General features: G+C 41.6%; 1 protein-coding gene across 1 annotated transcript; it reads left to right on the plus strand.

Annotated features, from left to right (window-relative positions):
• The first annotated feature begins 12,054 nt into the window (after positions 1–12,054).
• LOC110508578 (protein Wnt-3a) lies at positions 12,055–40,627 on the plus strand. The gene is made up of 4 exons (XM_021589179.2): positions 12,055–12,513; positions 26,505–26,743; positions 35,707–35,972; positions 36,124–40,627. Exons 1-4 carry the CDS (start codon positions 12,419–12,421, stop codon positions 36,601–36,603), a joined length of 1,080 nt encoding a protein of 359 aa, XP_021444854.1. The 5' UTR covers positions 12,055–12,418; the 3' UTR covers positions 36,604–40,627.
• Positions 40,628–72,089: the final 31,462 nt, after the last annotated feature.

Below are 72,089 nucleotides of genomic sequence, written 5' to 3' on the forward strand. Positions count from 1 at the left end.
GCTTCAAACATAAAGATATAAAACTGTATTTTTGTTTGTGAAGAATCAACAACAAGTGGGACACAATCATGAAGTGGAACGACATTTATTGGATAATTCAAACTTTTTTAACAAATCAAAAACTGAAATATTGGGCGTGCAAAATTATTCAGCCCCCTTAAGTTAATACTTTGTAGCGCCACCTTTTGCTGCGATTACAGCTGTAAGTCGCTTGGGGTATGTCTCTATCAGTTTTGCACATCGAGAGACTGACATTTTTTCCCATTCCTCCTTGCAAAACAGCTGGAGCTCAGTGAGGTTGGATGGAGAGCATTTGTGAACAGCAGTTTTCAGTTCTTTCCACAGATTCTCGATTGGATTCAGGTCTGGACTTTGACTTGGCCATTCTAACACCTGGATATGTTTATTTTTGAACCATTCCATTGTAGATTTTGCTTTATGTTTTGGATCATTGTCTTGTTGGAAGACAAATCTCCGTCCCAGTCTCAGGTCTTTTGCAGACTCCATCAGGTTTTCTTCCAGAATGTTCCGGTATTTGGCTCCATCCATCTTCCCATCAATTTTAACCATCTTCCCTGTCCCTGCTGAAGAAAAGCAAGCCCAAACCATGATGCTGCCACCACCATGTTTGACAGTGGGGATGGTGTGTTCAGCTGTGTTGCTTTTACGCCAAACATAACGTTTTGCATTGTTGCCAAAAAGTTCAATTTTGGTTTCATCTGACCAGAGCACCTTCTTCCACATGTTTGGTGTGTCTCCAAGGTGGCTTGTGGCAAACTTTAAACGACACTTTTTATCGATATCTTTAAGAAATGGCTTTCTTCTTGCCACTCTTCCATAAAGGCCAGATTTGTGCAATATACGACTGATTGTTGTCCTATGGACAGAGTCTCCCACCTCAGCTGTAGATCTCTGCAGTTCATCCAGAGTGATCATGGGCCTCTTGGCTGCATCTCTGATCAGTCTTCTCCTTGTATGAGCTGAAAGTTTAGAGGGACGGCCAGGTCTTGGTAGATTTGCAGTGGTCTGATACTCCTTCCATTTCAATATTATCGCTTGCACAGTGCTCCTTGGGATGTTTAAAGCTTGGGAAATCTTTTTGTATCCAAATCCGGCTTTAAACTTCTTCACAACAGTATCTCGGACCTGCCTGGTGTGTTCCTTGTTCTTCATGATGCTCTCTGCACTTTTAACGGACCTCTGAGACTATCACAGTGCAGGTGCATTTATACGGAGACTTGATTACACACAGGTGGATTGTATTTATCATCATTAGTCATTTAGGTCAACATTGGATCATTCAGAGATCCTCACTGAACTTCTGGAGAGAGTTTGTTGCACTGAAAGTAAAGGGGCTGAATAATTTTGCACGCCCAATTTTTCAGTTTTTGATTTGTTAAAAAAGTTTGAAATATCCAATAAATGTCGTTCCACTTCATGATTGTGTCCCACTTGTTGTTGATTCTTCACAAAAAAATACAGTTTTATATCTTTATGTTTGAAGCCTGAAATGTGGCAAAAGGTCGCAAAGTTCAAGGGGGCCGAATACTTTCGCAAGGCACTGTAAGTACGGTTCATTTGTAGTTCGCAAACTGCATGTGCAAAGCATATTTCTTTAGGCTAATATTTCGCAAGAGCAGAAGATGGAACCTTTTATTAGTAAGCACAAATTCATACTCAAAGCCATAAATCAATAGGATTTTGGCAAGCATGCTTAGGAAAAGATTGTCTATGCTCGTTCTGGTGTTCTATTCCGATCTATAGTGTTCGGTTGCATAATAGAAACTTTCATGGTCATAATTTTACACACATAATCAATACATTGCATGATTTTCAGACACATTAAGATTGTCGTTTTGTTTTTTAACAGTAGCCTGCTGCCTGACATATTGTGCGCGCGCACCTTAATCTATGAAGCAAGGAGTAAAAGTTAGATATGGATCTGGACTTGGGAAGGATCCAGCTTTCTTCTCCTAGCCTGCACTTGGGGAAAACTCATGCCAGAACCAGGGATGAAGTCTATTCATCCCCCAGAATTAAACAACACATCCCCATTCATCACAAAGATCACAGTAACGTTCACACCTGTACCAGGAACAGCCAAGCTTCTGCCAAGTTTCTGTTTACCGATTGGCCAGTTCTGCTAGATAGACAGCATCACAAATAGGGGATACGAGTGAATGAGAAATGAGTCCAAGGAAGTGTTGTGCTTGGTATGACTACATACAGGTGTCCACTTGCATCCCACTTTTTTCAGTCAGTTTTGTTCTGAATCTGCGCCCCAGTAAGAGAGAGGTCCCTGGTCTGCTTCTTATTAGCACCTGGTTTAAAGGAGATCAGCTGGAGGTTTTGTCGGTTACAGTACATGACAAGAATGAACAGTAATCCTGGCAGGCATTACCCACTGGTCCTGCATGTCTGGTGAGTGGGGTAATTGATTCCCACACCCTGCTTAAGTTAAATGCTCGCCCTTCTCATTACACCAGGCTGAGAAACCAGGAAAACAGTCCTTTGGTGTGTGTTTGTGTGTGTCAGTACTTTTCCCTTCAACTTGTTGCAATTACTCTACCCTACTCCTCTGTTCTTTACGCCTCTTGACTTTAATCTCTCACACCTCTGATATGGCGGATATGATGCCTGACTGAATTTTTTCATCAATTTGTTATGCATTTTGCATTGAGGAACGTGAATAATATAAATGATTTTGTATGTCGGAATATCAAATATCACGTGAAAGGTATCCGTAACTAAATGCGGGTGTAGCTTTTGTCTTTCCTTGTGAAAAAGCCAACCTGGTCTCAACTCGTAGTGTGACTACAATGCTCAGACAGGATTAGGAGTTAGCCTGCGGTGTTGCATTTCTTTGCAATTACAACGAGTTTCCTCTGGGCATTGAGGTTAGGAGCACTTCTGAGCACAAACCATTCAAATGAGCTGGAATGTGCTGTAGGATGTTGATGAAGTTTGAGGTATTTCGTTCAGCACAGGCTAAACCTAAACCTGATGGCTGATGTTTGCATGGCCCCAGATATCTTAACACGTGTAGACTATCTGCACCTTTTTCCAGACACAATTGATGCCCACAGTAGATGCCCTCAACAGTTTGTCCTTTGTCAGTCCTGTGACTGAAACAGTGAGCTCAGGACACGCCAGAGAAGTTCTAACGTGGGGTTTCTGGTACTGCTACAGTACTTCCAGTCTATTGCGTATTAGCCTTGCTCTGACCTTGTCTTGATACCGTACCCATCCAATCCGGCTCTGCTACCACCACCACCACCACCAACCTCCTCTCTTGCTCTCACCACCCCTACTCTGCCCGGCCAGCCCACAAGATCTTTTCCATGCCCCAGACTTCATTTGTGGCTTGGGATGTAGGCTGAAGGTGCGTCTGCGCTCACTGCTGTTTCAGGCGCCCGGTCGTTCATGTCGCACCATGTGCACTGTGCAGTTCTCAGGACCAGCCAGCCAGTCCACTCTTCCTTCGGAACCGGATAAGTAACTGTTGTTTTTGAAACGGCAGTACATGCACTGTCAATCCCTGGATTGTTTTGATTGTGTCCCTGGGTACACTCTAAATGACATAACTCATCCACTTACCCAACACTGCTAACTGGGGAGGAGTGAGGTAACTATGTGGGGGGAGGGGAGATACCCTCATCAACTCTGTTGGTTACACATTATTTAACCACAGACCTGCAGACTTGATTGAATATCATAACAAATACTGTAATCAATCTAGGGGGCCTGGATTTGGAGTAGTGTAACCAGGCAACAGGTATTTAGTCCTGTTGTAAAAATTTGTGACATCACCAGGATCTCCCACATGCAACTTCACCTCATCATCTGAACTCCCCAAGGATGTACTTATGCACAGTACAGGTTTCTGGCATGTATGACATAATGAAATAAAGGTCAAAAGGAAATCTTACAATAACAAATACTGGAATTAACGTCAGAGCTGTAGCTCACTACACATGTAGTATACAGATTATGCTGAGGTCTTTGTTGATAATTTTCACAATGGGACAATGGGACCCTCATTCAAGGGTTTTTCTACATTGTAGAATAATAGTGAAGACATCAAGACTATGAAATAACACATATGGAATCACGTAGTGACCAAAAAAGTCTTCAACAAATCAAAATATATTTTATATTTGAGATTCTTCACAGTAGCCACCCTTTGCCTTGATAACAGCTTTGCACACTCTTGGCATTCTTTCAGCCGGCGTCACCTGGAATTTTTTTCCAACAGTCTTGAAGGAGTTCCCACATATGCTGAGCACTTGTTGACTGCTTTTCCTTCACTCTGCGGTCCAACTCATCCCAAACCATCTCAATTGGGTTGAGGTTGGGTGATTGTGGAGGCCAGGTCATCTGATGCAGCACTCCATCACTCTCCTTCTTGGTCAAATAGCCCTTACACAGCCTGGAGGTGTATTGGGTCATTGTCCTGTTGAAAAACAAATGATAGTCCCACTAAGTGGGATGGTGTATCACTGCAGAACGCTGTGGGAGCCATGCTAGTTAAGTGTACCTTGAATTCTAAATAAATAACCAACAGTGTCACCAGCAAATCAGCCCCACACCATCACCCCTCCTCCTCCATGCTTCACGGTGGGAACCACACATGTGGAGATTATCCATTCACCTGCTCTGCGTCTCACAAAGACACAGTGGTTGTAACCAAAAATCTCCAGTTTGGACTCATCAGATCAAAGGACAGATTTCCACCGGTCTAATGTCCATTCCTCGTGTTTCTTGGCCCAAGCAAGTCTCTTCTTCTTATTGGTGTCCTTTAGTAGTGTTTGTTTTTTTTGCAGCAATTTGACCATGAAGGCCTGATTCACTCAGTTTCCTCTGAACAGTTGATGTTGAGGTGTGTCTGTTACTTGAACTCTGTGAAGCATTTATTTGGGCATCAATTTCTGAGGCTGGTAACTCTAATGAACTTATCCTCTGCAACAGAGGTAACTCTGGGTCTTCCATTCCTTTGGCGGTCCTCATGAGAACCAGTTTCATCATAGCGCTTGATGGTTTTTGCGACTGCACTTGAAGAAACTTTCAAAGTTCTTGACATTTTCCAGATTGATTGGACCCACCTACAGTACTCATTCCAGGGTTTGAAAGTTTCTTCAAGTGCAGTCGCAAAAACCATCAAGCGCTATGATGAAACTGGCTCTCATAATGACCGCCACAAGAAATGAAGACCCAGAGTTACCTCTGCTGATGGTTTTTGCAACTGTACTTGAAGAAACTTTCAAACTTCTTGAAATTTATCAGATTGACTGACCTTCATGTCTTGAAGTGATGATGGACTGTCATTTCTCTTTGCTTATTTGAGCTGTTCTTGCCATAATATGGACTTGGTATTTTACCAAATAGCGCTATCTTTTGTATACAAACACAATTGATTGGCTCAAACGCATTACGAAGGAAAGAAATTTAACACGGCACACCTGTTAATTGAAATTGCATTCCAGGTGACTACCTCATTAAGCTGGTTTAGAGAATGCCAAGAGTGGGCAAAGCTGTCATCAAGGCAAAGCGTGGCTACTTTGAAGAATCTGAAATGTAAGATATTTTGATTTGTTTAACACTTTTTTGTTACTACATGATTCCATATGTGTTATTTCACAGTTTTGATGTCTTCACTATTATTCTACAATTTAGAACCCTTGAATGAGTAATTGTTTCCAAACTTTTAACTGGTGCTGTGTATATATATATATATATATATAGTCAAAAGTTTGGACACAACTACTCATTCAAGGGCTCTAAATTGTTGAATATATATAAACTGTAAATAAACTGTATATAAACTATATATATAAAAATGGTTGTATATATATATATATATAAACTAGGTTATATGGCAGCATAAAGTGGGAGCTCTCCAGTCCCAATGAATACTTTAATGGAACTTAATCCCAAGACTTCATTTGTGACATGTAACTTATGGTCCCTGCACATTTTCTAGTGAAATGTTATGACATAATTGAGCCAAATTGTATGTGCATGTAGTGGCATGTCCATTCTCGAAAATCCCTGTTTAAATGACACCTTGCTATGGAGACTTCGCTAATGGAGGACTCCAATGTTTTTGAGTGAGGGTTGAGTTCTTTCTTTGCCTTGTTATTCTTCCAACGCAAAGAATAACAACATCAACATTGCGAGATTAAACATTTCCTTGTGATAGTCAAGTTTGATCTTAGTTCAACAAAGTCCAATATTGCAGCACGTTATCGTAGACAGTAGAGAATTACACTGTATGCGGGTTAGCCTAGGAAGCACAACAACAAAGTATATTTGACAAGTTGATGTCGCATTTCAAAGGTCTATTTATTAACGAAACACTATATCTTAATGTGTGGTCTGTTTAAATGGACAATTCACTCAATTGACTACATTCCGTTTCAAGCAAGTGTTACTCGTTGTGCATTATAAAACCAGAACGAACATATAGTCTGTAATTTGCATTGACCCACATCGGACATAGATATTATTCAGTTATGCACCAAAACCACAAGGTATGATCAGTCCAGTGGTTGCCAAGCAAACAGTGAACACTCAGGGTAAACCATGTATACAGAGTGACAAATCTCCAGGATCTGCTATTTGCCTTTACTCTCTTGAGCACCCAAGTACATTTTTTTAAACAGGAAAAAGCATTGAACATTGCTGGATGTTAAACAGTAAGTCATTTTATTTTATATAGTTAATGTGTATCCATTGGAATGTGTTATGGTGTTGACAAGATTCGGTTTTATTTTTCCTTTTTGAATAACTAAAGGAACAGCTGTGGTCATTGGTGTCTCTCTTAGTCAGCAATGATGACCTGGGATGACCCGGAGATAGTGTCATTGTCTGTAGGGAGGGAGGGAGAGAGGGAGGGAAAGAGCGAGAGGGAGGTAGAATACGTGGAGGAGAGATGCCTGTGTCCCTGCTCCCTGTGTCCGTCCTGACAAGCTGCAGTTGATGAAAGACATTCTGTCCTGAGTTGACAGGGAGGGTGTTCCTGTGACGTCAAAACGTCCACTGACTGACTCTCCTGTTCAGACACTCCACTGCTTTATCTGTGACCTCAGCTCTGACACAACTGTCCAAGTGCCTTAGAGGAAGAGCCCAGTGATCAAAGGCCAGGGCTGAGGCGACACATGCAGATAAAGGGCATAGCAATGGGTTAAGGCCAGTTGCAGATGAAGGGAACAGCAATGGGCGGAGTGAGGCTGTACAGGCTACCTACAGCTTTCCTCCCTTCCCACCCATCCGGATCATAGCTCATCCTGACACATACACAGATCCGTGCGCACACACACACACACACACACACACACACACACACACACACGTCTGCCTGTCAATATGTGTCCTTAGTCCTCAGAAACTGGAAGTACAACGGCCACGACCTTGTCCATCCGTCCTGACATAGTATGATGTCATACACATCCAGTCCACAGATGTTGGTGACTCTACTGTCCTAGAGACTGCCCAGAGAGGATGTGTCCAGAGTGGAGGTCACCTTCAATGATGTCTTATTCATATTATGTCTGACAGTCACTCAATTAGCCCTTTGAAATGAAAACGTTCCTCTCCTCCATTAAAGAGGGTAGCCACTAAAATGTTTTGCCCACAAGGCAGAGGGGGCCACTGACCAAATCTCGCCTAGGACCCTCAAAAGGCTAGGGCCGGACCTCAGAGGGAGACATAGTGGTATCAACACCAAATGGCAGCGCCTATCCTGCCAAGAATAGCAGCGTTTAGCATGTCTTTAAGTGAAGGGGAAATTGATGGGTAGTTTCCAGGTGTGAGCTGAGCTTCTCCTGGGGTGTGTCCTGACGTAGACTGACACTTATCAAGGCACAGCTAACTCCCTTCTCTCGTTTCCTTGGGAACTTTGTAATGTAAACAGAGCAGCAGCACTGGAGGAATGGCTGGCTGTATTTAATCAATAGGTTGTGTCTCCCTGGCCTGGCCCGCTGCTATGTGTTCCTGTTGACTGCATTTGAACTCACTCACAGTGAGACATAGTGTAATTGTGTTCCAGACAAGAAACATTTGACCGTGCCGTTACAGCTCAGATGGGACACTGTACACATCTCAATTGCCGTTGTAGTTGTCAATGTTTGTTTGAATGCTGATTTTGCATAAGTATGGTTTTGTAACTGAACCTGAAACCAATTTTTGGGAGTTGGTGATTGACATGCAGTTTGGCTAGACTTGTAGCTTGACCTTTTGTTTTGTTATCTTGTCTGTAAAAAAAAAAAAAATCATACTTTAATATCTCTTTGTTAGAGAACACATTCTATTGCAGGAAATTAGCAAATATTTAATTATCCACTATTGATTGTCAGATCTGTTTGTTTTATGTCTGATAATTGTTGCCAGTAATCTAAATATAGTCTATATGACAAGAGGAGCCAAGGAAACACAACAGAACAATTCTCAATGAGAGGTGAAACTATCATTTCGTTACGCAATGCTGACATCTAGTGGTTGACATGCTTGCACAATTAATCTTATTCAAGTGCGCTACAAAAATACTCAGATCGCCCACCCAGCTATTGGGTTATTTTCCCTGGATAGCAAATAAAGCAGATATTCCAGTCTATGAGTCAATGTAGACTGAAACATGAACATTAATAGACCGTCAAACTGCAGAGAGAAATGAAAACCGGGAAAAGAAGGAGAAAAATGTCCTCACTGCAATAATTTTGACTCTGTACACTTTTGAGTTATAGTTAAATAACAGTGGCATGTCACTGTTCTGTAAATGCACAACGGATTGACTGTAGGCGCTCTGAATGAATGCAGAGAATCATGTTGTTAGAATAAATGAATGCTGTGTATGAACATGTGTACAGTGTGTCTATGGAATCAACTAACGCGCGTCTCAATCCCCGTGTCTGAATGACACAGTGTAATAGTTTATTTTCACGCCTCAGCTAAAGAATCACATTAGTAATGAAAATAAAAAAAAGTATGATTGATTCGATGTTTTCTAAAGTCATGTCATTATAGTGTGCTCTGCTGTCTTTTGTCAACGAGAGGCTGAATGAGCCATGTGCAACCGGAGACACATACAGGGCTGGCTGGCCAGGGTCACTGCTATGGACATGGCTTGGCCTTGACATCATGCTGGATGACATCATCATGGCAGTGAGGTCACCCTGGCCACATAGAGGTGCCATAGTGGCCAACTGACACAATGTCGCTCTGTTCCCCTCTGAGGAAAAAACTGAATGGGCTAGCACTGCTGCTGCCGGAAAAGTAGCAACAACGACGGATGTATAACACCCACAGAAGAGAGGACAGGGTCACACTTTAAATCAACTCGCACGGATACTGTTTACGTATATTTGTATGTTTTGGTGTGATTAAAAAAGTAACTACATAGTAGCTAACTATACTAAGAGCCACTGGTAATCTGAAACATGATTTGATCTGTTATTTCAACTCAGTAAACAGTCATCATTCTCTAGTAAACCTGAGAGGCAGCTAGGACTTGGAGGGCTCCAACACTTCAACCACGACGTCAATCTGACATTCAGCTGTGCTTGTATAGGCAAGCTGATTCATAAAGACTAATAATGGCAAAATCATATCACACAGACTTCATGCAATATAAATGGTGTGATCGTCACCTCCAGGCTGGGCAGTTACACTGCACAGACATTCACATGACATGCCATGCTATTACTGTAAACTGAGAAGACATGTGTTTTCCTCACCACCCCTGACTTAGACCGCATGCCAATGCTGACAGCAGTTGGAAAAAAGGCACCGTTCACACTTCCTCCCTGCCAGTACCCATTGACATATGGTCAGTACCCCCTTCCTTCTGCCTGCTTCCAGATTTTCCCTTCTATCCGAGGCAGGTTTGGCACCTGGTTCTCTCTGCACCTGTAGCCCTCTCTAGCTGCAGCCGCTGAACACCTTGGCTTCAAACGAGGTTTCAAGAGAGACTATTTATAGATGTATTTCAAAGTGTCTGAAATCTGGTGTTTAATCGCGTGTTCATGGTTAAATATGACTCACCAAGAACAAGAACGACAATTTTCAACACAACTCATTTTGTCTTGACACATAGTGGTAAAGGAAGGAATCACTTTCCTGTGGAGAAATTGTGACCTATTGTCTTGTCTATCAACAAGACCCCCTTGGCTCATCAGAACTGAACCGCAAAGCATTCTATGTCAATCAAGTGGTCAACTGTAGTGTACCGGATACAGACAGTTTAGGATGGTACAAGAGCAATCATTGAGAAGACGAACGTTTCTGCAGCCCGTTCTAAACATATCTCGAGGTCCTACTACAGTGACGTTATCTTCCTGATAACAGCTGTTGATCCGTTTGGTCCCCTGGTCTTGTCGGCTGAGTGGTTGTGCCACTCCTGCTCCTTATAAAAATGCACTGAGTTCATAGCACGCTCAATGTCCACAAGATGGCGCTAGAACCAAATGTTTCATGCTGAGAATGTAACGTAGCTAGGGGTAGTGCCTCTTCAGACGGCTCTCATCCTACTTCTGATGGCTCGCGGTTTGGAGGCTTTTGAAATGAGAATGAAATACATTTATGAGTGAGTGAGGGGTGGAGTTAATAAATTCGTGAATCGACTGATTGATGAATGTGATTGTGTATCACATTATATTAACCAACATAAATGTTTTTAAGGCAACACATCCATAAAAAAACCTATTGATGAACAAGAATGAAGTCCGTCATTTAATTCATTAATGTTGGATTCACAAAAAAATGTGTATCTTATTAGGGTTTTAAAAATGTCCGTTTGTTTATTGGGTATAGAAAATGTGTATAACGGGATAAAACTGCTGCAGGAAATATATCATTTAAATGGGTGACTGGATTTGAGTATAATCCATTTGCTTGGCATTTTAGTAGTTGTTGCCTACTACAACTTGGTTCCCCTTTCTCGTCAATTCAAAGCTTATTTCAGTGTGAGTTTACTTTAACATGACAGTCCGTGCAACTATAGGTCTATGGTAAGCTATTAATTTAAACAATCACCGCAAGAATATAGTTAGAACGAAGATATGCATCAGTGAGTGCATATCAATGGGGAATGAGGACTAGTCCACTTCCTATTAGATCACATATCAACAGCCACTTGACATTGAGAGAGAGGAAGTACAACACCATGTCATTTAAACTCAGCACAGCTAGGGACAGGCAACCATATGTACTTCATGCTGCAAAGACATGAAGTACATAGATAGCCCGACATATGTGTATGGACAATTCATTTTTTTTAAATTATGGTTTATCTCGCCAATAGTACAAATTATATTATATTCTGTAAAGTGAACAATATTCGATTCCAGATTAGGTGGTTCCTTATTTGTAGATATTTGATGATACTATTTGTACAACCGACATGCATTTCTTTCTTATAGGCCAAAACTTTTGTCATGATAAATTAGATAAACGGCATTAATTATGTGAGAGTGAATCGATAAGAACCAAAAGCTTTCAAGCAACCCTAACATCGCAATTTCAACGGATATCACAATGTGTAAAAAGTAAGTTATGCTGTCAAATGCTGCAGAAAATGACAAAATATAGTCACATAAAATGGATAATTGACGGATATAATTACATGTTCCATCTTTCAAAAATAACCCAAATTCGTTACATCTTTTTTTCTATATATATCTGAATGGGTATAATAGTATAAGGAACATTCTAAGGATCATGCAAATATGGTTTGAGGTACTAATTTGGGAGTAATGATATAACCACATCTGCAAGTTAAAATCCACGTTTTTAGTACTCAGCTCATCACTTACAAAACAACTTCTCAGGTGTATGTAGATGCATCCATAATGACATACAGGGGACAAATGAAGGATTAGAAAACTGAATAGCGGGGCTCAAGCAATTCACACATATTTATTTCTGCATTTTAGCAGCTTCAAACCAGGGAGTGAAATCCGGACAGGTTGTTATAGCTACCCAATCCACGGGGGTTCCATGTCTATTTAAAAGACCTCGGACCCTCCCTCTTCTCCTTTAAACAACATTATATATCACACACAGCATGCCAATGCGACCACGTCTTAATGAGCACTAAAACATTATCTTCTTAAAATGGGCTCATTCTTGTGTTTGCGTTCAGCCTAACTGACTCAGGCAAAGAGCGCACGCAAGGGAACGAACAGCGCTCACCAGAATTTCCCCTTTGGCAGTACCTGCTGATTGGGTCCTAAAAGCAAGCTGGTTTTAACTTTTAATATTTGGCTCCTGTGTTCTGCCATGACTAGTCGCAAAATACTGTTTCTCTAACCTAGCACTAGTTTTAGGACAAGGTGAGACATTTTGGTAAGCACCGCAGATTGTTCGTTTTTTCTCTCATTGAAAAACGAGTGTGCGCGTATGTGCGCGCGTGTATCTGGTGAAGATGTTTAGCGAAACTTTTTTAAGGATGATATACCTTGGATGTTTCCTGTTTCTTTGTGGGCTTACGCATGCCATACCAAGTTACCCTATCTGGTGGTAAGTTTACATTTCACTCTACTTTTAACTTAAATTCTGCAATATCATATGATTGTTATGCCTACCTGTTATTTCAACAATATACAGTACTTTATGTTAATTCATTGTTGCTTTCAGTTCGTTTCTTTGAAAGGATAGGCTAATATCAGCATGTGGTTTCCAACACTGGGCACCCTGGCAATTAAGTTGTAGCCCATCATACCGGTCTAATTGACCCTGTCAACGGACAGTTGGTATCGACGTTAACAAGCTGAGACGGAATCGTGAAGATGGGTTACAATGCTAGTCAAGTGAAATTGTATGAAGGAAAAAAAATGCACTTGAGTCAATGACACTATTGATTTCAAAGTGCACACTGCGGAAACATAGGGTATAATACCGACGCAGACTGGTTATGCAGAGTGAAACATTTTTTTTTGTGCAAACTAGTTTCAGCATGATTTGATTAACTTAAAAAGGGGTCATGCTCCGTTCTGCTTGATTCAATATTCGATGACAGACATTGGCCTAATGGCAGGTGCAGAACACATTCGTTTATGAGAGAGGCAGTGGGAAAAGGGAAAGGTACATTTTTTTGGGGGAACCAAAATGAATGATGTTATTATTTTAATGAGACTAATATCTAAAAAAAAAAAAAGAAGAAGAATAATGTGGAATCATAATTCAACAAAATACGTGCAGTTTACTTTCCTTCCCATTATTACTTTAATTAGAAAATGTATTCGCAAAATGTACATTTCCTAGTAATCTCAATGATTTTTTTCGATATCATGTAATGAATCCTTTATACACAAATTTAATAAACAGATTCCACTATTAAGAATATTGATTATTTCCCAAGTATTCAATTGAAATTGGCCTATCAGTTATGTTATCCAATGCAGTTGTGTAAACCCATGAGATAGAGGCTATACTACAATCATTTGGAAATAGCCTCAGCCACTGATTCACTACAGTTTTATTTGGTCTCCATAGCCAAATAATCAAATACCATTTATTGGTCTTCTTATGGCACTGATGTTGATCATTTCCCAAACAGTCAAATTCCCTTTGACGTCTTATTGTGTTAAGCAGTAGGCCTTAGGAGAATGAGGGATGCCTTCAAGCCTTGAGTTGGGGGCCAGTTGAAAAATGAATGAAACCCAATTGCCCATTCCCAGATTGTGGTAATTAGGGTGGGAGATTTTCAACTGCAATTTTCTTTTGATTCTAAGTAATCCATCGTTGACCTAATGTTTTATTTGAAAGGTAAGAGCTGTCCGTTGTCATCTCTTGACAAAATATGAACTGTTTTCTAAGTTATTGACTATCGAGTAGGCCTATTGCATGTTATAATATTATCACGATTGAAGTCACATTTGGAATTGACGTAGATTGGCTGACAGGCCATTAGAGGAGCTTTAATTGATAAATGATTGATTTCTGTTGAGAGAAAAAAATTGATGAAAGAAAAGAGTGGGATTTGACCCAACTGGGCATTAGGTGGACTGTTAGAGTCAGCTGATCAAACTGAGAAAGAACAAATAATGGAAAGGTGCAGTTGGAGGATAGGAAATTGGATGCATGTGAATTCCATTCACTCATCTTGAGGATGGATTTCATAGAAAGGCTTGTGGAACCCTCTTGTTGAACAACTCATCTTCCCTTGAGAGGGCAGACATTTGTCGGATTCTGCAGCTCAGAGGCATTAGAGCCAGAGGATAGGGAATGCTACAGAATAGACACAGTCCTAGATCAGAGATCCTCAGTCCCAAGAAATTCTCTACAGGTTTGCATTTCACCAATCACACACCGCATCCTTCAACAAATCAATATTTTATAATGAAATATTAAAGATGCTGTGTCCTGCACTTATTTCAGCTAATAGGTCTCCTGGTGGTAATACTGATGAGAATCTAATTACATGCTCAGCTGGACAGAAATCCATCATAAACAGTGGTGGGCTCTCTAGTCCTAGATCAGCACTCCTACTCTTAGACCCAGGGCTGGGAAAGACTGGCCAAAATCAGGATGGGTTCATTCTGTGGGGAGAAATCTAATGGTCTACTTCTGTTTTTCGCAAACCTCTCTTTGAGTATCCCCCAGACGTTCCCCTATTTGATCTATACCAGTACCAGTACCCGATTCAACTGGTGATAATCATCAAGCCATTGATCAACTGTTTTGATCAACCGTTTAGAGCATTGGACTAGTAACCGAAAGGTTGCAAGTTCGAATCCCTGAGCTGACAAGGTACAAATCTGTCATTCTGCCCCTGAACAGGCAGTTAATCCACTGTTCCTAGGCCGTCATTGAAAATAAGAATTTGTTCTTAACTGACTTGCCTAGTTAAATAAAGGTTAAAAAAATGGTGATGTCACCATGGAAGGCCAACACAAAATTCCACCAATACAGGCAGAAATGTATTTTCAAACAGTTCTTACACTAAAGGGAATTATCATAATTGCACCATTTCACAATATTATTCCAACGTCATGTTGTGGAAATATATTATAAAACACAGGAAATCAAGTTTTTGATTGCACTGGGCCTTTACTGTGCCTTCAGAAAGTAATTACACCATTTTACTTATTCCATATTTTGTTGTGTTACAGACTGAATTAAAATGGGATGAAATTGTTTTTTTTTTATCTCACCCATCTACAGACAATAATGGCATAGTGAAAACATATTTTTAGAAATGTTTGCATATTTATTGAAAATAAAATTCAGAAATATCTCATTTGCATAAGTATTCACACCCCTGAGTCAATACTTTGTAGAATCACCTTTGGCAGTGATTACAGCTATAAGTCTATCTGGGTAAGTCTCTAAGAACTTTCCACACATGGATTGTGCAACATTTGCCCATTATTCTTATCAACATTTTTCAAGCTGGTTGATGATCGTTGCTAGACAACCATTTTCAGGTCTTGCCATATATTTTCAAGTATATTTCAGTCAAAACTGTAACAGACACTCAGGAACATTCATGGTCTTCTTTGCAAAGAACACCAGTGTAGATTTGACCTTGTGTTTTAGGTTATTGTCCTGCTGAAAGGTTAATTCATCACCCAGTGTTTGGTGGAAAGCAGACTTTTCCGATAGGATTTTGCATGTGCTTATCTCCATTCCGTTTATTTTTTATCATTAAAAGATTACAAGCATACCCATAACATGATGCAGACACAATTATGCTTGAAGATATGAAGAGTGGTACTCAGTAATGTGTTGTATTGGATTTGCCTCAAACATAATACTTTGTATTCAGGACAAAAAGTTAATTGCTTTGCCAATTTTTTGCAGTATCACTTTAATGCCTTGTTGCAAAAAGTATGCATGTTTTGGAATATTTGTATTCTGTACAGGCTTCCTTCTTTTCACTGTGAATGGGGTTAGTATTGTGGAGTAACTACAATGTTGTTGATCCATCCTCAGTTTTCTCTTATCACAGCCATTAAACTCTGTAACTGTTTTAAAGTCCCATTGGGCTCATGGTGAAATCCCTGAGTGGTTTCCTTCCTCTCCAGCAACTGTTAGGAAGGACACCTGTATCTTTGTAGTGACTGGGGTGTACTGATACATCATCCAAAGTGTAATTAATAACTTCACCAGGCTCAAAGGGATATTCGATGTCTCCTTGTTTCTATAGGTGCCCTTCTTTGCGAGGTATTGGAAAATCACCCTGGTCTTTGTGGTCGGATCTGTGTTTGAAATTCACTGTTCAACTGAGGGACCTTACAGATAATTAATTGCATGTGTGGGGTACACAGATGAGGTAGTCATTTAAAAATCATTTTAAACAATATTATGAGTATTATTTGACCTTATGGGGTATTGTGTGTAGGCCAGTGACACAAAATCTCAATATAATCCATTTTGCATTGAGGCTGTAACACAACAAAATGTGGAAAATGTCCAAGGGTGTGATTCTTTTCTGAAGGCGCTGTGAGTAGCACTAGCTGTGGCTACTCAAGGAGAGGTTTGGGAAACACTGGTCTAATACAATGCTGACAGGGAGGGTTGTTCCCTGAGTTCCACCAGAATCAAAGTGACAGAGTTATGTACAAGCCACAGTACAAAGTCTTTCACCCTCTCTTTTTCAATCATAAAAGAGCTGTCTTGTGAATTTCTTTTTTTGTGGGGCCAAGATTGTATCAAAACACCAGAACCAGTCATGAAGACTGACAGAGGATGGCAGGCTTCCATTTGGTCACAGCAAACAGCCTCTGGCACCAAAATAAAGTCATCAACTTGTGTGTCTATGATTTGCTATTGGTGGGTGGGTCAGAGCACTGATTCAATCTGGGCAAGAGTGCAACGACGAAAGCAAAACAGAGGCGAGCGTGTCCAAAGACGCCGCTGAGCGTTCGCTGGGCTTATTGTGTCACCCCTACCAATACAAACAACGCTCGGCTGAATCTGCAGCACCAGGCTATAAGGAGCTGAAGTGAAGTCACCATTGAACTCTGCATATGTTATATTGCGTTTTGATTCATTCTGGCTTAATGGAAACTAGATACATCACTAAAGAGTGAGATAGGAAGCTAAAATATAGGCTTGTGTTTCATGGTACTGTAACCTAACCCTCCTGCTGTGTTCCGGTCGAATTGGACTGATTTACAAGTTTTCTCTCTGAAAAATGTAGTTCAATTAATCTGATTGTCATACGGTTCCATGAGGTTCCATGACAAAATTGACCGGTCATTAGAAATGAATGGGTGAGAATACAATTAGTGTATAAAATTGAGTTCAGGCACCTGCCCATTCATCAGATGGACACACTTCGTCTCCCAGACCCCCACATCCATGTGTGTTTGAGCACACACACACACACACACACACACACACACACACACACAAAAACACAGACACACACACACACACACACACACGCACGCACACACACACTTCACTCTCCTTCTTGGCTTCCATGGCAACCCCCATTGGAACCTTTCCCCAATAGAATCTTTCCCCCACAGGAACCACACCTGTTGGCATTCTCACAATAAATCGCAACATTGTTTCAATAATATAGAACTTTTCTCGCAGCTCTGGTACATAAAGCTTTTTTGAGGCCTTCCTCACAATTCATTCTGTGGCACAATGACCAAATTCTATACTGTATGTGAGGCTCTTGATCATATCTTTGATCATGACACTGGTGAGGAGAAGAGAGTCCTTGCTAAACTTTGACACAAAGTAGTCTGTGATAAATAACACAATATGTTTCATCTGAGTATTTGTTATAGTCAAAATAATCCATACGTTATGCTTTTTTTTACTCAAAATTTAGTTGTATGAGCTCAGGTCAATGAGGCAAATAGCAAATAGAAGTTCACAAAAACTTAAGTTGATAAAAAGATCTAACACAACATTAGGTGATAATATATGTATTAATATGGATTTATAATCAGCTGTAATGGGGCAGTTATTTTAGACCAGGAACACAGAATTAATTAACAAGAAACGAACACAACAGAAGGGTTAACCCAATTTTTTACTTAAGACCTTGCTGTTGAACATTAAGTGCCTTTTAACTCCTCTCACTAAACGTGTCTTTACTTTTGCAAATAACTGTCAATCATCCAAGAACTGACAGATATTATTATGATGAAAAGTCGCTTTGTGCAGGTTTGTTGGCAGAAGCTGGTGCCTGAACGCTGCTTGGAGTTAGAATGGTTAGAATGTACAATGGTGGAGGATTGGTTGAGGATTGGTGGAGGATTGGCGGAGGATTGGCTGAGGATGTGGGTCTCGACCAACACAGGCACAGGTTCATGTCTCTCTAACTCCTCGACCTGTCATGGCTCAGCCTGACTGCACCCCCCCCCCCCCCCCCCCACACACACACACACACACACACACACACCACACACACACACACCACACACACACTCCACCCCACCTTAAAAGATAAATACCTGGAGGTGAAAGCTTGCCGCACATTCCTTTTCCCAAACGTGCTCTCTTGATGTCAAAGTCGGCTCCAAAGCCCCAGGGCCTGCAAGAGTAAAGTGGTAATTCTACGGTACCCTGCTTGGGCTTGCTGAAATATGCATTAAACCTAGTCTGGATACACTTAAATGAGAGGTGGAAAGATCTATACTGACTGAGACTAGAATCAAACATGATATCTATTATTTTCTCTTGTGTGTGTATTTCTGGTGATAACACGCAGCTACTGTTTATGGAGATGACACAGGCAAGGTTTCGATGAATCCTCAATCGTCTTGGTTTTGTTTGAGTTTGTGTATCACCTAGAGGAAATGTTTTTGTCTTCTCAGTGGCAAGTTGTAAGGAACAGTAAAGGAATCTGGTATAAGACACATGATTCATTCTTTACCAATAAGAAAATAGAAATAACCTTTGTAATCAGAATCCCTTTTATTCGCTAAGCTCATTCACACATACCCAGAATTGTACTTGGTGATATGGTGCTGCTGGCAGTATACATAACCTGGTCTCAGAGCAAAACAAATTATATTTGACAAAAATCTGTGCCCCTCCATTTAGTATGATCTGTTACTTTACGTTATGTTACATTACATTAGCCAAAATGTTAATGTTTTCTGTGATGAGGTTCGAACACGCAACCTTTGGGTTGCTAGAAGTTTGCGTTGTCTGTGATGAGGTTTGAACACCCTACCTTTGGGTTCCTAGAAGTTTGCATTATACACCCACCCAGCAACCCAAACCAAGCACTGCACTTTTGTTTCTAACCTACTGTCTTATCGAACATAATATATCATACTAAACAGATCAAATAATGTAACCTAATGTAAAGTAACATATGGAGTAGTACAGATATAGTAACACTAAATGGAGTAGCACAGATTTTTGTCAAATATAATATGTTTTGCTCTGAGACCAGGCTGGTAGACAACATATTATATTATAGAGACAGGAACAGAGAGAGGAATTTAGTTCACATTAGAAGTTAGATCTATGAATTTCAAGGAGGAACAATTTAATAATAAATGAAAACATTTTGCATTCAACTTAAGACCACAAACTCCATATATCTTAAATGCAGTTGTACAGCATGTAAAATATGTATTTGTTAGTACTCAATAACACCATGTACTCCATAGTCTACCTCTGTAATAAATCCATAAATCCTATGGCTGAAGCTTTCCCCACTTCCTCTCCTCCTACTTCCTAACAGTAATAGAGGTGACCTGAATCACTCAGCCTGTATAGGACGTCCTCAGAAGCAGAGCCAGCGTGAGGGCCATGGGTCTGACCGCCCTAGGGCCCACACACCTATAGGGGCCCTGTAAAGGGCCCCCTGTTCTTGCAGATACAAAACAAATAGAAATAAAGAAAAAACATTATTTAACACTATGAATCATGGCAAAATGGATAAATATTATATCATATATAATATCATTTAATCAAATCCTGGAATTTGTCTGAGCTGGTGTTGGTTATTTTATAAAGCAATGTGCAGCTGTGTCTGTCGCCATACCCCCTTGAGGGGCCCCCTGCATGGCCTTGGACCAAAACGCAATTATCGGAAATACACCATTCTAAAGCTCAACTGATACGAGTGGTTTCATGTGACAGAGGTGAAAATCTACATTAGAAACATTGAAAGAGGTGAAGTCTAAAGATGCAACTCGGACGTGTTGCTAAAATGATTAAGATTGTGACTTTGGCTTCTGGGCAAAGAAAAAACGTTGATATGAAAACCAATAGAACATGAGAGAAAAGTTGCCTTCAATGGCATGTCAGGAAGTCTTTATAAAATACAGAGTGGGGTTCCCGATTTTCGGGAACCCGATTTGCCATAGCTAAAGTTACTGAGACTTCTGCGCATGTGCGGGATTTTTGTTACATAGCTGCTGCCCACTCCGTACCGTCTCCCCCTCCTTCCAGATTGTTTTATGTAGCTGAGCTCACAATGCTGACTACGTAGCTGCTGCTTCCCCCTCCTTGATCAGCCACGTACGTCGTCGTCTGGTGTAGCCTACAAACTCCACGTTGTACACAAAAGACATGGTCAACATGTTCAAACTATCGTAGAAGAGTAGGCTATTAAGCATAAGCACGATTTCATGTTATTTTTCAGGAGGGGAGTTAGGCTAAATGCAGAACAAACTTGCCCACTGTCAGACTCTGGTTACCAGTCCGGATACATGCTTGGCTTCCTAGAACCTTCGCTGCCCAGAGGTGGAACAGCTACCGTAGGTAGCCTACTCATGCTGTACTTCCATGGTCATTGAGAAGCTAAATAGCAGTTTAGAGCCTGTGTGTTTCTAAGACACAGATCGTTTTTTACCCCAATGCAAAACTCAAGTGGGGAGTGACACCTAATTAGTGTTGTAATGTTATTTTTTCATCATCATTGCAAACATTCGCTCAGCAGGAGGTAGACAGGCAGTCAAAGTAATAGTGTTCTTTTTTCAGTGACTTTTGGCTAGGTCACTTTGAAGCAAGGTAAGACATCCCTTGTAAATAGGCTAGGAAGTTAAACTTCCAGGGTTCAAACAGTTAATTATATCTTTTCAACATGCAGACTGCCTTCAACCAAAGCCAACCCTAGCCGTTAGGGGGCCCTCAGTGAAATCTTGTTTGGGGGACCCCTACCTGGCGGGGAAAATATTTTAGGGGCCCCCCCTCGATGGTGGAGAGGAAAACAATTACGTTTTTGAGTTAATTTCCTGCAATGCTACACATTTTGCCATCGGGTGTAGACAGGGCTCTAAAGTGCGACCAATTTCATTGCATATACAATGAAATATTTTGCTGTGCGACCTGAAGTTTTCATTTGGGAGCAACAGTTTCTAAAACGAAAATCAAATAAATTTAACGAGTAACAATATTTCGCCGCAACAATCTTTTCTACTCTGCTCAAACAAGCTGTCACATCATGCTGTCAATTTATTCACTCAACATATTCTTCCAAAACAAGAACAATGCTGCTTTCCACATTGTTTCTGAAGATGAATCCATATTTTGAATTCAGGCTGTGGAATAAATCAAAGGGTATTGCTTCGTTGAGGTCAAAATAGCTCTTACAATATTTCAGTGGTATAAATACTTGGTAGAACTGTAATGCAGCTACCCTCTGAAAAAAAATGTATTCGATGGAAAATGTTATATAAATACCAGATTTCCTAACCTCCAATATTTTGTATGTGCAACTTGTTATGGTATTTAAGTTGTTTAACATTTGGTTTAAAGTGACTAAGGATTTAGGAATGCTTTTTGAAGCATCCTGCCATAGGCCCTACCACTCCCATTGTTTCACTAGCAGCGATGCTAATGCTGGCTGTGGCGTAAGTAAAATAAAGAAAACTAAGCCTTATTTTTGGTCATTATCTCTCAGGATCAATGGTTGAATCATTTTGTCAATAAAATTAAGTATATTTCAAATGTTGGTGTACCGCCCCGTTTTTAACACATAAATAAGACACAATTCATATTTATTTCAAAATTCTAAAAAACGAATTGATACTACTATCAAATTATGGTAAATCAGCTTTTTAGTACTAGTGTGGATTGCACTTTGGAAAAGAGATGCTCATTATTTATTAAGCAAAATATATAAATATATTTTCGATTTCCAGAATATGGAAATGAAATGTTTTGGTTATATTTTATTTCAGGTAACATTATTTACATGTCTAATGATGTAATTTTGATAACAATTTAGTTTGATATTTTGCTATGATTGTTGCTTTTTCCAATAGTTTCTTTTTGGGGTCAAAATTATCCCAGTTATCTATGTATGTAAAATAGGCCCAGTAGCAATAGAAAGGTCGGTTCCTCCTATTTTTAGAAACCAAAACCCAGTTTTCGCGCACAATTGCGTGTAGAAAGGTTTCGCAAAGTCTGGGTTTATAAGAACAGATGTTTGAGGAGCTGGGCAGTGTGAGCGTTCACTACGAGACAGGGTTTTTCCAATAGGCTCTTGTATGCGATGCGCATATGATAAATAAGAAACATGACGAACTAACAAAAATACACACATTTAATTCCACAAAATTATGCAAATTAACCTGTAGACCGATAAGCTTGACCAATCAAATTTATTTTCAGCAGTTAACCAACTAACGGTTAACTGTTGACATCCCAAGTGATGATGCCTAATTTGCGTTTATGGTCGGCCATATCAGCTATTCATTTGTTTTTTAATGATTTGGTCAGAATGGCGCCTCGAGAGCACCCCACTCCCTCTGTGCTGAGACTAGCGCCGCTCCTGTACGTCCCGAGACTTATGACTGTGTCTATTGTCCAGGCAGGTTCTGTTTGTCTGTTTGGCCTGTTCTGATCTGATCATCTACAGTATACACTCACACAGTAGTCATACAATACTAGCTTTCGCCAGCTCATACATGGTCAAACAGGAATCAACAGGTAACACCTCAAATAGCACAACCATATTACCAGGCATGGGGAACAGCATAATGCAATACAAAAAGAAGCTCAGCACAATGGTGAGATAAAAACATATACAGCAGTACAGTATCTATGTAGCTAGCTGGATAGGTTGAAACCATGCCGGTGTTTGTTTTCTTACACCTGCTGACCTCACTCAACACCCACAGAGACATTCACAGGTTCTTCCTGGCAGAACAGAACGTCTACAGGTCAAATGAAAAGCTGTGCCACTTGTTTTCCCTTCTTCCTCCCTCAGTCTTTCCCAGACAAGATCTTATCTGCTCACACTTGCGGAGGGGGGCTGTACTTGTGTGGCTGGTTTCACTTGGCATGGTTCAGAAGTCATCACATTCCTGCTCTACATGTTATGGCTATTAGGAGCAAGTGTCTGCGGTGGGTTGTGATGTGGACTCAGGTTTCTGTTGTGCGAGGTCCGCCGGGCTCAGCTTTAGCGCCTCAGGGTGCGGATTGACAAGCGCTAAAGAGAGGTCCATTCGGAATAGGAATTTCCTTGTTTACTGGCGTGCTTGCTTTCGCTCATATGTATCGCAGACAACATGCAGGCCGTGAGGACTTGATATCCTCTCAGACACTTCTAGAGCCTGTCCCCCCCCCCCCCCCCCCCCCCGTCTTTCTTTTTTGTATTTCTCATATATGATTAACCAGAGGTCTAGTCATGTCTCTGAGCCAAGGAAAATAATATGGGAAAGCCTTTAAAGTGAGCATGACACATTGCTCCGCCATTTGCTCGGGGATATACTTTGGAAAGTACTAAATGGCTACACTTACTCGGTAACCCATTGACGTACGTAGGCTACAGACAAGAGGTTGAAGGCAGACGCATGAGACTGGGTGTATTCAGTTCAGCTTCATTTGTTAGCGCAAACAATATAGCTGCTACGTTGACTTGATTTGCGACGCAAACGTCTGGTACACAAGGTCAGCCTGTCTCTCAGGAACGACCTGGGTCTCGGGTTCTCCAGTTGCAATGTCACTTAATTAGGCGTTGCGATGATCGTACCAGTGGCATCGTTATTTCCAAGGCAGCGTTTTTAAGTGTTTCCCGGGAACAAGCCTGCAGAGAGAACGATCGCTAAGTGCGTCTTTAGCCATTTGTCGACACTGGTAGAATCGACAGAAAAGCAACACTGCTCTCGGATCAGCATTCTCCACTCAAATCGTACCTTAACATTAGAATTATTCCACAGTACTGACGACGGATCAGCTCTTAGAGACGTATTATAATCTGTGGCTACAAATATTGAGCCGGCTTAACATGCTTACCCAATAATAATGCACTAATTGCACATGTCTTGTCACACATCATGAAGCATATTGAGGCAAAAATGACAGGCAGTAGCCTAGTGGCAAAAATAAAACTCAATATGATTTTAATATGATTGAAATATATAGGCCCATGTAGCCTATTTATCTTTTAATGTAGTTTTCTCGGTTTTCATTTGAAGCATTATTTTATCTGTCACTTGTTTGTAGTAATTGCAAATACTTTGGCACTCTGTATTTGTAGTCAACTTCGTTCTGAAGTTATTGGAGCTTACAGTCAGACAGATGCCTAGCCTAAACATCTTGATTATATGTTTAACGGAGATCTTCTGTGAGTAAAGTCATGTGGAAGGGCAAAAAACATCTAACGATGCACTTTAGCTGCTCTACAAGTGTCTGGATCACTCGTAGATGTGCAAACGTCTTTAAGGGCAAACGTTACTAACGAAGCCTCTGGGAAACAGTTCGGCTACTAAAGATACATCGTAAGATGGTTCTAATGATGATCTCAACGCTACGAAGTCTCTGGTAAACCTCTCAGTGTAGAGTGATACGGTTAAATCATCTCTTTTTTTAGAGTGGAATTTTGAAATGCCTGGGGTGAGACTCTGGCTCTGTATGTTAATCTCGTTGTTGTGATCACAGAGTGATTACTTCTTTTACATCGTTGCCCAGGTCAACAGATAGTGAGATAATTGAGCTGCACAAGTCCTGCCTGCTCCCACCTGCTCTGGCTTGAGGCCTACTGTCGGAGCCACGTTTGGGAGTGTCAAAAACAGTGAGCGGATATCCCTTCTTTCTATGTACTTCATCTTCTTTTTGTCCAGCTCCTGTTATTTTGGATGAGTGTAAAATTCCCTTGTTCTACTGTTGGAGGTTGGAGCAGATCACTGTGCAAACAAACACTGCACTCTCTGTCTCTGTCATAATGGCCAAATCACTCAGACGTGGATCGCCAGATTACTGTCATCAATAGCAGCTTCAGTGAGGACTGAGTTTACTGCAGAAGGAGCTGTTGACTGGAGTGCCAATGAGGAACTTGTTGCTACTATGCAGTAGTTGCCTTGCCAATGACAATAGGAAGTCAGTTATTAGATCAAAGGTTATGTTGCGGTTGTAATATAATACGTTTTTATTCATGGTGAATGGATTAGTATAACAATCCCCTTCATAGAATGAGGTTTATCTAATCCTATTGTCTCTATGAGTTGTATTTACCTGAGCTGACAATGATGGATAGTAATTGGAATGGAATTAACCCTAACTGTATGTGGTACTCTGGGAGAGGGTGAATGGAAATTAATGCATGGTGGCTAGATGAAAACAATGTGATGAATTATGAGGAGCAGAGCAGAGGAGCAGTGAGTGGGGAGTGAAGGAAAAATACTCTATGTTAAAAGCTTGATATGGAAGTGCATGAGTGTGGTCTGAGTGTATCTTATTAATAGATTGTAATACATGGGTGAAATACAGTTGGATCTCAACCAAGCACCTATATTGTGGAATGGATACTATGCTTCCTTTCATCCTCATTGGAGGGTTGTCATCCTCCCACTCTCGACCCTTCCACTGACGGTAGTAGTCCAATACAGTGGAAATACAAACTGGCTGGAGTCAGATTGACTGGTGCGTTCTTTAGATCAAACAATTACAATTACAGCATGCTGCCTCAAAAGACTTCTTCAAAGGTACCACAATGACATAACATGGGATGACACAGCACCGAGAGAGTTGTCATGTTTCCATGGTTACGAGTGATGTTTTAACACCTTAATTGAAAGACACACACACACACACACAGAGAAAGATATTATCAGAGAACAATCAAGTTTGCACTTGTTGCATCCCAGAATATCCGTCCTCAAAGAGAAATGGGGATGGATGGATGGATAGATATGTAATTAATACATCCGTCTGAAGTCTCAATGTACAGTTGTACTCTCATTACCCTAAGTCAAGGGCCTGTTTAGCATGTGGACACTTTAAAAAAAAGGTGTGGTTTTCTGTAATAACAAGGTGGAGTTTCCAAGTTGTCAACCTAGACGTCTATGAACCACTTTGGGTTCACGGGGGGACTTTCATCTTTCCTCGTGGCGCGGTTACCTTTGTGGAGTATAGCACTGGGACTGCGGTTTCAACCCACACAAACGCCAGGTGGCTACAGAGGGGATAGATAGAGGGATAAGGCATTGATGCTTAATGGTAACATCTGATACACACACACACACATGCACATGCACACACACTGCACGTACACACATAAGCACAACATACACACAAAGAAAGACACACACTAGTAGTCAGTATATCATGTCACTGCCTCCTCTCTCCCCATGCAGGTCCCTAGCGGTGGGCCACCAGTACTCGTCCCTGGGCTCCCAGCCCATCCTGTGCGGCTCCATTCCTGGCCTGGTGCCCAAGCAGCTGCGATTCTGCCGGAACTATGTGGAGATCATGCCCAGTGTGGCAGAAGGGGTGAAGATCGGCATCCAGGAGTGCCAGCATCAATTCAGGGGCCGTCGTTGGAACTGTACCACCATCAACGACAAGGCCATCTTCGGACCAGTGCTGGACAAAGGTAGTGTATGGTAATATAATTATAAGAGAACACAGGATACACTCATAAACAGTGGTGTAAAGTACTTAAGTAAAAAATACTTAAAAGTACTACTGAAGTAGTTTTGGGGGGTATCTGTACTTTACTATTTATCATTTTGAAGACTTTTACTTTTACTTCACTACATTGCTTAAGAAAATATTGTACTTTTTACATTTTCCTTGACACCCAAAAGCACTTGTTACATTTTGAATGCTTGCGAGGACAGGAAAAGAGTGAAATTCACACACTTATCAAGATAACAACCCTGGTCATCCCTGCTGCCTCTGATCTGGTGGACTCACTAAACACACATGCTTCGTTGTAAACGATGTCTGAATGTTGGAGTGTGCCCGTGGCTTTCTGTGCAAACAAGAAAATGGTGCCATCTGGTTTGCTTAATATAAGGCATTTGAAATCATTTATACATTTACTTTTGATACTTAAGTATATTTTAAACCAAATACTTTTAGACAAGTAGAATTTCCCTGGGTGACTGTTACTTTTACTTTTACTATCTAACTTTCTAATTGAAGTATCTTTACTTTTACTCAAGTATGACAGTTGGGCCTCCCGGGTGGCGCAGTGGTTAAGGGTGCTGTACTGCAGCACCCTTAACCACTGTGCCAACTGTCACCACTTAACCACTGTGCCATCAGAGTCCCTGGGTTCGCGCCCAGGCTCTGTTGTAACCGGCCGCGACCGGGAGGTCCGTGGGGCGACGCACAATTGGCCTAGCGTTGTCCGGGTTAGGGAGGGCTTGGTCGGTAGGGATGTCCTTGTCTCATCGCGCACCAGCGACTCCTGTGGCGGGCCGGGCGCAGTGGAGCGCTAACCAAGGTGGCCACGGTGTTTCCTCCGAAACATTGGTGTGGCTGGCTTCCTGGTTGGATGCGGGCTGTGTTAAGAAGCAGTGCGGCTTGGTTGGGTTGTGTATCGGAGGATGCATGACTTTCAACCTTCGATGAGACAAGATAGTCGCTACTACAACAATTGGATACCATGAAAAAGGGGTAAAATTAAAAAGTATGACAGTTGGGTACTTTTTCCACCACTGCTCATAAAACACTGCAAGCTAGCCATTTTTTGGACCAAGGTAATCTTGAGAGAAAGCATTTCTCCTGCTGGGCTACTCATCCACGGAACAGGACGGCTACAGCCTACAATATACATTTAATAACACTTGAGAACCAAGTCTTAACTGTGAGAACCAAGTCTTACCTGTGAGAGCCAAGTCTTAACTGTGAGAACCAAGTCTTAACTGTGAGAGCCAAGTCTTAACAGTGAGAGCCAAGTCTTAACTGTGAGAGCCAAGTCTTAACTGTGAGAACCAAGTCTTAACTGTGAGGACCAAGTCTTAACTGTGATAACCAAGTCTTAACTGTGAGAGCCAAGTCTTAAAACCGTTTGCTACATTAGAAAAAAACATTACTGTGCTGTATAATACAAGTGACAACCAAATTATTTTCCTGCATGACTTGAATACATGCAGTGAGTGTTTTCCCTGTGCCTGTTCCCAAGTTCTTGAAAGAATACTAGTGTACGGTAATCATTTCCTTGCCTGTCAATGTTGGTAATGCGTGGCATTTCAAATGAGAAACGGTACCTAACCTTGTCTCGACTAAAACTCTACCACTCACTTTAATCAGGGCTGCAACTGGTGTTGATATTGAGAGGATAGAATAAGACCATTGTGCTGTAAGTTGTTGTTATATTATGTTGGTAGTTGAAAGATCAAACAAACAACTCTTTTAACTCCATCCTGCCTCAGTCAGTGTGTGTGTGTGTGTGTGTGTGTGTGTGTGTGTGTGTGTGAGAGAGAGAGAGAGAGAGAGAGAATCATATGCAATTAAAATCCTTGTTCAAATAGACTTGTGAGAGTCACTCAGCTATGAGCTGTTTGAACAGATGAAATGATGTGTATACACACTTTGGGTGGAGAATGTTGTCTTTTGTTGGAATTTTCTCTGGAAGGGAATCCCCTTCAAGGCTCCCCCTCTCCCTCCCCTCAGCTTCTATGTGAGGTGTGTAAAATAGCGAGGAAGTCAGACCTTATCAATTAAATTCAAGCAGAAAATGACGTTTTCTAATTTCTGTTCCATCATCTCTATTTGAGATTAAGTTAACCCGAAGAAGAAGCACCCATATTTTACTCTAAAAATGTTCATCCTTGTATTATTCAGCTGTGATATCATGAAGCTAGTGGATTCTCTGTCTCCACACTATTGCACTGTGACCCTGGGATTAGTTGCCTGTAGTCAAGGGTAGAGGGATGAGCAGAGAGGAAGGAGCACGGAGGGGTAATGGAGAGGAGAGGGGGAAGAGGAAAAAGAGAGGGGGGGGGGTCTAAACCTGTCAACTGGGTTTGGAAAAGACTGATGTTTACTAGAGTGGGATGTGGGGTTAGTTGGGGCAATTGCTTTTAATAAACTCTTGAGCCAGTTGTTACATTGATGGAGAAGGCTTGAGCTCAAGTAGGTGGGTAATGATAGGGGTTCACAGTCCCTGGCCTCATTGTGGTGTAAATACCTCCACATCACCCCCATGGCTTCTCTCCCTCCTTGTCTAAATTGCAGGGGCACTGGGTGGAAAGGGGAGGTGGGGAGAGAGGCAGCCAGGCCAGGCTACTCTTTGGGTCTGGGGGGGGGGGGGGGGGGGGGGGGGGGGGGGGGCTTTAGTAAATCATTTTGATTGGATTAAGGTCAGTGAAGCCCTTAAAAACGTGAGAGGTCAAAGTGGTTGGATTAAGTGTCTTTGTCAGGGTCCCGGGGAGAGTGACTGGCGGGGCTCAGGGTCTTTTGATAGGGCTTAGTAAGGGAGAAGTTTCTCATTTCATTTGCTTTGATTGATGCTTGTATTTGTCTGTGCATCGGGTCCATTGTCCCCCGGCAAGGCTAGAGTGTCTGTTCTGTTTGTCTGCCGAGCAGACGGATGTGTGTTTGTTTCCTCCTTAGGCTTTTTTTTATTGGGAGAAAGGCTGAAAGGAACCATAGGCCTCAAAAGCTTTGCACCTATCTGTCAGTTAGCCTATTAACACCAATCCCTTGTCTTAACCAGTTTATTGGCAGGCATCCCCCTGAACAGCTTCCAGGCAAAGCTGAGGAAAGAGCAGGACTCAAGTGTTCTCCTTCAGATACATAACCTACTGTATATGGCATCACTTAGGTAGGGAATGGATGACTGAAGGCAAATATGTGTGATTTAGAATGGATTTATACACTGAGGTTACAAAACATTGGAAACATCTTACCTAATATTGAGTTGTACCCCCTTCTACCCGCGGAACAGCCTCAATTTGTCGGGGCATAGACTCTACAAGGTGTCGAAAGCATTCCACAGGGATGCTGGCCCATGTTGATTCCAATGCTTCACATTGACTGGATGTGCTTTGGGTGGTGGACCATTCTTGATATACACATGGAACTGTTGAGCGTTAACTGTTGAGCGTTAAAAACTGCAGCGTTGCAGTTCTTGGCACACTCAAACTGGTGCGCCTGGCACCTACTATCATACCCCCTTCAAAGGCACTTCAATCTTTTGTCTCGCCCATCCATCCTCAACCTTGCCCAATCACCCCCAAGCCAGACAATCCATGTCTTCATTGTCTCAAGGCTTGAAAATCCTTTTTTAACCCGTCTCCTCCCCTTCATCTACACTGATCGAAGTGGATTTAAGGTGACATCAATAAGGGATCATAGCTTTCACCTGGATTCACCTGGTCAGTCTATGTCATGGAAACGCTTTGCACTCTCAGTGTATGACAGAGAATACACTTATTTGAATAGACACACAGGTTATAGAATGCCCTGAAACACTGAGTGAGTTATTGCTGGTTCTGGCAACAACCTGTTGTACCGATCACACCTTCTCACTCACGCTATCTCTCCTTTTGTTCAGTACACATCAAACAAACAGTATCATGCAGATGTGCTGTTATGCACACGTTCTACATAGTATTCGGGTCTATTTGGGTTTTGGGACAGTTTTCATTGGTGTTTTCCATCATTTGTTTACATGAATGCATGTGGAACCATCCCTAACCGATAAGCATGACAGAGATTATGGGCAGCCAGTTATCTTTCTCCCTCACGTTAAACGGGGGCTCTTCCTGAGATCTCTTCGTCTCTCTCTCTCCCTCTCTCTCCCGCGCTCTCTCACTCTCTCGTGCTCTCTCACTCTCACGCTCTCTCACGCTCTCACTCTCCTATCTCTCTTTCTCTCCCTCCTCTCTCTCTCTCTCTCTCACCTCTCCTATCTCTCTTTCTCTCCCTCCTCTCTCTCTCTCTCTGTCTCTCTCTCTCTCACCTCTCCTATCTCTCTTTCTCTCCCTCCTCTCTCTCTCTCTCTCTCTCTCTCTCTCTCTCTCTCTCTCTCTCTCTCTCTCTCTCTCTCTCTCTCTCTCTCTCTCTCTCTCTCTCTCTCTCTCTCTCTCTCTCTCTCTCTCTCTCTCTCTCTCTCTCTCTCTCTCTCTCTCTCTCTCTCTCTCTCTCTCTCTCTCTCTCTCTCTCTCTCTCTCTCTCTCTCTCTCTCTCTCTCTCTCTCTCTCTCTCTCTCTCTCTCTCTCTCTCTCTCTCTCTCTCTCTCTCTCGCCGCTCTCCGCCCGCCCTGCCCTTGTCACAGGGCCTAACATACCTCCAGGCTATGTCTGCGTCAGCACTCATTAATTTACATTAACCAAAGTGTCAAAACATGTGCCGCTGGAATCTGTCTGTGATGAAAGGGTAGGCAAACTGTGCAGGTGTTCTCAGTTTGTGTGTGCGCGTGTGCGCGCGTGCGTGCGTGTGTGTGTGTGCGTGTGCGTGCATGCGTGCGTCGGACAGGACAGGACAGGGACATTCGTTGGAGAGCTTGTTTGGCGCACTTGGAGTAGGAGAAGTAGCCAAACCCTAACCTAGTGTGACTGATAGAGTTGCTTAGAACAGGGAAGGCCAACAAGAGAGGACAGACAGTCACACGAACACAGACACAAAAGCTGAGTCTCACAGGTATAAACATGCACTGTTAGTCACCCCAGTGGATTAAATGGATAATGAAAGATATTGAGTGTCTTTCTGATAGGCTAGGTCTCCATTATGTAATACATGTAAGTGATGATATGGACTCACAATTAGCAATAATATGTGGTATTGTCCCGATTGTGAATTATAGTTCAGGTAGTCACTTCACAGTTGGACTTTATAGTACTGCAGTACTCTCGAGAATAATGTGCCACCGACAACCATAGTCACAAGGGTTGGAGAATCAGGATACTTTTACTTGATTGATGGACTGATATACAAAAAAAAAACTGTCTTAGGTGGAAAATAAAGGCGGTGCATCTGTTTCTGTATCAAATGATGCACTTTATATGCTTCTCCTAGGTGCTTAATGCCTCAACTAAACCAAGCAGTGAAAAGGTCAGTCAGGGAATTCAGGTTATGACCCCTGACCTCCGGATGAGAAAGTGTTACAGTTTAGGATGTGCTAAGAGGGCCCTGCTTTTCATAAAGTGCATGTTTCTCCATGCTGGGGGAGGTGAGGTTAGCGCACCATAATATCATTAACTCTGGCTAAGAAAGAAAGAATGGGTGTGGTAAATGGAGTTGATGGGGGGACCTTAGCCCCGCACCCCACTGGGCGCTGCTCGGAGCACAATATCTCCGCAACCATGAGATTAAGCCGGGAGAGAAAGCGCTTTTCCCCATTCACACGCCCTTTAGATTGTTTTATTAAACCATTTGAATAGGGATTTCCCAGTCTGCCGACATGCGGGGTCTGGCCAACGCATAGTTCTCTGTTGCTATGACTTAACTTGGTCCCCACTAATCACTGGCGAGGGCAGAATTCATATAAAATATCTGGGGCCATTGTGGGGCTAACGCAGTGTGACAGTGGCAGCACAATAGGTGATTCAGCCCCCCAGCAGGTCGTTGGGACCACTTGCCATGCCAGGGTCCGGCAAACTATGATAGGGGGGGTCACAAGTAATCAGTCCACTTAGGCTGGGCACCCCCCGGCACATTCTGTTCCAGGTAAGCCCTGGTCTGTCCCACCCACCACCCACCCCTAGATGTCAGGACCTAGTTCTTTTTTTTCTCAGTCTCTCCTTCTTTCTCTCATCTTGTCCCCAGAGATCTTATTTTCCTTTCTTTTGGTCTCATCCCTCCATTTCTCCCTCCTCCCTCCCCCTTTCTTTGCTCCGCGGCATCAGTGTCAGTAAGCCGTAAGGGTTTGACCCGTGGTTTATTGGCTTCCTGATAATCAAATAGAAAAGACAACCTCCCAAGCTTTAGACCATTCATACCTCCAACTACCAGCCACCACCTAGTGACTGCTTCAGGGTAACGGAACAAGAAGACGGTCAACATCAACTGCGCTGCCATTTGTAAAGTCCTATCTGTACGTTTCAACGGAAGACATTTTCTGATGAGGTCCAAGCAAATAGATTAGCCCTTTATTCAGTTTTTATTCTGTTTTCCCCATCCGCGGCATATATATATCACACAATTTCAAAACATTATGAGCAAGGAGCAGCGAAGGATATTGGAGATACTGGGGATAAGGTTGGGTAACACTTCTTTGGATAGTCCATCTATAAATGCTCAATAAACTCTCAGTAACATGTCAACTGGACTATAGACGTTCAACTAATCTATACTAGACTGTTAATTAAGTGGTCCGCATCCTTCATCCTTCCCATCCGAAACGGTTTGTGCATATATTATGACGACACTTTGGTCACATTTTGTGACACGTTTTGGTATTAGGTCCGTTTTTTTTATGATGTTCGTGCACACCCCAATTTCTTTTGGAGTACTTTCGGTAGCCGAAGCCTACGCCCCTTCATCGGTCATTGGTCAACAGTAGGGATTCTTCAACGAAGTGATTGTTGTCGTTCAATGATAGACGACTCGTTTTCATGCACATTTTTTTCACTTAAGAAATACAGCACCAAACATCTTAGTTAAATTAAAAATCGCACGAATAACATCTACTGGGCAAAAACATCAAAATGACTGACCGATTTCTTGACTTATTTACGATTAATTCTGACAATGTTGAGGAAGTGTATACTGGCTACAGCGTCTCAAGATGGACAAAGTACCATTGGCACTTTTTTCAATTGAAATAAAAATGAATCTTGTTTTTCAAGCGAAGGTCTTTTAAGGGAGTGTGTGTGCACTCTCACTCGGTTCGCCTAGCTGAGTTCGTCTAGGCACCAGCCGAACCGAAGCCTGCGGAAGCCTTTCGTTTCAATGCTGAGATGCGACATCCCAGAGTAAACTATAATAGTGCTTGGTACAGTCCTGCTAAGGGAGGGTGTGATGGAGAATGGATGCCAGTAAACCTCTGTTGCATCATTGTTCTTAATGCCCCTTATTCCTTAAACTGGTTCAAACCTGCAGCCTGGGAGGAGCTCACACAGTACCTACTCCCCATAGTCATTTACTTATCTCACTCTCACCCCCCCCCCCCCCCCCCCCCAACTTGTTCACTCTTTCTCTCCCCCCCCAAATCTCTCCCTTTTTCTCTCTCTTTTTTCCTCTTCTTGTCCAACTCTCTCACTCTTTCTCTCTTTTTCCCTCCCGTCATCCTTTTGCTCTCCTTTTCCCTGTTCCTCTCGCTCTCTTCCCCTTCGACTACCCTCTCTCCCTGGCTGTCTTTCTGTTCTTGTCATTGTGCAAGACCATACAAGACCTAAGCACATATATCCAGGGAATCCTTCCTGTCATAAGGGATCCTGTAAAAATCAGGGACAGTGGAACGTCAACGAGACCTCAGTGAAACATTGCACCTCATATTAAATGGTTATAGTTTGACATGTACGACACATCACCTGAACCCCCCCCCCCCCCTCTCTCTCTCTCGCTCTCGGCTTAGTCTTATAGTGTGAGGCCATTTTCCTAACCTTTCAAAAGCTTAATTGAGTCTGTTAATTATAGTCCTGTCAGGCCTGTCTCTTCCTCTCATCTCCCTGGAAGTTTCTGATGATGAGTCATCAGTAAACTATGTCAGACAGACAGAGACCTCCCTCCCTCTATCGCTTGCTCTCTCCCTCCCTCTCTCACCACACGCACACACACCCAAGACAGATGACTGTCCTCGATTGCTCAAGCAGATCAGATTGGATTGAATCGAACTGTATTGGCATGCCAATCAACATAGTCATACATTGCAGATGTCTATGACACTGTCTATGGAATGTGTATGGATCGTAGCTTGATGGAGCATTGTTTCACGAACAAGCGTGGTCTAATGATTACATAAATTGAATCTTTGCCTTGGTAGGGTTAATGTGTGACATTTACAGTATTATATAGCATTATACAGGACAGCACAGAAAAGTCGCAGATGCCAGCATCATCGTTCGGTAGACACTGATCTGAATTCCTACGTGGTTTTTGAGATACATTAATGGGTACATTCCAGCAAAGTTATTGGTAACAATTTATCATTCTCTGCACTGCCATGGTTTCAGATGTATGGCCCTGTATGTAAACCATATACTGTAGATGTAGGATCTTAATTTGAGCTGGTTTGCTACAGCAGGAAAATAATCCTTCAGCAACAGGAAATGTGGATTATTATGATGGACATTGATGGACATTTATGATGGACATTTAATGGACATGTTTGTAGGGGTTGATACATTTCTCATCAGGGCAAATCAAGTCTGAAATTTCAAAGTGGAAATTGCAAACTTTAGAAGACTTTTTAAAACTGAAATACACTACAATTTTGCATTTCCTGCTTTGTGGGAAAATTTGCAGCCACAAAAGAGTGATCAAATTTAGATCCTACATCTGTATGAACTATACTCATTCACAAACAGAGATCCTTCACACAAGAACTGAGCTGCCCACAAGCAGCGTTGTGTAAAGACCTATGTGGTTGTTCAAGTCTGTAAGATTGTACCCATATGATAGATATATAAATCTGACATCTACTTCTCCCTCTCTTTACAGCCACGCGTGAGTCAGCATTCGTTCATGCCATCGCATCAGCTGGTGTGGCGTTCGCGGTGACACGGTCCTGTGCGGAGGGTTCGGCCACCATCTGTGGTTGCGACACGCGACACAAGGGTCCGCCCGGCGAGGGCTGGAAGTGGGGCGGCTGCAGCGAGGACGTAGAGTTCGGCAGTATGGTGTCCCGGGAGTTTGCAGACGCTCGTGAGAACCGGCCCGATGCGCGCTCCGCCATGAACCGCCACAACAACGAGGCGGGTCGAACAGTGAGACATTTTCTCTCTCTCTCTCTCTCTCTCTCTCTCTCTCACTGATAATATCCACCTTATGGATTAAACATTCATAAAGATCCCCAAGTGTTAGTTAGACTTAACATTCATTCAATTAATTGCATCCCTGCGTCTATCTCTCCCTCAGTCTCTGAATGACAACATGTTTCTGAAGTGTAAGTGCCACGGCCTGTCCGGCAGCTGTGAGGTGAAGACATGCTGGTGGTCCCAGCCTGACTTCAGGGTGATTGGAGACTACATGAAGGACAAGTATGACAGTGCTTCAGAGATGGTGGTGGAGAAGCACAAGGAGTCCCGTGGCTGGGTGGAGACGTTGAGAAGCAAGTACAACTTCTTCAAACCACCCACGGAGCGAGACCTGGTCTACTACGAGAGCTCGCCCAACTTCTGCGAACCCAACCCAGAAACAGGCTCGTTCGGGACACGCGATCGCACCTGTAACTTGACGTCGCACGGCATCGACGGCTGCGACCTGCTGTGCTGCGGCCGGGGACACAACACCCAGGCGGAGAAACGGAAGGAGAAGTGCCACTGCATCTTCCACTGGTGCTGCTACGTCAGCTGCCAAGAGTGTGTTCGAGTCTACGATGTTCACACCTGCAAATAGATAGGGCCTCTGGCACCACTCTTTCTGCACCTCACCCCAATTTTTTTTTTTTTTTTAAGACTTCAACATATAAAACAAGAAGCTACTGTACGAGTCGGGCTCAGAGAACTTGAGAGGCTTTGATTTGACTTTGATCAAGCGTTAACCGACTCAGCTATAGTACAGTCAGCCAATAGGCAAAAAAATATATAGCCGCCTGTCATGAGATGCGGTGGATTCAGCACCTGTCTTAGAATGCTGAGGTAGTTCTAGAACACAGAGGTGCGCCCATGGAGGCTCCATTCAGACAAACAACATGATGATGTTGATGAACACCATGTCATCGATAGAGGCGAAAGAGGAGACCATTACAGAGTGGGCTGATTGTAGCCAAGGAGGGACTTCAAGTGATTTCCAGAAAGGTGTTTCAAGGTATTGGTTTCCTGACACAAGAAAAGAGAACTAGGTTTTATACGGGCTATATAAACTGTGCTGTTAACAAGCACCATATTGGTGAATTATCTGTGTACTCTGTGTGGTCACCTTCATGTAGAGCAGAACAGCACTGTCTAAACCTTTGGGACACCATACAATCTATGATGAACATGTCATATTTTTCTATTCCCACCTGATAGGCCAGCAGCAAAGTAAAAAATTGGCTATATTGTAAAAATGTATGAAAACAAAATGTATATTTTTGATCTTAATTAATTCAAGGTTACGGTTAGGCATAAGGTTAGCAGCATGGTTCAAGTTAGGGTTAGGTTTAAAATCAGATTTGAGGAAGAGAAATTGGAGGGGTTTACGACTTTGCCGCTTGCCCAGATAGTGACAACAATATTTTTGTGGTACTCTCTGCTATCCACCCTCATGGTGTTATTTTTTAAATAAAATGCAGATGAGTTTATATATCTACAAAAAACAGCATTTCTGAGCTATGTTCTCAACTTTGTATTACCATAACCAGGTTTCCATCCAACATTTTTACTTGCTTAAAGTTCATGTCTAATATAAAAATGTAATGAAAGGCCTGATGGAAACAGCAAATTTGCCGGTAAACTTTCCAAATGTCGACAAAACAAAATACTTTAGACAATGTGCAAACTTTTTGTGTTGATAAAATGAATCATGCAAAAAAATGGCAGTGGAAATGCTTTTATCTTGGAGTCACGCGATGACTTGTTGTGTGGTCCTCCCAATACGACTTGGAAAAGAATGCCATTTATTAGGCTACAGATTAAATCAATTATGATGAACTTCCCAGGGGGGTGAAATTGCACTGTGATGAGCTTGATGGACCTTTGCAATAAATATCAAGATACTTATTCTGGTGACATGATGATCGATGCTTGGCTACAGTTTGACAAATAAGAATAACCTCGCTATTGTGTCCATGATAATCTCATAATGTAGGCTATACCCACATTGTATCTCTAGCTGTTGGCTAGAGCACACGTGCCAATACCAGAGTGGGCAGAATTCACTATATAACGCAACATTTTTTTGTGACAAAACGATCAGTAGAGTTGAAAATGTGATGGAAACCCATTTAACTTGTGTGGGGATTCAACCACGAAAGTATGCTTTCTGTGCACTACGTCATCACGTACAGACTTTTATCTGCAACAAGTCAATTAGATGGAAACGCATATCTGGTGGGAAAATGTGCAGATTTTATTTATGCAGATTTTAGAATATTCGCATGAAAATCTGTAGTCAATTGGATGGAAACCTAGCTATTGATACACTCAAAAGCACATGTTCTACTCAACATTTGTGGTATTTAAGTGGTAACTAACTTTTCGACTGAGTGAATGGGATTTTTTTATGTTAAATATAGATCTAGTGTTAACCTGTTACTAATGTTGGGGTTAGAATGCAATTGTACCTAAGTGAATGTTGTTTTTACATTTCATGTATTCTCAAATCCTCTGGCTTTTTTTTTTATCTGTGGTATTAAATTGGGATTATTCTGATCTCAAAAAGCACATGAGCACAAGTCAACCAAACAACAGGTTTGAAATTAAGAATATTAAGAAAGCAATCGACGTTTATCCCTATTCAATGTACTATAAATGTCTCATCGGAACTTTGCCGCAAGAGGTTTGGCCACAGTACGGTCGATGATAAACACAAACGTTTAGCCCAAAGACAAATAACTTTCAGCTGGAGGAGCAGTTCGGTCTAAAGTGAGTTTGAAAGTTCAGCACTTGTGTCTAGTTGAAGAGTATGAAGCTTATTCTCCTCGTTTTTATCAGTGTTAGTAACGTTCACCGAAACACGGTGTGTATATCACCACGTGGCCCGGTGCAGACAAACCCATGCTATTTAGTGTTTGAGAATGAACGTTTGTGAAAGGGAATTGCCCACTAGAATAATTATTTTTTTGTTGTTGTTATGCCCAATGAATGGACGTATGCTATGTTATCTGTAAGCTATTACTTATTGTAATCTGAAATGCTCCTCAGTGTATCATTTGTATGTCATGCACAGCAATCTGATGGCAAGTGGCAACCCAGCTGCAGTTGCTGTAAAACATTGACCAAAAACTGTGTATCTGATTCTGATTCTGGGCTTATTCTTTCTCCTCCAACCTTAGAAATAGCAGCATCACTGAAACTATCAATACTTTTCCCTTTGTATGCTGCTAATTATTAACATGTATGTAGGTGCAGTGCCTTCAGAAAGTATTCATACCTCTTGACTTATTCCACATTTTGTTGTGTTACAGCTTGAATTATAATTGTTTTTTTTTTCTCACCCATCTACACACAATACCCAATAATCACAAAGTGAAGATATAATGTTTTAAATGTAGTGAATTTATTGAAAATGAAATACAGACATTTCTAATTTCCATAAGTATTCACACCCCTGAGTCAATACATGTTATAATCACCTTTGGCAGCGATTACAGCTGTGAGTCTTTCTGGGTAAGTGTCTAAGAGCTTTGCATGCCTGGATTGTACAATATTTGCCTATTATTTTTTTCAACAATCTTCAAGCTCTGTCAAATTGAATGTTGATCATTGCTAGAAACAAATATTTTCGTAAATCGGCCACTGAGGAACATTCACTGTCTTCTTGGTAAGCATCTCCAATGTAGATTTGGCCTTGTGCTTTAGGTTATTGTCCTACTGAAAGGTGAATTAATCTCCCAGTGTCTGTTGGAAAGCAGACTGAATCAAAGGCGAATTCAACATGGCTTCCGTTTGCAGGGAACATGTTGCCAGAGTAACAATTTCAGTTGAACAATTTTAATGAACATTCAAAAATGTTATGGTGAAATATCAAACAGCTACTTTTTGTAAGGATTACTGTGGCTTTTTAGCGACAATATTCAACCTGAAAACGACTTAGCTATTCCTACTAAATATAGTAGAAAGTATACATGGCCTCTTCATTATTTTAGCGGTATTGTAGACCTGAAACAGACACTTATGTTCACCGCACACTATCTTCTCAGGCTGTTAGCTAACGTTAACAAACGGAATATGTTAGCTAACATTAGCCAACATTTGCAAACTATTTCCCTTGTTGAATACACCCCAGCTTTTCCTCTAGGAAAACCACTATGCTTGAAAATATGCAGAGTAGTACTCAGTAATGTGTTGTGTTGGATTTGCCCCAAACATAACACTTTGTATTCAGTACAAAAAGTTAACTGCTTTGCCCCATTTCTTGCAGTATTACTTTAGTGCCTTGTTGCAAACAGGATGCATGTTTCGGAATATTTTTATTCCTGTACAGGCTTCCTTCTTTTCACTCTGTCAATTAGGTAAGCATTGTGGAGTAACTACAATGTTGTTGATCAATTCTCAGTTTTCCACTATCACAGCCATTAAACTCTGTAACTGTTTTAAAGTCACCATTGGCCTCATGGTGAAATTCCAGAGTGGTTTCTTTCCTCTCCAGCAACTGAGTTAGGAAGGACGCCTGTATCTTTGTAGTGACTGGAGGTATTGATACACCATCCAAAGTGTACTTCACCAAGGGGTTGGATACTCATTGGCTCTCGACATTTCAGCTCTTAATTTTTTATGAATTGGTCCAAAAAAAAAAAAAAAAATTATTCCACATTGACTTTATGTGGTATTGTGTGTGACAAATAAAACCTCAATTTAATCAATTTTAAATTTAAGCTGTAACACAACAAAATGTGGAAAAAGTCAAGCGGTGAGAATACTTTCATAAGGATCTGTATGTTTATGTATGTTATTATTCTTTCTGTGAAAGAAAGTGTTTAGACTTAGTTCGAACAACAATGTGAAGTTTTCTACTAATTCATTTTGCAAATAGACAGCATAGACATGTATGTACATTAACCAAATAGACATATTTTGATAAGTATTGTTTGCTATTCTTTGTTTTGGTTGGGGAATCATGCATTTACTGGTCCAACTGGATTCAAAATTATGTAGAGCATTTGCTTAGATTAACTACTCATTGCTTGGACAAATCTGACACCTGTTTCACAGGTCTACTGTACATCAGTACACCTATATTATGTGAGATCAAATGCAAAACAACATTCATACCTTTTGCAGAACAAAAATTACACTACTGAACCTTGAATCAAGAGTTATGAAGACCAATAGGAGCAAAGAACTTCAGCAATAGTGTTGCTGGTTCCAGAAGCTCCTGAGAAATAGTAAAGGTTGATGGTTAATGAAATAGTCAACTATATATTTTCTGTCTCAGGCATGTGTAGCTCTCACCATGTCCATCTTCCATAGACTTAGACATTCCTCATACATTGACTGCTGTAATCCTGTTGAAATGAAAGGCCAGCCCCAGAATGACCCTATCACGGGTTCACATTATATGACTTTTTGACTATGATAAACTACTGAGCATCCATTGTTGATACCAGGTGTGCTTTTCTGCATTTATATTTCATTTAATGTTTTGTCCGTCCGTCCGTCCGTCTGTCTGTCTAAACAATTTGCTTATAAACATTTTCTTATGGTCTTTAAATCCAAAGTTTTGTACAAATTAGTTTTTGTGTTTTTATGGATTTCTAAAGTCTGATGTTTTTATGATTATTTATTTTACCGTAAATGTATATATTAGTAAGTAAGAGTATATATTTGCAGATAAAATCATTTTTTTTCGAGACAGTGTCGTTGCTTGTAGCACTGTAGCAGTTTTACCTCAATGTCTGTTTTAAAACTGATTGTACACAGGATACTGTTTGTCCTATTGTCTGTACTAGATTGATAGATGTTAACTTTATAATAACATAATAAAACAACATAAAAACTACAAACATAGAGTCCCTTTAAATAAATTTTTTTTCTATATAGGCCTAGTCTCATAGGATACACATTTCCATGCAGAATGATTGGTAACAGTGTGGGTGGGGTACTTCCATGTCACCATCCTCTTTCCATCAACCACAAACGTGTTTACAGTGAACAAAAACAATTATATGTAGCATGTTGGTCTCATGTTTTATGAGCTGAAATAAAAGATCCCAGAAATGTTCCACATGCACAAATTCTCTCAAATGTTGTGTACAAATTTGTTTACATCCCTGTTAGTGAGCATTTCTTCCTTGCCAAGATAATCCATCCACCTAACAGCTGTGGCATATCAAGAAGCTGAATAAACAGCATGATCATTACACAGGTGCACCTTGTGCTGGGGACAATAAAATATGTGTAGTTTTGTAAACACAAGACATTGCCACAGATGTCTTAAGTTGAGGGGGCGTGCAATTGGCAAAATGACTGCAAGAATGTCCACCAGAGCTGTTGCCAAATAATTTTATGTTAATTTCTCTACCATAAGCCTCCTCCAACATTGTTTTAGAGAATTTGGCAGTATGTACAACCGACTTCTCAACCACTGACCACGTGTAACCATCCACATCCGGCTTCTTCACTTGCGGGATTCTCTGAGACCAGCCACCCAGACAGCTGTTGAAACTGTGGGTTTGCACAACCAAAGATTATCTGCACAACCAAATATTGTCTTGCACAAACTGTCAGAAACCGTCTCAGGGAAGCTAATCTGCATGCTCGTCATCCTCACTAGATCTTGACCTGACCGTAGTTCGACATCGTAACCGACTTCAGTGGGCAAATGCTCACATTCGATGGCCACTGGCATGCGGTAGAAGTGTGCTCTACATGGATGAATCCCGGTTTCATCTGTACAGGGCAGATAGCAGACAGCACGACACATCCTCTTTTCATAGAGTTGATCAGGCTGTTTGTTGATTGTGGCCTGTGGAATATTGTCCCACTCCTTTTCCATGGCGTCGTGTGAGCGACGATTTACTGATGTCAACGTTGTGAACAGAGTTCCCCATGGTGGGGTTGGGGTTATGGTATAGAGAGACATAAGCTATGGACAATGAACACAATTGCATTTTACCGATGGCAATTTGAATGCACAGAGATACCGTGACGAGATCCTGAGGCCCATTGTCGTGCCATTGTTCTACCACCGTCACCTCATGTTTCAGCATGATAATGCATGGCCCCATGTCATAAGGATCTGTACACAATTCCTGGAAGCTAAAAATGTACCAGTTCTTCCATGGCCTGCATACTCACCAGACATGTCACCTAGTGACCATGTCTGGGGTGCTCTGGATAGCTGTGTACGACAACGTGTTCCAATTCCCGTCAACGCACAGCCATTGAAGAAGAGCGGGACAACATTCCACAGGCCACAATCAACAAACAGCCTGATCAACTCTATAAAAAGAAGATGTGTCGTGCTGCATGAGGCAAATGGTGGTTTCTGATCAGGTTTTCTGATCCACGCCCCTACCTTTTTTTATAAGGTATATTTGACCAACAGATGCGTATCTGTATTCCCAGTCGTGAAATCCGTAGATTAGGGCATACTGAATTTATTTCAATTGCCTGATTTCCTTACATGAACTGTAACTCCGTAAAATGTTTAAAATTGTTGCATGCTGCGTTTATATTTTGGCTCCGTGTAGTTCTAGAGATGATATAGTCCTCACTGTAGATATACACTGTAGGTAAGAACAGTGAAGGCAGGTAAGACCAGTGGAGGCAGTCCTGTTACCACCCCATTCCTAAAAATGACGTTGACTCATGTAGAGGTGAAATCATGCTTGACTGATGACAACTATAAAAACAGAGAAAATATGTCACGCGGGACTAGGTGGGTGAGGGAGGAGTCAGGCGCAGAGAGCAGAGAGTTCCACAGGGAAAAGTGCACCTTAATACGGCACAAAACAACAAGCCCACAACACAGGGCGCGGACAATAATATGGACCACCCAAAACACAGGGTGCTCAGGTCCAGAATACGAACACCTCTACCTAACACACACACGTAACACAAATTCAATCCCGCACAAAACAAGGGCGGTTACACATACTTTAAATAAGGAAGCCCATCAAGCACATACAACAGGACACAGGTGAAACTAATAAGACAAAACAAACAGACAATGAAAAAGGGATCGGTGGCAGCTAGTAGGCCGGTGACGACGACCGCCGAGCACCGCCGGAACAGGCAGGGGAGCCCACTTCGGCGGAAGTCGTGGCAAAATAAACAGACAAAAAGACATCTGGCCGTTAAAAACAGATCACACTGTTTTCTTTCTCGCCTAAAATCTTACCATGTGGAGGATGGATGCATCTGGCATTACAAAAACAACCAGACAGGTCTCCAGAATACTGTTTTTTTTTCATTCACTATATTGCAGCATTGAGCATAGAGATACAGAAAAAAATCCAAAACTTTGGAGAGAGGAGAAGATTGATCAATTTTGATTAAACGAAAACAAAAATTGACAGAGCTGAAGACATCTATATCAGTTCTCTAATACTGGACTACTAAAGGCCCAGTGCACTACTTTTGTAAAACAAAATGTTAACCAAATGTATTTGAGTGTTTACCAGCATCAGACTCAACAAGAAAAGTGAATCTAATAATACTTGTGGAATATAAAAATACTTGCTTGATATATGTTTTCCAGTTTCTTTAAATACTTTGCAAATGCAACTTATTTCTATGTGAAAACTGAAATGGTCTATTTACTTATTTTCCATAGACGCTCTTATCCAGAGTAATTTACAGTGAGTGCATACATTTCCTTACTGGTTCCTTCTGGGATTTGAACCCACAACCCTAGCATTGCAAAGGCCATGCTCTATAACCTTATCCAAGTCATCACAAACCACTTGGTGTCTCAAAGCACTCAATTACTGTATTGGTCATGGTTTTTCTTCATGGTGATGGAAAGTCTACAGGTACAAACCTAGATGACCAAACCATGAACAATAATGTACATTTACATTGTGGTTTGTAATGATGGTCAATTCATTCTGCACAAAAACTGGTTGTTGACCATGTTATCTGATCGAGACGTTGATGTGGATATTTTGTGTCTTTGCCCATAACTTTGCACCTTTTGACTCCAAATGTTTGAAGAGGATAGTCTCCTTCAAATGTTGCTCTTTGGTCGCGTTGACAACCAAGCACAATTCAATATCACGTTTGAAATGCAGTAAATAGCCTATTAACTTGACAACAAGTTAACAAATGATATGTTGGATTCACATCTCCAACTCAACTAAACATTTAAGTTAAAGAGTGGGATTAAGCCGGTGGCACAGATAGAGCTATCCAAGCCGTGTGTATATACACATCTTCTTGAACTACTGCAGTGGGCTAAATGAGAGTCACACCGAGTGTTTCTTGGTAGTCTTTACTTTGAAACACGAGTATACAACCCACGCACATGGTTATGGGCTCAAAAAAAAGAAGACACCTGTACCGTGTCAGATATAGAGTTGAAATGAATTCAATCTTGACTTTGCATCCCAAAATTACACTTCATATACATCACAGAATACTGAAATATAACAAAACCGTTTGACATAGAGACACCGGATTTTCAGCGTATTATTTTTTTGGCGGGGGTTAATTATGAAATTATGAAAAATATTAATAACATTCCAACCATGAGGCCACTAGAGGGCGATTTGGTCATTTGACTGCATGGAATTGCTACATTTTGATATTTGGTTGCGTTTCAACCAAACACAGTTTGGTTAAGGCTACAAACTGAAGTAAGAGTATTTATTCAACCTTAAAATGAGCAACATATCCATGGCACATTTGGGGGCTACTGTAACTATAATGTCATCTTATGTAATCATTGAAATTATGCATGTTCAAGATCGCAGGTCTGTGGGGTTCTTCACAATTGCTTTAATAATCTGCCCAGAATCTTGAACAGCATTGATCACGTGCACCGTGTACTCAACTGCAATTCAGGTAATTTGGTTGTTATTAGATGTGTACATTCAGTTGTTGTATACATGAACAAAATATATGTCATTGTATTCCCATTTGAACTGTGTTGTGCTTTTAAGTATTTAAAGTGCAGTGATACACAATTAGGTGACAACTAAACCTAAATAAGCCGTTGTTGGTAATCAGGCCTACCACTGTCGCGTCGTCAGCATGATTGAGTTGGAGTCGTGTGTGGCCACGCAGTCATGGGTGAACAGGGAGTACAAAAGGGGGCTAAGAACACACCCCTGGGGGGCCCCCGTGTTGAGGATCAGCGTGGAGGAGGTGTTGTTGCCTACGGTCACCACCTGGGGTCGGCCCGTCAGGATATCTAGGACCCAGTTGCTAACCCAGTTTTTTTGCATGGGCTGCATCTTAATCCACTGCATCCGCCGAGGTCGGCCTTCCCGATCTGCGGTGGAAGGTGGCAGAGCGACAGCGGTGTTTGTCAGACCGGGAGACATCCCGAAAATCTGCCTTCTCACGAAAACGTCTGTAGTGACCAAACGGTTTGGACTAGAAACTATTCTCTAAAGCTAAGACTCTCACAAAAGTGTTATCTATTTGGCTCTAAGATACCCACAAGCTTCACAGGACTCACCTCAAGGCAACCCGGCAATAGCCAGTAAAACATTTATGAAAATGAATAGGATTTTTGGGGACAAGGGTTACGCATGAAAAAAACAAAAACATCCTGATGCTTTCCAATATCTGTCAGATACATTTCAGACACCTGAAACCATACTTCCTTTTGATAAATATTTTGACTATCTGTTTTGGCGTGTATGAATGTGTTTCTATGGGCTAAGAGCCGTAAGGCCAAATTCAATGTTCCATCAAATCGTTTTTTTAAACAATTTTTTTTTACCTACAGGGTTCATAAAATTCAATATCAAATATCGAAAGGGTCTTTGGTATGACCATCTTTTTAAAAAAAGTATATGTTAGCTTAGTAGACCCCTACACGTCATTTCATAAATATAATTCAATGTGATGCCGTGATGCCGTTAAATCAATGTACAGTACATCACTGGGGCCATGCTTCCTGCCATCCAGGACCTCTATACCAGGAAGGTGAGGAGGAGAGGAAGAGGAAGGCCCTAAAAATTGCCAAAGACTCCAGCTACCCTAGTTATAGACTGTTCTCTCTGGTATCGCACGGCAAGCGGTACACCCTCACCCCCATTTTTTACCCTGCTGCTACTCTCTGTTTATTATCTATGCATAGTCACTTTACCTACATGTTCATATTACCTTAATTACCTCGACTAACCTGTGCCCCCTCTCATTCACCTCTCATCTGTACCGGTTCCCGCCTTGTTACTGTTATTTTATTGTTGCTCTTTAATTATTTGTTGTCTTTCTATTTTATATATATATACATAGTGTATATATATATATATATATATATATATGTGTGTGTGTGTATTTTTTTTACTTCAGTTTATTTTAGTAAATACTTTCCTAGCACTTATTTTTCTTAAAACTGCATTGTAGTTAAGGGCTTTTAAGTAAGCATTTGTATTCGGCACATGTTGTATTCGGCGCATGTGACAAATAACATTTGATTTTAATGTCCAAAAAGTAATCAATGTAAGGGAATTTCATATTTTTACACATACCTTTTAACCTAAAATCCAATAATATGCTGATATGTTGTGTTGATTTCACATTGAATTCACGTCAGCTGACAACTCAACCAAATGTAAATCAAAAATAGACGTTGAGCTGATGTCTGCGCTTAGATTCATCATGACATCTCTGATTTAATGACTTGCAAACAGCGACAGTTTCGTTGCAAACAAGACACGCTGATTTACAGTGCCTCCAGAAAGTATTCATTCCTCTTGGCTTCTTGCACATGTATTGAAGATGAAATGCAACAATATCTAATTTACATAAATATTCACACCCCTGAGTCAATACATGTTAGAATCACATTTGGCAGTATATTACAGCTGTGAGTCTTTCTGGGTAAGTCTATAAGAGCTTTGCACACCTGGATTGTACAATATTTGGCCATAATTTTTTTCAGAATTGTTCAAACTCTGTAAAATTGATTGTTCGTCTTTGCTAGAAACCATTTTTACTGTCTTCTTTGTAAGCAACTCCAGTTAAGATTTGGCCTTGTGTTTAGGTTATTGTCCTGCTGAAAGGTGATTTAATCTCCCAGTGTCTGGTGGAAAGCAGGCTGAACCAGGTTTCCAGGATTTTGCTTACGCTTAACAGTTTATTTTTTATCCTGATGTCACAACTTCTGCCGAAGTCTTTGTTCGGGCGGTGCTCAGCGGTCGACATCACCGGTCTTCTAGCCATCATTGATCCATTTTTCATTTTCCATTGGTTTTGTCTTGTCTTCCTACACACCTGGTTTCAATCCCATCAAACCTGTTGTGTATTTAACCCTCTGTTTCCGCTCATGTCTTTGTCAGAGATTGTTTGTTATTTCAGTGTTGTGTTGTATTTGGTGCACGATCGGGTCCTCGTACCCACTTTGTTTAATTTGTTACATTTAGTGTTGGAGTTATGTTTTAGTCTGTTATTAAATAACTCCATTACACTCAGTTTGATTCTCCTGCACCTGACTTCCCTGCCACCTATACACACGACTCTGACACCTGAAACTCCCCAGTCCTTAATGATTACAAGCATGCCCATAACACAATGCAGCCACCACTATGCTTCAAAACATGGAGAGTGGTTCTCAGTAATGTTTGGTGCAAATCCAATACAACACATAACGCTTTATATTCAGGCCAAAAAGTTTATTGCATTGCCTATTTTTTGTAGTATTACTTTAGTGCCTTGTTGCAAATAGGATGCATGTTTTGGAATGTGTTTTATTCTGCATACCACCCTCCTATTCACTCTGTCAATTAGCTCAATTTTGTGGAGTAACTACAATGTTGATTCATCCTCAGTTTTCTCCTATCACAACCATTAAACTCTGTAACTGTCATCATTGGCTTCATGGTGAAATCCCTGAGAGGTTTCCTTCTTCTGCGGCACCTTAGTTAGGCAGGACGCCTATATCTTTGTAGTGGCTGGATGTATTTATACACCATCCAAAGTGTAATTAATAATTTCACCATGTTGAAAGGGATATTCAATGTCAGTTTTTTTTTTTTACCCATCTACCAATACGTGCCCTCCTTTGCATGACACTGGAAAACCTCCGTCTTTGTGGTTGAATCTGTGTTTGAATTCACTGCTTGACTGAGGGACCTTACAGATAATTGTAGGTGTGGGGTTCAGAGATGAGGTAGTCATTCAAAAATCATGTTAAACACTATTATTGCACACAGTGTGTCCATGCAACTTATTATGCAACTTGTTAAACACATTTTTACTCTTGAACATATTTAGGCTTGCCATAACAAAGGGGTTGAAAATGAATTACCTCAAGACATTTCAGCTTTTTATTTTGAGTTAATTTGTAAAAAAAAATATGAAAAACATCTCACCTTGACATTATGGAGTATTGTGTGTAGGCCAGTGACAGAAAATCTCAATTTAATCAATTTTAAATTCAGGCTGCAACACAAAGAAATGTGGAAAAAGTCAAGGGGTGTGAATACTTTCTGAAGACACTATAGATTTGAAAAATGTGATAAGATGAACGTATAGGCCTATCTGCCCATTCTAAGACAGTCATTTTGGTAATTTGTGTGGTATTAAAAAAAGATTCTGCTAAGGTCTCCAGACATGTAAAATGACGTAGAATTGCATTTTTCTCTGACCCGCAAATACGATAATAGATTCATCCAATGCAAAGGAGATCTTTTCGCCCCTGCTCTTGTCTGTGGTGGTCTGTGAACCCACAACCTTCTGGCAAGCAGCCCTGCACGCTATCAAAATGGCTAATTTGCCCTTAAATGCCTACAGGAAGAATAACATTGGGCTCTGGTCCAGGGCTCCCCAACCCTGTTCCTGGAGAGCTACCCTGCTGTTGGTTTTTGCTCCAACCCCAGTTGTAACTAACCTGGTTCAGTTTATCAACCAGCTAATTATTAGAATCAGGTGCACTAGATAAGGGTTGGAGTGAAAACCTACAGGACGGTAGCTCTTCAGGAACAGGGTTGGAGAGCCGTGCTCTGGTCTCTCCTAGATGTGAGGGTAAACGGTAGGCTATGTTCTCTGATGTCCACTTTATGTTTTAATTATTAGTTGGGGTGTAGGAGAGGGTCACTTGTTATTTTTTAAAGCATCCAGGGAGGGTTTGGTGAAAGGGCGATCATGGTAAACCTTAATTTCTCATTTCTAACAACGGTAGAAAATGTCTCTCTTCCTCCTCAGCTGTATCTTACCTGGTCAAAGTGAGAACACCCCTCTCCAAGGCTTTGCACAACACTGCCTTTTGGCATGCCAACTGCCAAACTACCTGTTGACTTGTAAATGGGATAAGATGGATAAGATGCCTCACTGCATCGATGCACTGACTGGCTGGACAGACAAATGCAGCCAGCCTCAGTGGGTCCTTCACAATAACTATCTCAACGGGCAGACAAAAGTACATTGAGACTGAATGGACCTAATCCCCTGAGATGCCCTTTCATATGCCTGAAGGTCATTGTATCATCCATGGTCATCTCCTGCTGATGGGGGAGACTATAGACAACACAAAACAAATTAATAAAGCTGAATGCTTAAAATGCCAGAGATTAAAATCCGGATGAGTTGGTACAATTAGAATCTGGGAAAAGTCCACAAGCGGAGGGACAATGCTGTCGTTATCCTTGGCTTTTCACAGGAGAGAGAGAGGCGCAGAGAGAGAGAGAGAGAGAGAGAGAGAGAGAGAGAGAGAGAGAGAGAGAGAGAGAGAGAGAGAGAGAGAGAGAGAGAGAGAGAGAGAGAGAGAGAGAGAGAGAGAGAGAGAGAGAGAGAGAGAGAGAGAGAGAGAGAGAGAGAGAGAGAGAGAGAGAGAGAGAGAGAGAGAGAGAGAGAGAGAGAGAGAGAGAGAGAGAGAGAGAGAGAGAGAGAGAGAGAGAGAGAGAGAGAGAGAGAGAGAGAGAGAGAGAGAGAGAGAGAGAGAGAGAGAGAGAGAGAGAGAGAGAGAGAGAGAGAGAGAGAGAGAGAGAGAGAGAGAGAGAGAGAGAGAGAGAGAGAGAGAGAGAGAGAGAGAGCGAGAGAGCTTTGGGAGGAGTGAGCACTGATCTGATCTGGGGGTAGATAGATTAGAGAGGGTGATCTGATGAATAGAGCCCACCAGTGCTCCAGCTCAGCCCCGAAGCCCCGACCGGACCCCTGATACTCTTTCATACCCACAACAATGTCACCACCAGAGGCCAGGGCTCAGTGCTATCTAACCCCATTATAAAATAATAAGATTGATACACAACCCCCCTCTGGGAGGAATGGCTACAATATAGCCAGGCAACTATGATACCTATTCCTTTCTGTTCTTATTCATGTGGATTCATTTGTCTCCTAACTCAAACTGCTGGCTGTCATTCATAAGTTCTTCATAGGCCTGGGGGTCCAGCAATACATTAATGAAGGAATGATGGCAGTTCATGAAGATTCAAGAAAGCACCGTTGTTTGTCTCACACCATTCACTTGTGTGTGCCCCCTCAAGACGATAGCAGTTTTGCAGCTAGAGACGGAGTAGATTACTTACAGTCCAGACCAGTATACCTCAATCATTCCACACACTTTGATTCTTCCACTTTTCACATTGACTGAAAAGGACCCGAAAACCTAATGCAAAACATGAAACAACCAAACAACAGAGAGATCAGAGGACGGACAGAAACTCCCCTTCAGCAACACCGAGGGGGGAAATGGGCCCTTCCCTCCCTTCTCTTCCACCAGAGTCACCTAACTGCATTGTCACCCACGTGAGACGTACCTTGTTAGCAGATAGTTGCCAGAGGAGGATACAGCGGCTCCAGCTATGAGAGCTGGCATCCTGACTGTGAGAACTTTGACACGGCTAGACCCTCAAGTGGCAAATCCCAATAACCATATAAATGGGAGACAATGGTCCTAATTGCAATCAGTGCCCTCCACCTGATTTGATTTCCTGTTTTTGCTGTTGTCGGATACAGAGAGAGAGAGAGAGAGAGAAAAGCCAGGGATTCACAATAGAGGGAGTCCCGTCCCCATCCCATGCATTTCAATAAATCTGTGGTATTCTGGAGGGGTAGGTAGACTGGGGCATGATATATAGTGGTTGGGGTGCTGTGGTCGTCTGACACAAAGCCTGTCCTCTACAAGTGACATGATGCGAAACACTCCCACTGTCTAAAGTCACACTTTACTTTCAACAGTCCCAGGCCTTGTCTCACTTTTCTTAAAACCTTTTGATGTCCAAACAATGTAGCATGGATTCCTTAATGTCATATTTGCATACAGATCACATTGAGATGTTGTTATTGTTGTTGTGGTTGCCCTGGGGAGGGTGGTCGATGGCTATGGCTTTTTACAATTTTGTATTTATTGTTTTGCTAACACTGTACATCAGTGGAGGCTGGTGACTTGAAAAATGGAGGAGGACGGGAGACCCAAAGTATTGGCGCGGGAACGCACAGAGAAGAAAAAGTGTTTAAAGAATTGTCAAAGACGAATTATTTTAACCTAAAGCATTTACTAAAAACATTTATAGTACAATATTATGGGGAATTGGAATGAGGGGGCTACTTACACAGCGTTGGGAAAGGATCACAGCAGAGATTGTATGAGGCATGAGTTGAGGTATTCAAGGGCTTGACTTCAGTGCAGGACAGGGGTTGAGGTGTTCATAGGATTCAGTGCAGGACAGGCTCATCATAAATGGATGGTGTTGGAGAAGAGGCCAACTCTTCCACTGATACCAGAACAGGATTTGACTGGGAAGACAAACATTCAATAGCAAAAGACACTACACAGTTAGACAAAAGAGCTAAGAACGAATTAGTCCAAGCAAGGAGTAACATCATTGGTGTGTAATAATGTGATTGTGTTTGTGATTGACTCTACATACAGGAATGAGAGAAAACTGATACGGGTGCTCACAGTGCTTGGAGAGGAAACATTCAATGTGCCAGTGGGTGAGACATGAGAAGTGGCTTCAGTTCATGTCAGGAGAGAGTTGACACTGGTAGTGGAGTGGAGTGGTCATTACCTCTTAATCAGGGAACAGGAGAGGACTTGGCTGTAAATACAAATAGCAGATACATTCCATTACAGCAGCGCCATCGTAAGTTTCTCCATGAAGTTCAACTCAGACATCTCAAAATTCACAAAGTCAAACACAGAAAGCTCACCTCATCTTTGTATTGAAGTCAATAAACCCAGAGGAGGACGGAAGCTAGCTGTCCTCTGGCTACACCATGGTGCTACCCCAGAGAGTGCTGTTGAAGTTACTATAGACCTTCATTGCAAAACAGTGTGTTTTAATCAATTATTTGGTGACATATGAATATATTTAGTATAGTTTTATCTAAAAAGGATAAAAGTGTTCCACAATTTATTTTAAAATAAATTTCACTGAGGAGGATGATCCTCCTCTGAGGAGCCTCCACTGCTACATACTGTATGTAATAGCTAGTATCCTAGTGTCACGGCTTTCGTCGGAAGAAGAAGAAGAGTCATTGGACCAAAATGCAGCGAGGTACGTGTTCATCTTTATTAGCTTAACTGACTGAACACAAAATAACAAAATAATAGCCGAAACAGTTCTGCAAGGTGCAACCAACACTAAACAGAAAATAACCACCCACAACTAACAGTGGGAGAACAGGCTACCTAAGTATGGTTCTCAATCAGAGATAACGAAAGACAGCTGTCCCTGATTGAGAACCATAACCGGCCAAAACATAGAAATACAAAACCTAGACATACAAACATAGAATGCCCACCCACATCACACCCTGACCAAACAAAAAATAGAAACATACAAAGCAATCTACGGTCAGGGCGTGACACCTAGTGCACTTATAATTCATAAGACTGTCAAAGAAATGTTGATTTGATCATCTAAGAGCCTCTTCACACTTAGTATACTTTTCGTAAAAATACCTTCTGCAACACATATAACTCAAATGTAAACTTGCATACTTGCTATGGCGGAAGCGCATGCCACTAGCTAACAATTTCCCCCCTTGAAGCGACGTAGTGTAAACAGTATTGTCTGGTTGAGCCAACATAAATGGTAATAGCAGAGCAAGGTTTTTTGAAACAGCTGAAATGTATTGACATTTTCCTAATACTTGAGACTTGTTTTAATGAGTTTTTACCTGAAATTGCAGTAACAGCCTGTTGCAATCTGAAATTGCCGCAGTAGCTACCAGCTGCAATGATCCACGTAAAACCATGGAAGCTCAGCCCCACCACCAAAAAACATCTCAAATGTAGATCATACAAACAGGATATGTTTTTTCATTTGTAACACTGTGTGGTGATTTCAGAGGTGGCGCCACAGGTCCTGGGTTGGTGGGGGGAATTGTTTTCCTGGGGCCCAGAGTTTTTCCTGCCTCCGGAACTTAGTTGTAGCATATGACATAGTATTAAATCAGCTGTAAAATATATATATATATTAAATAAAATGTATATGGGCTATGATCAGGTCATATGTTGTTAGTTTGTTTTACTCCTGGACAAATTTACACAGACAAAGAGACAACAACTGGGATTTGACAAAAACAAACAGCGCTTGCTGTTTGCAGGGTTACATCATGTAGGCCGTTGCATCAGCAGTTAAAATGGTACTCATACTGTATGTCATCACTATTGTGTTGTTATTGTTTGATTCAAAATGTCTATAGTTAGACTAGCCACCCGAAGAGGGAATATACACCAAATTTGGTCAAATGTACATTTTCTCAGATCACAAATAAATGGGCCTATTTTAGGCTATAAGTACATAGCTTAGGTTGTAAAAACATGATGGTATGTTTCCCCTGGCCAGGCCCAGATGGAATTAGAGTAGGCTACCTGCAGCTGTGGTTGTTATCAGTAGGCTACAGTTGATCAGACTGAAGTACAGACTAGTAGTTGACAAATCACGAGGTATTTTATGTTATTGTATTATTTTGGTGGCGGGAATGAGCTTCCACATAAAACAGCTCCTTAGGGAGAATTCACTTAAACCCATGATTTCAGCTGCAATTTGCTTTTACCACATGTAATGATTTGCATGATATTGATACAAATGAAGCCTGGTTTGTTGTAATGTTGTCAGGTACTTTTAGAGGGTTAATCGTTCGTGTTTGATAGGTTAATGTTACTTGATGAAGACTTGCTGTTATAGTAACTCTGCTTTTGTCTTGACGCTCAAATGTAATGAGTGTGGCCTTCAGACAGGAAAATACACCCTTTAATTGTCTGCACGTACTGTACCTGCTTGTGAGTTGTTGCATTATTCAATAGTGTAATATAGTTTGGTTGTTTCATTCAAAAGTGTCATTTGTTTTCCAGAAAACCTTCTGTCATTAGCTAAGTTTCCATCCAATTGGCGACAGATTTTCATGCGAATATTGTAAAATCCGCATAAAAACAATACGCGCATTTTCCCACTTGAGATGTGTTTCCATCAAAATGACTTGTTGCAGATTTAAGTCTTTGCGTGGTGACGTGCGGCACATAGAAATACATTTTACGGTTATATTCCCACGGACAGAATAAAGAATAGAAGTTAAATGGGTTAAAAACACATTTTCAACTGATGGTTTTCCCACAATTTTGGGGGGACATAGCGTGTGTGCGCTCTAGCAAAGAGTGCTATCGGCGCACTGTTGGCTAGAGCGTATTTATAGCCCACATTACGAAATTATTATTTAAAAAAGAGCGAGATTATTGTTATTTGTCAAATATCAGCCAAGCATCGTTTGATCCTGACACCAGAATATGTATTGGAAAGTAGCATCAAGCTCATCACCTTGCACTTTCACCACTCTGTGAAGTTCATCATCATTTATTCCATCTGTAGCCTAATAAACTGCATGTGACTCATAGTGGGAGGACCACACAACATGTCATCGCATGATTATATCAACATTTGCTCATAAAAGCTTTTCCACCAACATTTACTGCATAATTAATTTCATGACACAAAACCATCCCACCTTGTCTAGCATATCTTGGTTTCTCATCATTTTGAAAGCTAACAGAAAAATGTTTCTATCAGGCCTGTCATTACATTTTTTTTAACCCACATGTACTTTACTTTCACAAAAGGTTTAGATGAAAACCTGGTTATTGTGGAACAGTTTGTCCTTACTGGCTCGTGGCTACTGTATATAAGGTCAATTTCAGCTGTGGACCAAAAATGTCACTGTCGCCAGCCACAATGAAAGGTAAGACAAGGATGTCGTGTGAATTGAAAAGTAGAAGTCACTTTCCGCCACCCTGCTCCTCAGACTCACCTTTATATATCCTGTTTTATATATTTTTTATTTATTTATTTAACTGTGATACAGCCTGAGATCAAACCAGGGTCTGTAGTGACGCTTCTAGCGCTAGCGACGCAGTGCCTTTAGACCGCTGTGCCACTCTGGATCCCCTAGTGGGAATGGAGCTTCAGATTGAATCACATCAACACTTCTACCTAACGAGATTAGATTTGAACCCTCGCTGATGGCATAGCAACGGGACCAATTCCTGACATTGATCAGCATGTTGGGAAAGAATGTGGCAGTCAAAGTACTATTGGTATATCATAACGTCCCAAACATCTGCCACAATGATGGATGTACAGAGCAAGCTACTTGAATGTGTGGACACTTTGTTGTGGTTAAGGCTGTGAAGTACATCTTTTGATGTGCCTGTGTGTTTCAGATCCAGTGCAATATTGCTCCACATTCACTGAACTTCCACACACCAGCTTGCTTGGAGCAAAGCAATGAGTGACACGACGGCATGATTATAGACTAACTCATTATTCTACACTTGTTAGGTAAACTATGTTGATAATGCTAGATTGAGGTGTGAGTATTATTGAGGCCTACAGTAAATGTCTTTAGAATACAGAAGTGCAAAAGATTATCACTTGCAAGCAATATATATATATATATATATATCCAGTTGCAACAAGTCAAAGATGTGATTTCAAACACTTCCTTTAGGTTAATCGTAGACATGTGTTGCTTCTCACACAAACCTGATTACTGAGAGTTAACAGTACTTTAAGATAAACAATCAACACAATCACATTCCACCATTAAATCTAGACTGTGCCCAGGGCCGAAATATTATAGAAGTATCTTCATATATTTCGGTTTATATGGTAACTTTTTACTGGATGGGGACTCAGTTGCTGATACAAATGCCTCTGTTCTGTTGCTGTGAAATATCTTATAGCTTTAGTTGTGGCAATCACGGCCCTAGCCAATTGAGTATTTTACAGCCATAGAGGGGAAACATGAGAAGTGTGTCACCTGCCCTGAATGAGCTGGTTGGGGCTATCCCCTGGCTTTCTACAGATGAGAGCAACAATCAAGAGAGCTGTGGCACCTGTAGACCATTCTTCTTTCTTTTGAAGTGCTTGTTGTGAACAAAGGAATTTTGCCACCTTTGTACTTTACAAATGTGGAGGATAATAGCAGGGGGGATGCTAATGATGTGAGATGTGTGTGTGTGTGTGTGTGTGTGTGTGTGTGTGTGTGTGTGTGTGTGTGTGTGTGTGTGTGTGTGCTACTGTAAAGGCAGTCTGGAGGTTGGTGTATGTGTGTGTGTATATGTATGTGGGGGGGTTGGGGGGGGGGTTGACAAAAGGTCAGCTAGGACCAAGGTAGGATGCAGGGCAGGGAAGTGGGAGCAGACATGATCAGTAACCTTTTCACCCCCTAACCTGAAGCAGTTCAACAAGTATGACTTGCATGGACAGGGTTGGGGATCAACTGATTACATGTAATCTGATTACAGACATTACATGTTTTACTGCAATCAGTTACATACAGCATGTCACCAGCAAAAATATTGTAATTAGATTACAGATACTTTTGAAAAATTTGATTACTTAATTTAGAAAAACACACAAAAAAAAACATTCTGTTTTCTCAATGACATTAAATTCAGCATTGAAAAAAGGTGCAAGTTTAAGTTTGTCTGACCACAAGTCAGAGACCGATATGAAGAAACACCAAATGCGTTGGATGGATCCTTTTAGTCTTCTTCTAATGCCTTTTAAGGGGAAAATAATCAGATTACATTACTGAGTTTGGATAATCCAGAAGTTACGTTACTGATTACAATTTTGGAAAGGCAACTAGTAACTATAATGTATTACATGTATAAAGTAACCTACCCAACCCTGTTCATGGATTTCCTCTCAGTTGATCTTATCAATGTGGGACAACATGGGTTCATTCATCTTTTCAGTCATTCATTGAACAAGGACCCTGTACTGCAGCTAATGGCAGAGACGTTTCCTATTAAGATCACTTGTATCTGTAGTAACTGGACAGGTTCAGATGTAGGATCTCTTTTGTTGATGATCATTTTCAGACAAAGCAGGAAATGCAAAGTTTTGGTGTATTTGAGTTTTTAATTTTCTTGTAAAGTTTGTAATTTCCACTTTGAAAATTCAGACTTGAATTGCCCTAACAGAAAATGTATAAACATGTACAAAAATGTCTATTAATTATTATCCACATAATCATTCACACGTTCTGTTGCTGCAGGATTATTTTCCTACTGTACCGAACAGGCTCAAATTAAGATCCTACATCTGTAAACCAATCAGTTACAAAAATACACTGCGTTAAACACAACTGATATAGACATTTTCTGTGCTCTAAATCACCATACGAGACTACTTACAATACTACAGCAGGATTTATGTCAATTTATGTTTTAAAATGTTGTCAACACTGATTGTGTGTGGGAGCGTGCGTGTGAGCGTGCACGACTGTCCTTACGGCTGTGCATAAAGTGTGTGTGCATGTGTGCATGCGTCTGTGCGTGTGTGTCCCCGATAGGGTGTATCAATGACAAGGTGACTAGCATGGGGAGTCCCCCAGTAGAGGGGTTATCATTAGCAGGGACTGGCGCTGGCCTCTGCTAGTTCCAGTAATTACCTCACAAAGGGCGCTGCCTGCCTTCCCACTGCTTTTCCCACACAGGCTCAGAATTCCAAGCTGCCCCAGACCTGCAATCTCCTTGGTTTTAGCCAGCAAATTACTGACAAGTCCCATTCTTCACAGCGCTGTAATTGCATTTTAGTGCTGTTTTTATTGGGGTGCTCCCCCACTCCCCCCCCCTCCCTCACCCCTCCCGTGCCCATCGGGGTGGCCCCCCTCCGCAGTCCCCATTGAGGAAGGGGGGAGGGGTTAACATAGATTGCATTATTTCTCATATTGGAAAATCTAAGAATGGAGGGAGGTACATAACCAAAAAGAGTCTTCCTTTTCTATTTCTCTCATCTCTTCTCAATGTCCCATTATCACTGATTGTCTTTCCACCATTGCCGGTTCTGACATCATGACATCACTACTAAGTTAACCATTCGTCAGTTGCATATTTTCTGTCTAGAAAGTAATTGAAATGGTCATCATTTTTATATGTTTTTTTTTTCTTCAAATAAACTTTTTGCCCTATTTAAAATTGGCATTTAAATGTTTATGTCCTGGAAGTGTATGGGTCAGTCTGCTATTGACTGACTTCTTGTCTCATATCAAGCAATATAGTAGTAGTTGAGCATCTTGGCTTGTCTACAAGTGTAATCACTGCGTGTTGTCTTTCCCAACCCTCCACATTATTCCCTCGGTGTTTTAATGTGTGGAAATCATTAGTCTCCATGTCAATACAAGCTCTGAGCAGAGAAAACACCTCATTATCACACTTAAACAGATCCAGTTGCATTCTTAGCTCTGCCGAGCTGTTCCTCTCCTTTCCCTTTTTTTCCTCTTCAATATAGTTACTTTTCTTTTCATGGAAGAGGGGACAAATTCTCAACGTTCCAATGCCGGACAACCAAACAGTTGCTCGTTTTGAAATGAGAAAGGAGAAAGGGACGGAAAATGGCTAGAGGATTAGAGGATCTAGACAGGATAAAAGAATAAGAGATTCTTGGTGTGATCCAGTTTAGTTTGAAAGATGGAGGGTCTTAACAAGGATTTGAGACTTTAGACTGCTTTGTGCCATTATTTCCATCCGATGCAGTTTCATCTAAATTGTCTGCAGTTTGGTGGTCCGGACCGTGCAGCACACACACGGCCTCTTGTCATACCTGAAATCATATGCTAATTAGTTGCTCATTTTCACTCTTAAATAGATTGGGGGGAAAAACACACACACGCACGCACACACAAAATTGCAAATATGTTTGCATTCCTTTTTAATTTGCTGTCCTTTTGAGACGCAATTATAAAGGATAACAAAAAAAACAACAACAGGAATGTAAGGCCACGTTACACTGCCCTGTGTTCTAAGTCTGACGCTTTGTAACACTGTAAGTATTGTACGACCTTGTTTTCCCATTTTTCTGTGCCAAAAAAGTGGAATAAAATGTGATACAAAGTATGTCCAGCTCTCCCGATGGTGTGCCGAGGTGCCCCAGGGTAGGAGCTGGTCGCTGACTTAGGGAGCAGACCAATTCGTCTGTGTCATAATCTGTCCATCCCTCCGTCTATCAGTCAGAGCAGGTTGACACCTCTGACCCTGCTAAGTGTCTAATGGGTTGTCAGAGGGCTTCAATAAAGCAAAATGACAAGCCCTCTAATGCATTACTACTCGCGGAGCCGCAGTTCCAGCCAGCAATGAGAGGCTGCTCACCGTGGCCTATTTAGCCTTGAGGTAGACAGGTGTGCTCCGCTCTGGAACAACACACACACATACAAAGTGGGAAAAATGCATCAAGCAACAGAACTCATGGGGATTGGGAGAATACAGGTGAGAGAGAGAAGTCCTCTCTTGATAACAAAGAGTTATGGTGCTGTTGATTCCACAAAGTACACTGGCTGGATGACATGTTGGGAAGAAATCCCTGATTCAACTTCTGTCAGATGATTGTAGGTGTATTTTCTGCACTACCGCAACTATTTGGATTGTTTTTAGAAACGACAATAATTCCATCACGGTGCACTGTCCAATTACCAAGATGACATACCAGATGTACTAAGGCTACACAATTGGCCCAGCGCTGTCCGGGTTTGTCCGGTGTAGGCCGTCATTGTAAATAAGAATTTGTTCTCAACTGACTTGCCAAGTTAAATTTAAATATATATATATATATATATGCACAAACAATAATCACAATCCAAACACAATTTAGAATAATCTATAGCTTCTGGATTTATTATATCACTGATGGACATACATACACACCAAGGAAGCACAACACCTCCAGCAAAGTTGTCAGTAGCAACACAGACCCATACCCCGGTCAGCCCATCCCCAGACCACCTTAGAGTGATATGTTGTGAGCGTGTTGGCTCTGTCAGCATCTCTCTCTCTCTCTCTCTCTCTCACTCTCTCTCTCTCTCTGTGTGTGTGTGTTCAGACCCACTCACATTCACCCTGTCAGTCTGATGGAGGCTTGAATGAGGGTTGGTTACAAATCATTTGGCATCGATGTTGTTGAAGGCAGTAGGTACCTTTGATGCCACAGGCTTTCAATTGGCACGGGGTCTCTCTGCCCTCCTCAGTCTGTGCACCGACATGCTATTACATTCCAACAGATGATCTAGCCCAAGGTGGAACAGGTTAACATCTTACCTTTGATGCCTCCTCTACAGAGTCTTTGATTGAATCATGGCAAACTGAAGGTACAGGGTGGGGCATCCTTTGTTCTTTCTCTAGTCATCATTCAGGTACAGTTCATGGCAGACGAACAGGGACAAACTTCAAACGGACACTACTGAGAAGAAAAAACTAAATTCTCCCTCTCTTTGATTAACCTCAACTATTGTTGATCGTTTTGTCAGGTTTATGATTATTGGCCACACGATGATCTGAGTGCATGTTCTCAACTCAGAAAAACAGTCAATTTCTGCACACTGCAACGGAGGTCAAACGGAGTCTGAAAAACTACTCCAAGAAATCTGACCCCTTTGGCCAAGAAATCTGACCTCTTTGGCAATGACACAGAGTGCCATGTGAACTCGCACACATCGCTCGCCAACACACACATCTTACATCATGGCCCACAATGCCCATGGTATGGTTGATAATACATGGTCCCGCTTCTCCCTGAGGAAGTGTATCATTGAAGCACTTGTCTCAATCATCCGTCACACATGTCCCTAGTAGATATCCCCCATGGCTCCAATGGCCCACACAATCACCCCTCATTTCCCCCATTCAGAACCAATGTGGAATTAATGTGGACCAAATTAGCGCCAGCAAGCAAATGCTACTGATTAGTTGATACGTTCTACATTATATTATTTTTTGCATCTGCTATATGGAATCGCTTCCTCATCTATTCACAGAAGTTAGGGTGGAGAATGGACTGCTTGCTGTCTTCAGTCCCCAAACATGTTCTAGAATAGGTGCTATTGTTTTATTGTCCCGTGTGGTCTGCATTGGCTTCTTGGTATAACTGTGAGAATCTTATCCAAACCCCTAAAGACCCAATTACTTTTGATGACAGTATTGCATTTATGGTGATACTTGTGTCCAGCAATTGGTTTACTTCATCATGTCTTCTTCTTTGCACAATTCGGCATCAAAATCTCATCGAAGATGAGGGTTCTCTGTGCAACGGAACACCCTCAACGTGGTACCACACATTTTGTTGCGCACCCAAGGCGGAGTATACTAAATGTTATGTAAATCCCCTTAACGACCTTTTCAGGCCACCGACAATCGCCACACAAAGGTGATTGGCAGCCGACACCATGGTTCACATTTATCCTTTACCCCGCACCGCCTCTCTCTATGGCGCCCCCTACTGTGAGAGGCGTGGGGTAGGGTGCCCAGTGGCAATCGTTGCCAACGGGGTAAAGCCAGCATGGATCCTCTCACGGCAACCATGTGGGTCGTGGTAATAATGTTTGGTTTGTTTCCTGTCCCACACACCCCATTCCCTTTTGGCCCGGGCCGATATTCCGGCACATCAGGCGCAGAGGGAGGCATCCAATGCCTGTTCGTCTGTATTCCAGCATGGATTGGCCTTCTCTCACTCCATTGTACGGCTCACAGGGAAGCCTATTGGTGGCCCCATTGGACCACTCCACTCCATAATGTTTCTATTGTCATCATTATTATGATTTTAATTATTTGCCCCAACCTCCATCCTCGAACCCATGTCTAGCCCTCCCAGAGAGGGATATGCATGGGCTCCATCCATACACAGACTGTCTCTCTTCTCTAATGTCTCAAACTCTGAAGGACCACTATGCATCTGCTGATGACAAAATACCCCCCTGACACACACACACACACACACACACACACACACACACACACACACACACACACACACACACACACACACACACAAAAGTCCACTGTTCCCAAGCCCCTTACTGAGATTGTTTATTCTCTCCAGGCCTCATCTCAGAGGGGAGTACGGCTGCCCCCTACTGAGTCCCATACCCACTTCCTACAGCGAGGGAAGCCTGTTCTGTTCAGCCCGCTGGCCACCTTCCTCTATTCAGACACTGCTGACTAGCCCTGCCGACTCCCTGCCTGGTCACCCATAAATTTGCTTTGATTTGGGCATGAATGACTCAGCTACATGAATAACACATCCATGGTTGGTGACCTAAGCTGAAGACGCTACTTCAACGTTTCCCATGGTCATATGTAGCCTACAGCGGGTGTAATAGACAGTAACTCTTGGGGGCCTTGCTGTCCTTGCTGGGGCCCAGTCTCCTGTCACAATAGGATGACATGGGGAAGACATCGACTAGCGTGTGTGTGTGTGCGTGTGTGTGTGTGTCTGCGAGCGTGTGTGCGTGCGTGCGTGTGTGCGTGTGCGTGTGTGCGTGTGTGCGTGTGTGTGTGTGTGTGCGTGCGTGCGTGTGTGTGTGTGTGCGTGTGTGTGTGTGTGCGTGCGTGTGTGCGTGCGTGTGTGCGCAAATTCGTATTTGTTTGTGTTTGTGAGTGTGTTTTTCCCGAAGGGCGGGTGTAAGATATACGCCCTGTGTTATCTCAAGTTGTAACAGGCTGTCCACACATCTGAACTGTCACTCTTTAGACAGCTAGGAAGCGATGAGGAAGATCCCCAACATATGGATGCGACCGCTCTTATGGACCTGTATGACCGGACGATGGGAGGATGTCTGCAGGATCTCGCCTACTGAAACCAGGTCGTGGTATGTCGAAAATGAGCATTTATAAACTTTTTTTATCTTACTTTCAGATGACTGTGTATATATGACAGGAATAACTTTTCTCCCACATACAGTTAATAGATTTTAAAATTAATAGATTTTACCCAAACAAAATAAAATAATTTAGCACTGCCTGTGGCATTTTGGTATTTCTATTCATGATGCAGTGAGTAATATTGATAAACATTGTTGATGCACATGTTTTGATTGAGCAATTGATTGAGGGATAATATTAGATTGAAAAATACATTTGAGAGAAAGTTGTCATAAATTGAGAATGAGGCTCATGCAGAATGAGGCACCAGTGGTCCTTTGGAGCTCAGTTGGTAGAGCATGGGGCTTGAAACGCCAGGGTAGTGGGATTGATTCCTGGGACCACCCATACATAAAATGTATGCGCCCATGACTGTAAATTGCTTTGGATAAAAGTGTCTGCTAAATTACATATATATTATAACATACATAATCCCCAATTTATATACTAGCTTTACAAAGACTATTTCAAGCATCGACTGCAGCTTTTTATTTTGTTATTTCAAAACCTGCAGGGAAATAGTGATTGCTCTGCTCTCACGTCCGTCCTTGTGGCATCTTGGCTTATATGTCTATTTGACTGGATGCCATGCAGTTGTTTCCCCCTAACCCGACCTGTCAGACAACATCACCTGCCCCTGTGCTCTGTCTTAATCACCGTGTCTGTAGATCAACTGACTGGGGATATACAGTGTATTCTGAAAAATATTCAGACCCCTTGACGTTTTCCTAATTTTGTTATGTTTCAGCCTTATTCTAAAATTGATTCAATAGTTTTTTCCCCTCATCAATCTACATACTGTCAAAGCATAATGTCAAAGCAAAAGCAGGTTTTCAATTTTTGTATAATATCACATTTACATAAGTTTTCAGACGCTTTACTTAGTACTTTGCTGAAGCACCTTTGGCAGCGATTACAGCCTTGAGTCTTCTTGGGTATGATGCTACAATACAAGCTTGGCCAACCTGTATTTGGGCAGTTTCTCCCATTCTTCTCTGCAGATCTTCTCAACCTCTGTCAGGTTGGATGGGGAGCGTCGCTGCACAGCTATTTTCAGGTCTCTCCAGAGATATTCGATCGGATTCAATTCCGGGCATTGGCTGGGCCACTCAAGGATATTCAGAGATTTGTCCTGAAGCCACTTCTGTGTTGTCTTGGCTGTGTGCTTATGGTCATTGTCCTATTGGAAGGTGAACTTTTACCCCAGTCTGAGGTCCTGAGCGCTCTGGAGCAGGTTTTCATCAAGGATCTCTCTGTACTTTGCCCCATTCATCTTTTCCTCGATCCTGACTAGTCTCCCAGTCCCTGCAGCTGCAAGATATTCCCACAGCATGATGCTGCCACCACCATGCTTCACTGTAGGGATGGTGCAAAGTTTCCTCCAGACGTGACACTTGGCATTCAGGCCAAAGGAGTTCAATCTTGGTTTCATCAGACCAGAGGATCTTGTTTCTCATGGTCAGAGTCCTTTAGGTGCCTTTTGGCAAATTCCAAGAGGACTGTCGTGTGCCTTTTACTGAGGAGTGGCTTCCATCTGGCCACTCTAGCATAAAGGCCTGATTGGTAGAGTGCTGCAGAGATGGTTTTCCTTCTGGAAGATTTTCCAATCTCCACAGAGGAACTCTGCAGCTCTGTCAGAGTGACCATAGGGTTCTTGGTCACCTCCTTGACCAAGGCCCTTCTCCCCCAATTGCTCAGTTTGGCCGGGTGGCCAGCTCTAGGAAGAGTCTTGGTGCTTCCGAACTTCTTCCATTTACGAATGATGGAGGCCACTAAGCTCTCGGGACCTTCAATGCTGCAGAATGCTTTTGGTACCCTTCCCCAGATCTGTGCCTCGACACAATCCTTTCTCGGAGCTCTACGGACAATTCCTTTGACCTCATGGCTTGGTTTTTGCCCTGACATGCACTGTCAACTGTGGGACCTTATATAGCTTGGTGTGTGCCTTTCTAAATCATGTCCAATCAATTGAGTTTACCCCAGGTGGACTTCAATTAAGTTGTTGAAACATCTCAAGGATGATCAATGGAAACAGGATACACCTGAGCTCAATTTCTAATCTCAAAGCAAAGGGTCTGAATACTTATGTAAATGTGATATTCTGTTTTTTTATTTTCACTAGATTTGCAAAAATAAAAAAAATAACTTTGTCATTATGTTGTATTGTGTGTCGATTGATGAGGGGGAAAAACTACGTAATCCATTTTATGATAAGGCTGCAACGTAACAAAACGTGTAAAAAGTCAAGAGGTCTGAATACTTTCCGAATGCACTGTATGTGCAGGGTGCGACTGACTGACTGACTGTCATTGGTTCCATTTGGAAGCAATCAAGACAAACAGTGTTTTGTTGCTGGGTGTGCTAAATTTGGTCTTGGGATGAGAATTAGGAAATCCGCCAAACTCTACAGGCTAGGAAGATATAGGAGTCACATAGCATACATTACTGTTGAGACCTCTGTTCGGTTCCTTCCCTACTGTCTGTCTAATCATACTCCTGCGTGCTAGTTCTGTGGAGGACCAAGCATTGACTTGTTGTTCAAATGTGAAATTCAAGCATTGCGATAGTATTCCTTATTCAGCCTGGTTTGGTTAATTAGAACCCCAATAACTGACCCATAGCATTGATGAAAGTTGTTTGCAAGACTGTGTAAAAGAACACGCTATGTTCCACAAAGAAACATAGCCTACCCCCTATGTATAAACTTGACTTGGTGGACTTTTACATGAACCACATTGTAAAGAGGAATGTTGGCGCCTTTTCGTGTCTATAAATATAGCCGTTCTGTTCTGGCCTTACAGCATGTTTGGATGTAACGACCGCAGTAATTGTAACTAATTAAAGCTGAATATTTGACTTTAAAAATAAACACAGCTATGTCAGAAACCAAAAGTAATGACAACGTTAAATCACAGTTACTTGTATTGCACAGACCTGTTTGGTTGGAGCTGTTTTGTACAAGGGCATTTCCATTTCCATCGAAAACGACACATGAGCACCATCATGTGATGTCAAATGAAAGCCAAGAGTCTATATTTTAGCATAGATACATCTTTCAACCTTTTTTCCATCTTAAAAAGTAGGCAAGAGGTTAAAGGCTTTGATTTCTGAATAAACAGATGGATACGAGGTCTTAGAAAACATCTAGCAGAAAGTCTTAAAATGTATTTGAAATACTTTAGAGCACAATAATGTTGAAGCAAAGACCCCTGTTAATGAATATCAACACATATTTCGTTTTGGAGAAATTGTTTACCTGATGTAAGTTTATGAAATAATACTATTGCCTTGTGTCTTGTAATTCCATTACCAGAAACACACATATCTTTAAGATACAGTTGAAGTCAGATGTTTACATAGAGTCATCATAGAGACATTAAAATTTGTTTTTCAAACACTCCACACATTTCTTGTTAACAAACGATAGTTTTATCAAGTCAGTTAGGACATCTACTTTGTGCATGACACAAGCAATTTTTCAAACAATTGTTTACAGACAAATTATTTCACTGTATCACAATTCCAGTGGGTCAGAAGTTTACATACACTAAGTTGACTGTGCCTTTAAACAGCTTGGACAATTCCAGAAAATGATGTCATGGCTTTAGAAGCTTTTGATAGGCGAAATGACATAATTTGTGTCAATTGGAGGTGTACCTGTGGATGTATTTCAAGGCCTACCTTCAAACTCAGTGCCTCTTTGCTTGACATCATGGGAAAATCAAAAGAAATCAGCCAAGATCTCAGAAAATAAATTGTAGACCTCCACCAGTCTGGTTCATCCTTGGGAGCAATTTCCAAACGCCTGAATGTACCACGTTCATCTGTACAAACAATAGTAGGCAAGTATAAAGACCATGGGACCACGCAGTCATCATACCGTTCAGGAAGGAGACGTGTTCTGTCTCCTAGAGATGAACGTACTTTGGTGCGAAAAGTGCAAATCAATCCCAGAACAACAGCAAAGGACCTTGTGAAGATGCTGGAGGAAACAGGTATAAAAGTATCTATATCTACAGTAAAACGAGTCCTATATCGACATAACTTGAAAGGCCGCTCAGCAAGGAAGAAGCCACCGCTCCAAAACCGCCATAAAAAAAAATGCACATGGGGACAAAGATGGTACTTTTGGAGAAATGTCCTCTGGTCTGATGAAACAAAAATAGAACTGTTTGGCCATAATGACCATTGTTATGTTTGGAGGAAAAAGGGGGAGGCTTGCAAGCCGAAGAACACCATCCCAACTGTGAAGCACGGGGTTGGCAGCATCATGTTGTGGGGGTGCTTTGCTGCAGGAGGGACTGGTGCACTTCACAATATAGATGGCATCTTGAGGCAGGAAAAGTATGTGGATATATTGAAGTAACATCTCAAGACATCAGTCAGGAAGTTAAAGCTTGGTCGCAAATGGGTCTTCAAAATGGACAATGACCCCAACATACTTCCAAAATTGTGGCAAAATCGCTTAAGGACAACAACGTCAAGGTATTTGAGTGTCCATCACAAAGCCCTGACCTCAATCCCATAAAACATTTGAGGACAGAACTTAAAAAGCGTGTGGGAGCAAGGAGGCCTACAAACCTGAATCAGTTACACCAGCTCTGTCAGGAGGAATGGGCCAAAATTCACCCAACTTATTGTGGGAAGCTCGTGGAAGGCTACCTGAAAAGTTTGACCCAAGTTAAACAATTTAAAGGCAATGCTACCAAATACTAATTGAGTGTATGTAAACTTCTGACCCACTGGGAATGTGATGAAATCATTATCTTTACTATTATTCTGACATTTCACATTCTTAAAATAAAGTGGTGATCCTAACTGACCTAAGACAGGGAATTTTTACTTGGATTAAATGTCAGGAATTGTGAAAAACTGAGTTTAAATATATTTGGCTAAGGTGTATGTAAACTTCCGACTCCAACTGTATGTTCTAATTTCCTCTCCCTCATGAGGAGGGAGGTTAATGAAAGTTCACAGAAGTAACTAGTAAAGGTTGACCTATCAATTAGTTTGTGTTTTTACTGATTTAAATCATTAAGTGATTAAAACTCGTAGGACTTACCAAAAAATCATTAACGGAATTACTGCAACTGACTTGGCTACAATGTAAAATAATAATGGTCATAAACTACAGTTGGATCACCTGCTACTGTCCTCTCTTCCACTGTTTTCTTTCTCTTTCTGTCATCTCGTTGTCAAACCAAGAGTGTAAAATAGTCTGGACAACTCCTCCCTCTCTTCCTCCCTCTTTTTCTCTCTCTCTCTCTCTCTCTCTCTCTCTCTCTCTCTCTATCTCTCTCTCTCTCTGCCTTTCTCACTCTCCAGTTATCGTCACCTCTCCCAGCTCTTAGTGACACCTACCCATGACACCCCTCTTTTTCAATTTACTTTAACCAGCATCTTCACCCACTGAGCACTGACTGACACTGGACGTCCATGGACATTGAAAAGTAGTTGACATTTGGTCAGCCCACCCTGGCCTTAAAGTTAACGTCAACAGACGGACCGGACTAAATCTGAACCTACTGTATCATAGACGTATATTTCACAGGTTTGGATAGTACAGTACAGTACATACAGTACAGTACAGTAAGTAGATCACAGTAGGGTACAGCACAATACAGTGCAATACAGCATAGCACTGAGTACAGTACAGCACAGTACTGTACAGTGAATAGAGTATGGTATAGTACAGTACCACACAGCACATAACACAATACAGTACATTACAGTACAGTACAGTGAGTAGAGCACAGTAGTGTACCGTCCAATACAATACAGTAGTGCAGCACAATAAAGTAGAGTAAAGTAAAGTAGAGTAGAGTAGAGTATAGTACAGCACAGTACAATATATTTGACTGTTCTCTGCTGTACTGAACAATAATCTACTGTACTGTACTGTACTCTACTGTACTCTGCTGAGCTCTAATCTGCCCTACCATACTCTACTCTGCTTTGCTGTGCTGTATTACGTCCTGCACTGTACTCTACTGTGCTCTACAGTGCTCTGCTGTGCCACCCTGTGATGTCCAAACTTGTGACACATGAGGAGAATGACATTCATATCAATTAAGCATTTCTGTGCAGTACAGATCAGTACAGTACAGTACAGACCCATAATGTAATTCTGTTACCGTAATTGCGTTACAGGATGTAAATCCACTTCACTTATTGTAGTTCAATTACCTCAAGGTGTCATGTCATAGCTGACTCCCCACTGTTTCTGCAGGAATCTAGGAATATTCATTTGGAGGAGATATTTAACAGAGTATTTGGAAAACGTGGTCACATAAAAACCTGAGGGACATTTTACCATAATTGATTTTCTAATTTTGGCATCTGTACAGTTCTTCCACTAAATTATTTTTTTCTCTTCAATTTTGCATTGGAAATTGTTCAAAGTAGTCCTTGTGCATTGAGTTGTATGGTTTGTTAAACTTTGAAATCAATATTTTTTGTTTGGCACAAAGTGTAATTCCGTTATCGTGGAATTGCCCATAAGCAGTCAGGAAAATACTAAATCATTTACTTGAATCAGTGTCTCACAATAAAAACAAAAAGAGCTCAGTGCTCAGTAGTCTTAGCTAGTATTTTTTAATTTTAAATAAGTGTGCTTTCCATTTTTTCAACTAGGGAGTCAACAGTAGCCTATTACTTGGGAAATCCCAGTCACTTTTGAAGACAATCACTCACAGTGCCTTGCGAAAGTATTCGGCCCCCTTGAACTTTGCGACCTTTTGCCACATTTCAGGCTTCAAACATAAAGATATAAAACTGTATTTTTTTGTGAAGAATCAACAACAAGTGGGACACAATCATGAAGTGGAACGACATTTATTGGATATTTCAAACCTTTTTAACAAATCAAAAACTGAAAAATTGGGCGTGCAAAATTATTCAGCCCCCTTAAGTTAATACTTTGTAGCGCCACCTTTTGCTGCGATTACAGCTGTAAATCGCTTGGGGTATGTCTCTATCAGTTTTGCACATCGAGAGACTGACATTTTTTCCCATTCCTCCTTGCAAAACAGCTCGAGCTCAGTGAGGTTGGATGGAGAGCATTTGTGAACAGCAGTTTTCAGTTTTTTCCACAGATTCTCGATTGGATTCAGGTCTGGACTTTGACTTGGCCATTCTAACACCTGGATATGTTTATTTTTGAACCATTCCATTGTAGATTTTGCTTTATGTTTTGGATCATTGTCTTGTTGGAAGACAAATCTCCGTCCCAGTCTCAGGTCTTTAGCAGACTCCATCAGGTTTTCTTCCAGAATGGTCCTGTATTTGGCTCCATCCATCTTCCCATCAATTTTAACCATCTTCCCTGTCCCTGCTGAAGAAAAGCAGGCCCAAACCATGATGCTGCCACCACCATGTTTGACAGTGGGGATGGTGTGTTCAGGGTGATGAGCTGTGTTGCTTTTACGCCAAACATAACGTTTTGCATTGTTGCCAAAAAGTTCAATTTTGGTTTCATCTGACCAGAGCACCTTCTTCCACATGTTTGGTGTGTCTCCCAGGTGGCTTGTGGCAAACTTTAAACAACACTTTTTATGGATATCTTTAAGAAATGTCTTTCTTCTTGCCACTCTTCCATAAAGGCCAGATTTGTGCAATATACAACTGATTGTTGTCCTATGGACAGAGTCTCCCACCTCAGCTGTAGATCTCTGCAGTTCATCCAGAGTGATCATGGGCCTCTTGGCTGCATCTCTGATCAGTCTTCTCCTTGTATGAGCTGAAAGTTTAGAGGGACGGCCAGGTCTTGGTAGATTTGCAGTGGTCTGATACTCCTTCCATTTCAATATTATCGCTTGCACAGTGCTCCTTGGGATGTTTAAAGCTTGGGAAATCTTTTTGTATCCAAATCCGGCTTTAAACTTCTTCACAACAGTATCTCGGACCTGCCTGGTGTGTTCCTTGTTCTTCATGATGCTCTCTGCGCTTTTGACGGACCTCTGAGACTATCACAGTGCAGGTGCATT

This window comes from Oncorhynchus mykiss, chromosome 28 (assembly GCF_013265735.2).
Source record: "Oncorhynchus mykiss isolate Arlee chromosome 28, USDA_OmykA_1.1, whole genome shotgun sequence".
Taxonomy (NCBI): domain Eukaryota; kingdom Metazoa; phylum Chordata; class Actinopteri; order Salmoniformes; family Salmonidae; genus Oncorhynchus; species Oncorhynchus mykiss.

Excerpts from the sequence above, each read along its gene's own strand:
- LOC110508578 (XM_021589179.2), top strand. The coding sequence starts at position 12,419 with ATGTTTAGCGAAACTTTTTTAAGGATGATATACCTTGGATGTTTCCTG. Across the intron at positions 26,744-35,706 it reads CGGACCAGTGCTGGACAAAG|CCACGCGTGAGTCAGCATTC; the intron begins GTAGTGTATGGT and ends CTCTCTTTACAG. Across the intron at positions 35,973-36,123 it reads ACAACGAGGCGGGTCGAACA|TCTCTGAATGACAACATGTT; the intron begins GTGAGACATTTT and ends TCTCTCCCTCAG.